At 48.4% G+C, this 58765-nt stretch overlaps 2 protein-coding genes across 2 annotated transcripts; one reads left to right on the top strand and one right to left on the bottom strand.

Moving 5' to 3' along the window:
- Positions 1-21341: 21341 nt before the first annotated feature.
- LOC122376014 (glycine receptor subunit alpha-4-like) lies at positions 21342-51245 on the bottom strand. Its single transcript, XM_043355655.1, has 7 exons — positions 51107-51245; positions 45668-45768; positions 34182-34249; positions 28801-29036; positions 24972-25054; positions 24449-24580; positions 21342-21590 (listed from the first exon to the last, which is right to left on the bottom strand). Exons 1-7 carry the CDS (start codon positions 51211-51213, stop codon positions 21349-21351), a joined length of 969 nt encoding a protein of 322 aa, XP_043211590.1. The 5' UTR covers positions 51214-51245; the 3' UTR covers positions 21342-21348.
- On the top strand, positions 35558-38928 carry LOC122376013 (cholesterol uptake protein 1-like). The gene has a single exon (XM_043355654.1). The coding sequence runs from the start codon at positions 35853-35855 to the stop codon at positions 38109-38111; it is 2259 nt and encodes a 752-aa protein (XP_043211589.1). The 5' UTR covers positions 35558-35852; the 3' UTR covers positions 38112-38928.
- Positions 51246-58765: the final 7520 nt, after the last annotated feature.

Raw genomic sequence — 58765 nt, 5'->3', positions numbered from 1 at the left:
ATTACCTTCCGCCGCTTCTGCCCCCCCCCCCCCCCTGGCTACGTCCATGCACGTCCATGTCATCGATATGGGCGTCGTTTCAGAGCACGTGGCGTCGAATGGTGAAGGTGTCATTGACATCGGTTCAGTGGTTTCGAAGCATTGTCATGTTTGCTAATCTCGTCTGCTTTTTAGACACTCGCCCGGGGAGTGGCCTATGGAGTGGTCCAGCAGAGAACTTGTTTGTCATTTTGTAGAGGGATTAAAAAATATGCACCCGTCAAAATGTTTACAATGGTTCATTATTGTAACGCATGCGCCAGGTTGCAGCTCATGTAATTTCATCAAGAACTTAAATAATAACCTAATTTAAGGGGTTTGTAGTTTTTTTTTAAATATGACAGGTGTTTCATGCTTTTTTTGCCTTGAATGTTCAAAAAACGATAAATTCAAGGAATATGTGAATATGTACAAGTAAATAAGGCTCTGACGGTCTTTTTTTTTTGCTACCAAAAATTTGAATATCCACCTCCCGCCAATTCTAACGGCCAACGGCCTGCTTTTGCTTGAGCTCGAAGGTAGGTGGTCGACGTTTTTTCCGGATAGTTATTCAAGTGGAAATTTGCTACTATGCAGTGTATCTTCACCGCCAGGATTTCTTGAATTGGTTGCGCAAACATGGATAATGTTGTTTCCCGCTTTTCTCCCAAGCTGAGGCTATTTCAGGCTAAAAGGTTATGATGCGGCAATTGCGACGCATATAACGCGTTTAAAATGAAAGCACTTATTTTTCCTGGTTTGTTGGACTGGGTACGTGCTGGATGTTGATCTAAAATGCTGAGATAAAGCATTTAGGGAGTTGTCACAGTTGTTGCTATGTGTATTAAAACTGAAACATTTTCCTGGTTCATTGGGCTTTGGTAATATATGGATTGGGTGAGCTGGCTAGCCAGCTGGCGACCTGCGATATAGCAAGGTATGAAGGACAAACATTAAAAATGGCTTGAAAACTGAAATTGCTAGGTGGATATTCACTTATATCTAGCATTGATATGCAACAAGTTCTGCTAGTGCCATTGTACGGCGCAGGCTGGCAAATAATCCAGTTAATACCACAACCCGGTTTGTTGAACTATATGCTGGATGTGGATATAAAATGCTGAGATAAAGCATTTAAGGTAGGTAGGTATTCCTAAAGCAGGTGTCTCAGGTGCTGCCATGTTTGTGAAAGATTGCTAGCCTCAGTAGTCAGTTTTTGTAAAGCATTTAGGGCAACTATTCTTATAGTAGGTGATGAAAGTGCTAGACTCCAGTCTTTTTGGTAGGTAGCAGTAGGTAACTAATGCAGACGGCACGGTTGTAGTAAAGCAGGCATCACACTTGTTTCTGCAACCAAGGAGAGGCGCTGTAGGTTAGGTGGTATTTTTTTAGTTTTAGGTGGTAGGTTTAGGCTGTAGGTTAGGCTAGGTTTGGTTTGTTTAGAAAGCACCTCTGGGTAGCCTTGCCTTGGATGAAAAAAGAAGTGTGACGCCTGCTTTATAATTACTAATGGCATGAGCTGACATATGCGACACCGTAGGTTGTAGGTTGGCAATTGGTAGAGCAGACGTCACAATGGGTAGCCACTCGAGTCACAGCTGAAAGTCTACATCTAGGTCTCTAGACTGAGACTTGGGGGTATCACTAGGTTAGACGTAGCACAAGCTGCCACATGTGCAGGAATGTCTTTCTAACCAAACCAAAACAAATTAACCAAACTTTACCTAAGCTGACCTACAACCTTCAACCTATGGTGTCGCCATAGATGAAGTATTCCTAATCCATGGTATCGCATATGGCAGCTCATGCTACGCCTGCCTGACTTACGACTGTTACATACTTTGGTCTACATGCTCAAATTTGTTAAATAGCTTTTCATAGCCTTTTGTATGATGTCTGCTCTACTGACGCCATAGGTTTTATGTTGTAGAAAGTAGGCTGTAGGTTGTAGGTCAGGTTATGTATGTTTTATTTTGGCTTGGTTAGAAAGATGCATTCCCAGAGATATGGAACCTCATGCTATGTGTGCCCTACCGATACTGTCTTTTAGAGATGTTAACATGAATATTGCTTAAGACCCTTATTAAGTAGTCCTACCTATAATAACTAATGGTAAATTTGCATTGTGTATACCTTATTTCTGCTGCTGCAAAAGTAACAAAGTTTTGAAGCAAAACACAAAAAGGTAGTGGTCAGACTTGTGACAGCTCAAGAAAAAAGTGAGCTCGCTCAGCTCAACTCCGTCTTATCCGCTCCCGCTCAGCTCCCGCTCAGTTTAACGCGGCTCAGCTCAGCTCACGTTCCGCTCAAACCGGCTGCGCTCCGCTCACGCTCAGCTCAGCTCAGCTCAGTTTTCGCTCAGCTCAGCTCAGCTCAGTTTCCGCTCAGCTCAGCTCAGAAAAAAAGTATCATAAGTATTGATGAATGTATAAGTAAATATTGATAAGTATTGATGATGAAAGTGAAAAGTATCATAAGTATTGATGAATGCTCTCACTTTTCAAGCTTTAAAGAATGTGTTCTCTTATGTTCATGTTTTTGTTTCGTGAATTTCCTTCAGTTTTTTAAGGGTGCAGAGGTGGAAATCACCAAAAACTGTTGTCAGATCGTGCAGGCTTGAACTGCTCCCCTATTACCGTAAAATGGGGTGTTAAGGGACAGTTTTGAGGTGTTTTGTTATATAGGTAACTCCAGAAGGGTTGGGGATAGAAGCATCAACTTGTCAGCATTTTATGTGGAATTTGGTGCTTAACATGCCTGCTACATTCTAGTTTTAAAAATATATACATGCATATTATTTTTCTTATTTTTCATTACTGTCCCTTAGCACCCCAATGTGGGGTGTTAAGGGACACCTATATTATTCCAAGAAATGGTCATCAAATTCCTACAATTGGGGTGTAAATGGGCACACAATCTATTTATTGAAATGTTTTGCATATTCTGTCACAAAACAAGCCAGGTTCATTCACCACTAATGGCCTTTTCAGCCAATTACATGTAATGCAGTTTACGCTTCTGGAAAATGTGCTAATTATAAGGTAAACAAAACCAAAAAGTACCCTTCTGTCATCAACAAAAACCCATTTTGAAGCTAGTCACTTGTCATTATGTTGCCCTCTTTGTTTGGGCATTTTTATGATCACATTTACCACATTTACCTACATCAGTCTTCATTGACCCATCATTGTAAAAGAGTGTTAAGGGAGTTTTGAGGTGTTTTGTTATACATATAACTTAAGATGTGTTAGAGATGAAAGCATGAACTTGCCAGCATTTTATGCGGAATTTGGTGTTTTCCATGCCTACTGAAAGAAACTATGAAATTATATTTAGACATTATTTTTTTATTTTTTCTTCCCTGTCCCTTAGCACCCCACATCCACCTCAAAATATGCATGTGTCCGGAAAAGAGGAAGAGGATAATGAATGAATGGGTGGATTTGTATAAGTTTTTCAGGAAACATGTGCATTACATGTGACAATACACCTGTGCATTCATTTTACCTGTACACCTACTAATTTATGTGGTACACACAGAGTTTTGGAGATGTCTCAATTTTTGAAAATGTAGCATTATTTTCATAACCATTTTTGAACCAAATCACTTGCATGAAAAGCATTGCCATTTTGTCCTATAGTCAAGAACAAAACAGTGTCAACTACCACACTCAAGTTTTTATTTAACCTTCTCAACTTAGGAACTTAACATGACTCAAAGTTTTTCCCACGCAACTGTCCCTTATCACCCCACTGTCCCTTAACACCCCATTTTACGGTATCTGAGATTTTTCTGATACTGATTACTGATTTGTAATACTTGCTGAATTACTCGTTTTGTTAGCAAATGTTTGTCAGTCAGCATACTGATTCATACTAGCAGATAGTTCTTGTCACCGTCCAAGGACACTGCAAATCATAACGCTGCTTGACAGAGGTCTATTCATGTGTATTGTGTATGCATTTTGTGCGCAACACGGTCACTATTCGACTAATACTTCTTGCAGTTGTGTCTAAAACTCACAGCAAGTGCCCCACCTCTCCTTTCACGGATAGCACCCCACGAGGATGCATCTATCAGCGGTCCTAACACCTGATGGGATGTTTCCTTTTCCAGGCCTGTCCTGTCCTATCTGCCGAGCAGTGCTGAGAGGCTCACCACCAGACGCCACTCTGCAAACTTCCTCTTGTTGTTGCGCCTGTTGCGCCAGTTTCTAGTTCCTTTCTGCACGCACCTTGTTTTTCGAACCTTTTCTCGCTTGGATTTGCACTTGTTCGCAGATCAGTTAGCCAGTTGGCTTTTTGTTCTAGTTGTATTTCCATAAAAAGAAAAGAAAATGGCGCTCAACACCTATGCGGAGGTAGTCAAAACGGGAAGTGGTCCCCAGAACCTTAACATCATCAACATGCCCATGGATGGGGACTGTATGTTCCATGCTATCTCGCGCGGCGTCGGAGGTGGGGTCATCGACGCGGAAATGTTGCGTTTCATGGTGGTTACTTACATGTGGGCTAACCGCGCCGACTTTGAGGGCTTCATCGTGGGAGACTTTGGGGAGTACTTGAACAGGAGGGTGGTGCCTAGGGCAGAATGGGGCGCCGAGCCAGAGCTGACCGCGGCGGCTGCCGTTGTGAGGCGCCGGATCGTTGTCTGGCGCAATGGGCAGGTTATGCAGCGCCATGGGAACCCGGACCACCCCGAAATTCACGTGCGGTACACGGGGGTAATCGACGGAGGTCACTATGACCTCTATGCTGTGCCGCCGATGTCACCATCCCCTCAGCCATCTCAGGCGGCCCGCGAAACGCAGGTCGAGAAACCCTCCACTGAAAGCGGCAAGATCCCTCCAGTGTCTACCTCGCGCCGTTCCAAACGCGCAAAGACAGTTAAAACGATGCGGGGTAGGGGGAAAAGGACGTTCGCCTCCCATAAGGAGGCGTTCGATCTCGTGATAGGTAGTGTAGGCATCAATCAGGCGGTCCCGGCTCCATCTGAGCCTGTCGTATCTTCCCCCGTAATGTCCACCACATCTGCAGAGGTCCCCGAAAAAATTGACGTCCAAGTGTCGAGCTCAGTGCCGACACTGCCGTCTGCACATAGTGCACAGTCCCCCCTGGTTACAGCAAAAGAGCCAGAAGCTAGCACCGTTGTCGGCTCCGAGGCTCAGAAGCCGGCTGACGCGCCGTGGGTGGAGGTTGGTAGGGTTAAGCGTGGCCGTGGCAAGGGTGGGAGGGCTGAACAAAGCGGACTTTCTCCCAATCGTGCTGTAACTGTAGATATTCTTGAAGACGGCGCCGCGCAGATACAGTTCCCCCGCGGGCAGTAGTGGTTCAGCCAGAAGCAAGGGCCGTAGGTGGGCCTCCGGTTAGGGGAAGGGCCCGTGGAGTTTTCGGGGTTCGTGGCAGGGGAAAGAAAGGTAGGCAGCTGACAAAGCGGGCGCCGTCGCGTAGTGTGAGTCCCAATGGTTTGAACGTTAGCCTTTCAGCTAATCACTCCCTGGCGGATAAACCATCGGCCTCGTCTGATAAGGTTCGACGTGGGAGGGGAAGGGGAGGGAAACGTGGGTGGCGAACGAGGGGCCCCTCGACTGGCAGCGCTCCTACTGAAAACTTGGCCGCAGCCATGGAGACACCCGTGGACACATTCGCGGAGGGTGCGGGATTAGATAACAGCGTGTGCCAGACACCCCCGAGGTAGGGTCCGACAGGGAAAGTGCACCATCAGAGCACAGCGAACCAGATGTAGACCGTCTCTTCTCATCTAGGCAAATCAACCCCTTAGCCTTAAACAGAGTATCATTCTTGACGCGCGCCATGCTCGAAGAGCTTGAAGAGCGCAGTGCTAGTGACGTTGTCATAGAATCTGTTCAGACAGATCTCGTAAGTGTCACATCCGATCTTAACGGTCCCTGGGCATACAAGGATAGTAAAAAGGTGGTTATCACCTATTTAACAGGTGAAATAGGGGAGCGGCGCCGGACCTTGTGGAGCAATCTTTGTAAGCGTGGCTTTTGCGATCCTTCTCATTGTGGTACTGTTAACTTTAGGTTTTATTCCTGGTTGAGGTTTAAAGATTTCGTGAAGAAGTCTGGTCACTCAGTGGCAGACGTCCTTGACAGTGAATATCTTTTCATGAAAATTCTTGGTGAAGTTAACCGTTACTATTCAGTACACGCTCGCTATGTAGAGCAGGAGGGTCTAGAACCGCACAGAGGGCCACAACGCTGGGAGGATGCGTACAACTTGCTTAAGCTTTATTATTACGGTAGGGGGTGGTATATGTATTATAGAAAGACTACACTCCAGGAAGAATTTTCTAATATGTACGGACGGGACGGTTGGGAGCAATTTCAGGCGGACCCTCAGACGGACACAGTGTCCGAGCAACACTTTGAGCAGCTAATCAGGCAAGTTCATGAAAAAATTAGGAAAAATCATGCCCGTTATACACACCTCTTTGAAACTTTTGCGGGTCCCCAATGTCATGAAGATAGGGCCTACACAACTCGCATAGGTTATGACCTTAAATTTACTTCACATCAGGCTAGTGCGCCGGGCGGCGGTCGCAACCGTCCGCCGCTCGCCGGTTCGCAGCAGACCGCAGACGTCAGCAGCGACGATGTAGGCCGTGAATTCCCAACCTTTTTCATTCGTCGCTGCTGTGAATGTGATAAACTTCGCGTGATAGACGGCAGAGCTGCCGCCAAATATCCGTTAGGCTCTTACACCTACGCCGGTGGGAAACAAACCATAAAGTTCACTTGTGACCGTCTGGTAGGTACTACCTGCGGCACAGCCATAGACATTGCGCAGTGCAGCCGCCAAGAGAAACCCTCAACATGGGTAGCGTTAGCTGTCAGCGAGCTCGGTGACCATTTGCCGCCGGCCGTCATCCGGCTACAGACATTGCGGGTACTGGACTCTGGGGATTGTAAGGAGGAAAATCAAATTATGGGCTCCTACTGCCATCGCGGGGATTCGGGATCCGTCGTGTGGCGTGACCGCGGCTCGCTCGTGACGCGGACCTCACCGGTAGGTAAAGTAACTGTAGGTTTAATGTCGCGCCGTAAACGTTTTCAGGCAATGCGGAACTTACCTTTCACGGCCGCTCGCTTCACGGTGGCCACTCCGCGCGAGGCCAAGTGTTGTCAGGCTTGGCACGATCCTATTGGGGACGGCATTGACCACGAGGATCCGTCGGTAGAGTTAACCGTAGGCTCTTTGCAGGTGCTCAGAGACCTGCATGCCGTGTATGATTCGCTTCGTCAAGTTCGTTGTATCATTTGTAAAAAACAAACGCCAGGGCTGCCGCATCCGGGCTGGGTAGTTCGTGTCCCGGAACGCGGCAACATGGTCCAGCTCGTGCCGGGAGGTATCGTAGACGACGCGCTGTCAAATTCAGAAATTTTGCGTAGAGATAACAAGTGTACGGTTAGGTTAGATCCGGAATTCTTCGGTGCCAACGGCACCGTTTTAACCGACCGCGAAGCCTTAGGCGTCTGCGTAACGTGCTCCCCCTCATTCCAAATTGACCCTTTGAATAATATCGTGCCGCGACCACTTGTGTCCGACACGGACCAGTCGCTGCCGTCTTCACAGGCCGGTGCGTCTGCCGATATGGCAGACGTTGCCGGCGATAGTCAGGATTCTGAGGAGCTAAATGGTCCCCGTACTCACATTTGCCCCTATTCTGCACGAAATTTAATGTCTACTGACGTTTATGGTGATGATGAGTACCGTCTCTTTGTTAATTCGTGGACCCGTGCGGAAACCATGATTCTGCGCCCCGTTCATCTTACTGTTGCCGTGCTCAGATCCAGGGCGAATAACGTACCTTTCACAAAGCACGGATCAATTTGCTATCCCATGAAGCGTCCCGTCCAAGCCGCGCGTCTGCCTTGGTACGATTTTGCCCAGCTGCCGTTCATTGTCGTTCAACAAAACAGGCGTGACGGCACCCATTGCGAGGCTATGGTTAACATGGAGACAATTCTAAAAGCTAGGCACCTCATGGAAAGGCTAATGCCGTGCAAGTACAATCCGCGAAACACGCGGCCGTTCTATCGCTTCGTGGCCGAGCAGTGGGTGCCATTTTCCAATGAAAATTTGCGGGAGCTTCAGAGTCGCCTTCCCGAACGCAACCGTCCCTGCCAGCCACACGGTCTGCGCGTGCTTAACGTAGATGAGGTCCACGCGCGCGTCAATAAAGTTTTACATTTTAATCAGTTTGTTAACTGGCTAGAGTCGGGCTTTCCGATGGCGGACATACTCCGCACCAGCTACTCACTGGAGCACGGGGGTGAGGGCGCGGACACGAGCGAGACTTGCTTGAAAAATCTTTGGGATGAAATTCGCAATGCTGTCAGGGAGTCACGGGACGACGGGTCGGAAGACGATGACGATGTTAACGTAACGATACGACACGTAGTTCAGTGCGCGGTGGAGCGTCACTGGTTGTTAGCGCCGTCCGTCGAAGACGAGGCGGCAGGCACTGTTCCTCGCGGTTCTACGCTTCTGCTGATGTGCTGCGAGGAACTCGAAATTCTAAGCCGTGAATTTGGTAATGACGAGGGCGGAGCCAGCGGCGTGGCGGTAGGCGGCGTTGCCGCACCCGAAAGTGAACGGCCGGAGGACATTCGTCAGCGAGGACTGGCACAGACAGCCTTGCACCGTATTAGCATGCCTCCGGCCGACCGCGAGCATCCATTGCCGGAGTGGACGCCCGGCTATTTTCAGCTCTGTTTTCCAGACGTCTTTTTAACTGGTGATGCCGACCCGTTTCAGGAGCGGCCTGTTCTTATTCGCCAACCGATAACGACTTGGCGTCAGACGTATTTGCACTGGCTAGCCCAGCAGCCAGAATCCGAGGGTAATATTGAGCTACAATTTGTAATAAGCAACCAAAAGAGTAGGGACTCTTCAAATCGCGATGCCACCGTCGCTCTAAATCTGACCGATTTTCCAGATGGTCTCCCCACAAAACAGCAGCTAGTAGACGATCCCCAATTGTGCCGCACGCTGGCTCGCTCTCTGCTCTGTTTTCAAACAAAATTGGATGATTCGGATGCATTTTGGCGTGCACACAAGCACGAAATGATAGGCGCTATTCGTGATCTAGAAGACCCGCCGTCATGGCGGGTTGGTGACATTCCGCTCGTAGTTCATCTTTGGCAAACTAGGGCCGTCCCGTATAACCACCATCCCGCTATTCATCGTCTGTCTGACGGCGCAGCCGCCAGCGAAACACTTAGTGACGAGCAGTATTTACACGCTCGATTTGCCAACACCCTTAAGCATCCGGGCATCGTTTCGTGGGTCACAGCGTTCATTGGGGAAATGGACACCCTTGCGTTGGCGCGCGTGCGTTACTCCGCCACGTACCATATTGTGCGTGCGGAGTGGGGCGCGAACGCCAATCCTCACATTCACCGTAATATAATTAGTGAATCGTTTTCTACTTTCTTGCATCGTCTTCAGGTTCAGCTTCGCATTGAGGCTGAAAGGATTGACCGCGCGGCGCGCAACGAGGACCCAACGCTGGCACGGGACACGTCCCGCAGCGCGGTCGAGACACAGGTGCGCGCGGCGTGGCAGTCTTGTCAGCAGTCCTACATTAGGCGCATTGAGAACATGTACACAAATTGGAACGCGGGCTTTACTAAGGGTGGTCGGCGCACATTTGAATTTGCCTACGATAGGAAAACAACCGTTTGTCGCGCGCGAATGGCCGCCGAGCTCGATAGGGCCATGTCCTCCGGTGACTTTGCTTATATTGACCAGCTGTATGTGAGCGTAATTAACGGTACACTTCGCCACACGGGTCACAGCGGTAGGGGTACAGCACCGTCGCTGAAAGACGGATGTGCAGTTAAACGTCTGAAAGTCGACAAGGCAGCCACCGCGGAAGCACGTAGAGTAAATCCTAACGCGGCACCAGTGAAGAAAGAGGTTGTTCGGTGCAAAAGGCGGATGCCTCGTCGTCTTCGGACTGAATCGGTCGTTGCGTCAGACTCTCACGATAGGCGTATAAAACAGTGTGAAACGGCGTGCAATGACGTGTGGATGGGAGGGCATGATCCATTCGCCGTCTTGCACATTTTGAATAACGTAGACGATAAAGCGGTCGTGCCGGCGTGGCTGGCGCGGCCGCCGTCTGTCGTTTGGGAAAGCGTAACTACAGACGATGGTGTAGCCTTTTCTTTCACAATGCAGTTGGCAATTGGGTCAGGTGATGCTAACGTAGAATACGCGCTAAAGTACGGCTTTAAGCCAGTTGCTCCCGTGCGAACTCCGGCCGATGTTCTTCTTACGGCTCTGGAGACGCGCGGCGCCACCGCAAATATAGACGCTGGCGTAGTTATGAGAATGTATAATGCAGTTTCGTCGGCTAGGTGTCAATCAATCTTTCAGGCAATGCACAAAAATTGGCAGCTGCCTCTGCTGTATAGGAATATTCGCGCGCGCGGTTTCGGCTTTAGTGGTACTCGCCTTCTGCGGCCAATTTCTGCGGAAGATGCCGGAGAGTATGTGTTTGCTAGCCGTCTGGAGCATTTCAACGCGCGTCTAAATGATAATGTGCATCATGGCGGCATAGCTGCCGACGAGTTTCAGCGCGTTATGTCGGTGCGTCAATTTTTTGATACTTTTGTAGTCTCTGAGAAAAAGATAGGTGATCAAAAGGTAATGACAATTGGCCGTCGGCGTCACCAGGTTTGCGGGTCACGTGTGTGCGTCCGTCTGACGCCACACTACGGTAAAAGTAGCGCCAATCCGTCCAGGCAGGGCTTCTGGAAATACGCCCGCGATATTGTTCTTTGGTGTGAACCCTGCTTGCTCGCAGAGGACCTGATGCCGTCTCAGCAGGCTTCACCGGCTGAGGTGTGCATCCATTGGATCTGTAGGTACCATCGTCTGCTGTCAACAGGCTTAGACGTTCCGGCTTTTGTGCGGCGGTATTATAATCACTTTCACCCGTCTGACGCCAACGACGATTCGAGTGCGTCCGAGTCGTCGGATAGCGACGAACCGGATCCCGAAGATGAAGTTGTTTTAGAACAAAATGAACCAGTGGAGCCGGAGGCGAATGCGACGCGTTTGCCCGATCGTTTTTATCAGACGGCTCTAGACGCCATGCTAGGTAATCGGGGGGATGATAGGTCGGCGGATGATGGGGAAGCAAATTGCGTACCAGGGGTGGCCGCGGCCGGCATTGCCAATCCGGCTGGTTTTGATTTTCAGGCAGACTGGCTAGGAGACAGGCCAGTTAATCCCGACCTAGTGCGTCGCAATTATCGTAGGCTAGTCGCTAGCGGTACAGGAGACGTCGCACACGCACCGCTGGCTGCCCTCTCAGGGCGTCAGCGCGTGCTGTCGGCGGTTTTAAAGCGCTATTTAACGCAACAGAGGGAATTTGCTTGCTCGCGTCGCCAGTGGGATACATACGATAGGCAGGTTAAGCAGTGGCGTCTGGCGGGCTCATCGCGTCAGGTCCCACCCGTCAGACCGGATATTGTAGACTTGCGGCAAACGCCGCCGAAGGCACTGCGCGCGTTCTTGCTAGGAGATCCCGGTGCCGGCAAATCTTTTACTTTGCGTTCGGCCGTGCATCAGCTCAGTGAAATGTTAGGTGATGATTTTGCCAAGTGGACGGATGTAGTTAAATTGTCGGCGCCGACAGGATGTGCGTCTTTTCACATGGCGCATGGCGCCACTACCATTCACCGCTTATACGCCATCAGCGTGGGCCAAACAGGGGACGAGCCGCTGGCCGAGGATAGCCGTCGCTTTTTGCAGCTTTGTGATAGCCTTAGTACTGAGCTAGGTTTGATAATTTTTGACGAATTTTCAATGATTCAGCGTCGCATGATACGTTGGGTAATGCAGCGTCTCGGTCAGGCAGGTGTTAACATGGATCACATAGGTGTCCTGTTTGTCGGTGATCCAGCGCAAATTTTTCCAATCGGGGATGTTCCTATTTGGAGCTTGCGTCAGCGCTCGGACGACGGTAATGCATGCTGTGAGGCCTCTATTTTGGGTATGGCATCTTTCCGTGAACTTTTCAGAATGCCGGCGCTTGACACTTTGCCAGGGTATGAAACGTGGAGAAAAACGCTAGGTGTAAACCGCGCTGATCTTAGTGACCGCGTACGTGCGGAAGTAGCTCGTTTTCGCGCCGCCGCGTACGACGGCGACTATGAAACTGTTTATTTAAATGAGGTGCGTCGTACTGTTGAAAATGACGAGGTAGCCGCAAAATTTACTAAGGAGATTCTTCCGTCCATGAGATACGGTAAGGCCACCCCGGAGAAAATTCAGTGGCTCAAGGAAAACTGTGCCACAACTGAGGATTTGTCTGCCGATCCTGCGTGGAAATGTGCTATAACGTTACATGGGTATCACTGGTTTAGTGAGTGGGCTGCAAACCGTTCAACAGTAGAATCTGATAATGCTCGTGCTCTGGTTAATTTTGCTGCAGATAGGAGCGCTCACGTCATGGCCGTAAATTCACAGCACATGCCAGCCAGGAAGGCTCAGAAATTACAAAAATTATCGGCAAAAGAGTTTCGCGCGGTGCCTTCGGTTCTCTTTGCGTGTAGGGGTCTGCCGCTGATGCTGCTAGAAAATGTAGCACCCAGCTTCGGGCTATTTAACAGGTCTCAGGTAGAGTTTGTGGGTCCCCTATATCTAGAAGATGATTTGCTCGTGACTATTAGCCGTCGCGACTTTGCGGAAAAAGTACGTGTTGAAGGTGTGACACTTGTGGAGCCTATCGACACGCCCCATTCAGATAGGGAAAACGTTTATCAGGTGCCGGTGGGAAGCGTCATCGTTAAAGTAAATGGCAATGATTTAGAGGGTAACTGTCTGGATGAACTAGTGGCCACCGCGGACCCTGTTAAGCTAGTTTTGCGCACACCAAAGTGTGCGCCTCATTTGCCCGAGTTTATTGTCGTTCGTGTTCCTGGCTATACCGCCAACGGTGGTCAAAACGTTCTAGGCATAAAAGACGCAGATGATCTTGTTCCCATCCGTGCAGTGAAACGCGGCCGTGCATCTCGCAAAAAGGGCAGCGCTGTTTCTGAAGATAACTGTTCTGAATTTCGCGTAGGTTTTCCGCTCGAGGGGGGCAGCGCGTTTACCGGCTTTAAAGGCCAGGGTGCCACTTTGTCTCGGGTAGAAGTTAAAGTAAAGGAATGGGTGGGCAATCCGGGCTTTTGGACTGTCGTAGTTTCGCGCGTTAAACATCCAAAGCACATGTACATTCCTGAGACAGAATGGCCTACCGCGCAGGAAATAAATGTTCAGCGCCTTAATGATGACGTCATTGAAGCAGAAATTTTTGAGCGCCAAATGCGCATTAATGCCGCCAAAACGTGGCGTCTTTACGTAGAGATAGAGGGCGGAGCTGAATGGTCACGGGAGCAAAATTTGATTGCAGATTACGTACACAGGGCGTGGAGACAGCATCATGTTCAGGACGTAGGTGAAATTGTTTTGCAATGTCTCGCTGCTTCCGGCAGACATGTACAAATGGTGGAAGTCGTAGCGGTTATAAACAAAATGTTAGCTACAGAAGAAAGCCTGATACTCGCCAGGCCCATCTATTTGACTCAGTCCAAACACAGACAGCTAGAGATGAGTGTTCCCAAGCGTAAGCGGTCTTCAACCGGGGCTAAAAGGCCAGCGTCCACTTCAGTTAGTCGCGGACGACCCGCCAAGCGGGGTCGCAAAACTGGTAGGCCTGCACAGTAATGCTATCTTTTCATCGGATAGAATACGACCGACACTATGTCACGCGCGTGTCAATGGGCTCCACAAGGTGGTTACGTTACGTGTTTGGAAGCAGAATATCACACAGGTCGGTGTTGAATTCGGGGTCTGGGAGGCCTAGGCCAACCGGTATTTCTTTCTTTCTGCCCTTAGCCCTTTCTACCGTAGGAGCTTCCGGAGTTTCTTTCCTTAACACACCCATCAGCAGTGCACAACTGCACATTTTTACGCTGGTCCGGTGCCATTAATAACGCTCATGGTGTATGCACCAGCTGGTCAATACGCGTCACTGGTAGGAAGCTGTCAAAAAAGTGGTACTAGGTCGCTAGGCGTTCATTCTATTATACCTAGGTAGGAGGATGTAAAGAGCCTGAAAATAAGTACATAGGTGAAAAATCTCGAGGCTGCACTGTCCCCGCTCATTGTTCTTCTCCCATAGCAGTCTCCAAGGTATGAACTTACGGAACCTTGCCCAGGCGTGGGATGAATATTAGATCTTTGAATCGTCACGGCTAGTCACAGCTCTCCGGTTCGCCGGAGATTGCAGGCGAGGCCCTTAGGTAAATTAGGTTAGATCGAATGAAGTAGGTATACGGATAGTGGGAAGGTGACGTAAGTTCTGCCTAGAGACTGCTATCCCTCACCCCGTCGCCGTAATTAAATGAGGGGTTTACTGAACCTTAGGTAGGCTAAAAACGAAACGACATTAAGCAATCTATTCCAATTCCAACACTCAGAGACTGCATTTGTGCTTGCATGTCATTTTCCATTAAAAAAAAAAACAAAAAAAAGAACTTTCCGTGCTTGCGTGTCTTGCATGTGTGCTTGCATGCCACCTTAAATTCATTTTTTAAAAATGTATATGTGCTTGCGTGTACGATTGCATGTGTGCTTCGCAGGGCTGCGGAGTCGGAGTCGGAGTCGATTTTGGAAACCGGATCTGGAGTCGGAGTTTGAGTCACCGAAAATCAATCGACTCCGCTGTCCTGGCAGTGCTGCGGCGTCGGAGTCGGGAGTTGGAGTCGGTCGGAGTTGACACTTCTGCGCGGAGTCGGAGTCGGGGTCGGAGTTGTTTTTGAAAGTCGGAGTCGGAGTGAGAGTCGCCGAAAATCCATCGACTCCGCAGCCCTGAGTCACAATTCAGGGCTGCGGAGTCGGAGTCGGTCGGAGTCGACAGATCTGCCCGGAGTCGAGTCGGAGTCGATTTTGGAAACCGGATCAGGAGTCGGAGTTGGAGTCACCGAAAATCAATCGACTCCGCAGTCCTGGCAGCGCTGCGGAGTCGGAGTCGGGAGCTGGAGTTGGTCGGAGTCGACAGTTCTGCGCGGAGTCGGAGTCGGGGTCGGAGTTGTTTTTGAAAGTCGGAGTCAGAGTCGCCGAAAATCCATCGACTCCGCAGCCCTGAGTCACATCAGGGCTGCGGAGTCGGAGTCGGTCGGAGTCGACAGATCTGCCTGGAGTCGAGTCGGAGTCGGAGTCGATTTTGGAAACCGGATCTGGAGTCGGAGTTGGAGTCACCGAAAATCAATCGACTCCGCAGTCCTGGCAGTGCTGCGGAGTCGGAGTCGGGAGTTGGAGTCGGTCGGAGTCGACAGTTCTGCGCGGAGTCGGAGTCGGGGTCGGAGTTGGTTTTTGAAAGTCGGAGTCGGAGTCAGAGTCGCCGAAAATCCATCGACTCCGCAGCCCTGAGTCACATGCCATTTTCCACAAACAAAACTTTCCGTGCTTGCATGCCACCCTCAAAAAAAAAAACTTACGTGCTTCCATGTCTTGCATGTGTGCTTGCATGCCACCTTAAAGGGACTATCTCACATTTACATTAGGTTTGAGTTGAGATAGCCAAGTTTGCGGCGAGGCCCAGAAACCACTATCTATCTTGGTTGCAACCGCCGCGGCCTCGTGGTGTTGAAGAAATTCGTTCCCTTCATTTGAAAATGAGCCCTGCGCAAGGCCCAGTCTCTTAACCATTAACGGTAATCTGATGACGCCATTTGCCTTTTGAACGCCTGGTCAAGTGAAGTATCACTTGATTTACGAATAAGCCAATCAGAGACACTTTTGATATTGTATGAGCCGAGTCATATTTGAGAGCAAATACCTATATTTGCTGCCAAATTTCCCCCACACTGACATGAAGTAAATCCTTCATTACGTCACAGATCCGATCTAAATGACGTCACGATGAAATATAAAAGTCGCAATATCTCAAAAAGTATACGATGAAAACGCGTAAAAACTTGCAGAATTCGTCACAATATCATGAGTAACATTTCCGAATCCTAAACGGGACTTTTTTGAAGGTGGGATAGTCCCTTTAAATTCATTTTTTTTTTTAATGCATTCGTGTTTCCATGTACTGCATGTGTGCTCGCATGGTCTTTTTGAGAATGCATGTACCTCATTTCTTCTTTAGTTAAATTTGTTGGTTATGGCAGGTTTTGGGACGTCAATATCTTGTACTTTGGGCAAAAATGTACACTTGAACCAGTTCCATTTCTTTTGAAAGCTAATCCTAATTGCGTCAAGACACGTACAATGACCAGCTGCATCAGGCTGTTATCTACGTTCGGCTTTTGATCCCCCGATATAAACGTGTCAGTAATATAATAAGTCTATCTTAACCAGTTCCACGAACGTATTGTGCAAACTAAGTGTAATTACGTCAAGAAAGGTACAAAAGCGAGTTGCATCAGATTCCTAGCTCCGTTTGGGTTCTGATCCCCGATATAACCGTTTTTAGTGGCTGCAACGTCTAAATCTGAAACTTCAAAGAAGCGTTCTAATGACCTATCTCATTGATATCCATTCAGCAAACTTTTCGCCAAATTTGAAGTAGTCACTATCTAATTGAGTAATATTCTTTTAAAAGTTTTTCTTGAGGTAAATGACGTCCGATTTTAAATTGAAGCTATAGACGCATTCATCAACTATTCGCAAAAAAGCAATGTATGTTACGTAAGGCTAGGTGGTGCTGACTCGTCCTGAGTAGCTGACCCATTATCAGTTTTGATGTTGAACAATAAGGTAAACCATTCATAATGAATGGAGTGGCTTGCATTGCCACAGGCAAAATTTATGGGGGCGGACAGTGGGAATATCGGCTATTGCTGCCAATGCCATTGGCAGGGTAAATAATATTCACCTGCTACAGCAGATCTGTGTTTGCCGATATGCCACACTGTGGGATGCCTCCTCGTGGCGCCCCCGGAGAGATGGTTGCCTGACTTCGAATGAAGTTCACATAGCAGTTCGCTGCATAATTATTTTTTTAGTTTCTATTTTGTCTGTTTGAAAAGTGGTTATAAGATCAATGCAGAACGTCTCATACGATCATAAATGTACGACTTGTATTGCGCTTTATAATGAGACTTCTTGACGCTTGATAATTGTTGATACCCAGCACGTTTCTAGCAGCTAACTGTTGTTAAAAATAACTTTCGCACGCAACCATCTCACTAAACGTATCCCGCTATCTCAAGCTATTCTTAGTGTTTGTTGTATTCATTACTACACGCAAATAGCATACAGGATATACCTATCTCCAAAATTATGCCACGTGCCAGGACAGACGGGACAGACCGTTGCCGGGCAATACAATAAGACATTTTTATACGGCTACCACATGGTATGGGTCAGATATGGGGCGATTGAAAAGCACGTGCCACGTGGAAACGTGTTTGATGAGGAACTTCGTGGAAAATCCGAGGATGCGCTTTGATTGAGGGTGGCTGCTTAAACGGCAGAAATAAATGCACCACACTTGCCGCACGGCGCCATATTTGTCTTAATAGGTCAGTGTTTGCGTTTTGCGGACGGCGTGTGTTTTTTGCGGCGGGGTTTGCGTTTGGTGGCGGGCGGGACTTTTCCGTTTTTTTGTGGTGTTTGCGTTTCGCGGCGGGCGGCCGTTTTTGCGGCGTTTTGCGGTTGGCGGCGGGCGGGCGTTTTTGCGACGGTATTTGCGTTTTTTGCGTTGTTTGTGTTTGGCGGCGGGCGGCAGTTTGAGGCGGGCGGCGTTTTGCGGTTTGCGGTTGCCGGCGGGCGGCCGTTTTTTGCGGTGTTTTGCGGTTTGCGGCGGGCGGCCGTTTTTTGCAGCGTTTTGCGGTTGCCGGTGGGCGGGCGTTTTTGCGACGGTATTTGCGTTTTTTGCGTTGTTTGTGTTTGGCGGCGGGCGGCGGTTCGCGGCGGGCGGCCGTTTTTTTGCGGCAGTTTGAGGCGGGCGGCGTTTTGCGGTATGCGGTTGCCGGCGGGCGGCCGTTTTTTTTTGCAGCGTTTTGCGGTTGCCGGTGGGCGGCCGTTTTTTTCGGCGTTTTGCGGTTAGCGGCGGACGGCCGTTTTTTGCGGCGTTTTGCGGTTAGCGGCGGGCGGCCGTTTTTTTGCGGCGTTTTGCGGTTGGCAGCGGGCGTTTTTTTGCGGCGGCGGTGTTTGCGTTTTTTTGCGGTGTTTGTGTTTTGCGGCGGACGGGCGTTTTTTGGCGTGCGTGTTTGGCGTGGCGTGTTTTTTTTTGCGGCATTTGCGTTGGCGTTTTGGGCGTGCGTTTTGCGCGTTTTGCGGTGTTTGCGTTTTGCGGCGGGCGGGCGGTTTTTCACAATTAAAGTCCCAACCTTCGGATCCGCAGAGCTGTTCGACAAGCGCTGCCCGGGCCTAAGTACAGGCAACATATTATAATTTTCTGTAATCTGTACCTTCTTTGTCGCTTGCTTGCCGTAATGGTTATGTTTATATTTTCATTTTTGACTCTCATATTCATAATTTTTATTGTTATTCAGCAAATAGGGATAAATTAGGAAAGCTCTTTAACTAAACATGCAATTATCAACATAGAAAGAACGTTATACACCTAAAATCTTGGGAATGTTTCGATTGTATTCTTTTTTGATAGTTACGGAGCGAGCGAAGCGAGCGTAGTCTTTCCTTAACCCGCGCCGTGCTGGTGGCCTGAACTTTCCGCCGAGTGCTGGGGGGGGGGGGGGCGTTTTCACGCCCCCCGTCTAACTCGGCTCCTGGGCCACGTAGCGACACGCGGTAAGCGGCAATCGAAAGAGCGTCGAAAATAAGGACGAAAACACTTCGGTCATTTTTTGGGTCAGGTCAAAGGTCAGGTCACCAGAGGTCACCAAAGGTAAAATGTTGACTATTTCAACATTTTGGAAACTGCCAACGGCTATCTCGGGAACCGATAGAGCTACAGCGCCGCGGAAAAGCGCATTCGATAGCCCTTTTACAGACCTTTCTGAGTAATGTTCTCAGATTTGACCTCAGGTCAACGGTTTAGCCTCCAGAGGGCAAAAACTCCAAAAATAGCCGTTTTTACGAAAAACGTTTTTTCGTCAATAACTTTTGACTCATAAGCGCCATGATATTACTTTTGCCAGCATCGTGTTCCTCTCGTCGAGACGCGTCGAATGAACTATTCGTTGACCTTGAAAGGTCATTTTGAAAATTTGACCTCAGGTCAAGGTCATGACCTGACCGAAAAGGGTCATGTTGCATATCAGTCGATCCGTATCGTCGAGCTGAACACATCTGACGTGTTTTCACCGCTCTAGCACGTCTCTATCAAAAGTTATAGCCAAAAAACTGCTGGCGACCGTTCATGACCTGAGATGACCTTAGGGGCACACAGAGGGGTCACAGGTGCATTTTTCCTATTCAGTGTGTCATGTTTACCTATGAACCGATGTTTGAGAGCGTTTTGAACGATATTCGTCCAAAAGAGGCGCATTTCAATTTTCTCCCATTGACTTATAATGGAGAGGTCGCAAAATTGACCTGACCTTAGGTCACAGATATCAAAAATCCGAGATATACATTTTATACATACTGTTACTCATATCAATCGCTGAAAGTTTCAAAGTGATCGTTCAGTCGGTGTAGCTATAGCGAGCCTTTGAACTTTTTCTGAGGTAAGGTCACTTGACGTGACCTGGTGACCTGACCTTGAACGGCCTAGGTCTGAAATTTTCACAACATGTGCGGAAATGATGTAGGAACACGTGTACCAAAAACGGCGGCGCTGCGCGCCGCCGTTTTTGAGATATTCGCGAAAAACCTGAGGGGGGGGGGCGTAAAAACGCCCCCCCCAGCATGGCGCGGTAGATTAACGGAAATTTCCGAGTATGAGCGGCCGGCCGGCCGTGCGGACGCTTTTGCGAGGCTTATATCTCAGCAACCACTTGACCGATTTACATGCGGTAATTTTTGTAGGGTAGCTTCATTCCTTCTACCAAGTATTGGACTATTCCCGATGCATGTGGGTCACCCCTTATGCACGTGCCACGTGCAAAACAAGGAGGTGTCAGTTTTGTAATTGTTGCAATATCTCGGTAACTACTTGGCCGATTGCGCTGAAAGTTGGCATGTAGGTAGGCACCCACTAGGCACTGCATATCCATGTGCCAGAGTTGGGGTGCTGCTGCACGTGCGCACGTGCAGGGGTCGTTTCCAGATCTCGAGAACGGCTGGACCGATGGCGCTCAAATTTGGTACACGGTTAGGGACCAGTTCGTAGGGTGCTGTGCACAAGTCAGTTGTGACCCATTTTGCACGTGCGCACGTGCAGGGTGCCGCTCCCAGATCACGAGAACGGCTGGGCCGATTGTGCTCAAATTTGGCACATCGCTAGAAACCGGTCAGTAGGGTGCCGTACACAAGTCAGTTGGAGGTACCCCCTCGAAATTTCGCACGTGCAAGACTCACCCCCTCGCTCGCTCCGTTAGTCGCCCCAAAAGGCGCTATACTGGTATTAATGTCTCATCTAGCAAGCTGCAGCCGAGGATCCGCGTGGCGTGTGCCATCACTCAAACTTTGCTATCTAACGAGAAAAGCCGCCTGAAAACATCGCCCGAGCCCTGTTCACCGGTATGCATTTAGATCGAATGTTTAGCGCGTCACTGCCTGGCTCCTCCTCGGGTCTAGAGGGTCCCTCCCCTCTGCAGGTGTTAACCGGCTGCATGTAAATAAGCGAGTAAAGGCAGTCTGTATTTTCCGTACTCGAAGATGCGAAAGTCATCAAGTCCTTAAATGAACTGTCCCACACAAAGGACACTTAGTTAATTTGGTAGGTATTTAAATAACAAAGTAGAAGTAAACATTGACGGGCTTTAGATATGCAACTAAAAATGGCTAGCACATCATTTTACTATTCAAAGAAATGCACAAGCCAGCTTTGGATAAATTACTCATTAATTTTACATTGCGTATTATTTATTGATCCTTGCAATGCATTGCCATTCAAAAAGAAATGAATATTGTCCGTAATGGAGCGCTTCGTTTTTAAAAGCCCACTAAGAAGCTTTTGTTTATGTATAGGGCAATAAAGTGGGGCATGCCATCACAGTCAAGTTTTATTATCGGACACCAAAAATGCAACAACGCCATAAATGCACGCAGCTCGCCTTAGCAGCACCGCATCGACACTGTAAAATACCAGCAGACTTTAAGAAACCCTTTGAAATCGTAGTGTGTCTCCGGCAGCCTTGCTAACAATGGCAATTGTCACCACCTTTTGACTGCGACGGCTAAATCCACCGTCGTCCCCGCTTTGTGCCCAGGCAGCAAAGTTCAAAGGCTTACCTTGATGTAAGACACGGGCGGCAGAGACTTCTGTGAATTGGCGTGCTGCGTTGAGAGCGTGAGCAGAGAGGTCACTCCCAAGGTGACACGGGCCGGCACAGCCTCCGGCCGGATCCAGAACGAGATCCAAGACATGATGACGATCAGACACGTCGGGATGTACGTGTGGAAGAGGTAGTAGCCCAGGCGGCGGCGGAAGGTGAAGACGACCTCCACGCAGGTAAAACTTCCTGGAAGATGCAAAGATACTGTGCGTGAGCACTGATGCCTTCATTACATTTGTAGTGATTAACAACGAGTACATACTACGTAGTTTGCGTGTTGTTTGTTCACATGTTTTCTGGTTTCGTGTAACTTTTCTCGTGAAATACGACAAAGAGAAGCATTAAGACTGCACAATATACCTTAAAGAAACTCAGTCTAGACTAACCGAACTTCATTTTCAGAAAGAATAAACGCATTATCCACATCACCTGCCTCCAAACTAGCCCTGGATTGCATTAGACCGAACCACCTGACGCATCATTTCGTTAGACATGTCGAGCGTGATCCCGTCTGCATCCCTAATTGCTGCGGCAGAGTCAGGTCTAAATAAAGCCGGTCTCGGCTGTCTGCGGCCACGGCGCACTTCCTTCACCCTCTCCAGGCAGCCAGCCGCGCTGAGCCCCTATTGAGGGCCAGGCAGGCGTAAAGAGCACCGGAGCCGCACTCACTCGGCCCGGCCCGGCGCGGCGTGGGGCGGACCAGGGCGGTAGGCTGGGGGCATTCCACGTCAAATCGAACAAAAATCGGCTGTTTTGCCCCTTACCATCAGCGATTTCATTATAAATTTGTGAGCGAGTTCCTGTGTCGCCCCGGACATTACATTGATGTTTTTTGCACATTCTGACCACAGGTCTTCTAAATATAGGGCATCAAATTTTTACAAAATGTTGCATCTTTATATTTTTGAACGACCATAACTTTGGTTGTACTTGTTTGATTTGAATGAAATAAACTTTACTGTTTAGGTAATTTCTTAAGCATTTGTTTAGAATTGCATCGACTTAAATATATGACCTTGAAATTTGCTTAACTCTGTTCTTAAGCACAAAAATTGAAATAGCAAAAAACACGCCACCTTTGATTTGGCTCATTTTCATATATTTTATTGCCTACCATATTCTTAACAACCTGTGAAAACATTAGAGTGGGCCATTCATAAGTTTTGAAGAAAATGGCACTTATGCAAACGTATGTTAGCAAGCGCAGTGGAGGGGGAAGAGTGAATTTCGCCCCACCCCTCCTGTTTTTCGCCAATATCTCATAATATTGATGCGAAATTACTTATGGCTACCTGGCCAGAATTGAATTGCACATCTCATCGTGCAAGCAATAAGAAAATCGGTTCACAACTGTTCTAGTAATAGCGGTGTAAAGTGAACATCCTGTCGCCGCGGCGACGCGGCGACTCGGCAGCCGGCGCCGACCGCTACGCGCCGCCTGAATTGTAGACTGTGCCGGGACGGAACGGAACGGTTCCGTCTTTACATCGCGCTCCTTACCGCTGATTACGTTCGATTCGCGTCAAATTTTGTGAGAAGACTAAGAAATGTACAGGCAATCTTATGGTGAAAGAATTCTGAAAATAGGTTGGTAAACAATTGAAATATGAACGTGTAAACACAAAATTGTGACTGCTGCGTTTCCCGCTTCGGCCGATCCCGCCTCAGCCGGCGACATGTTACTCTTAGCAGGACTCTAACTGCCATATTTATTATCGGATTAACTAGAAATTCATACATAGAAATCCATACATACTCAAAAATGTATGTTCTTTCGTATAGTGAAGATCAAAAGACGTGAAGATATCGTTGCGTGATAATGTTTTCGTTGAATTTATTTCATGATGCATTTCCACACGGCTCAAAATTCACCGCAAAATACCGTTTGCCTGAGACACTTTTACAATGGAACGTGAATGCTTGACTACGATGACTATGCATTTCCATTCTCGCAGAGTTTGGGATATCACTAATCAGCAATCATTCATTTCAGAAAGTGTACACAAGCAAGCATGTCTTGACTCTGTCTTTCAAGGTCACGCGCGGTTGCGTGATGTTGATGCATGAAAACGGCGTTTGCCGCGAAAGTTATGAATGGCCCACTCCAATTTTTTCACAGATGGTTAGGAACATTGTGACGGACATAATATGTAAAAATTACTCAAATCGAAGGTGGCGTGTTTTTTCCTATTTAAATTTTTCTGTTTTAATTCAAGGTCAAATGCATTTCAAGGTCACTTCAATTTTATTTTATAATTAAAAATCAAAGCCTTATCAATTGCCTACAAGACCCTGTTAATATCATTTTGATACCAGAAAAGGAACCAGAGTTATAAGCATTTAAAAAAATGATGTGTGGCATTTTTGGCTATATTCGATGACCTATATCTCGGCGATACGTTATCAAATTTCGAAAATATTATACGTAACTCAGTTTTGAACCATGCCCAGTCTGCCTACAAATTTTTAGAAAAATCGAAGGGGATGACGGATTTCGGTGTTTGATTTGACGTGGAATGCCCCGCTGGGGAAGCTCTGAGCGGGGAGGTGGGGCATGGGCTTGAGGAGCTGAGTGACGAGCGACGGAGGCTGTGGAAGCTCGGGTGATAAAGACTGGGGTGGAGGAGTTGGGACGAGAGGTGAGGAGGGAAAGGCTTTGAGAGGGGAAGAATGTAGTTCTCAGGATCAGCGGCTCGAGAGGCTGGTGTTAACGCTTTCGTGGCCGATAGAAACTCGAGATAGTGATGACGATAGGAGAATGAGACCGCTGACGGGTGGTTAAAGCTCCAGTGTCAGGCATTCGCTTAGCGCAGGAAATCAAAGGCAGCAAAAGGCGACAGGGGAAAGCCGTAGTAGCTGTTCACCGATAGTTCACGTCAGCCTGCACTGATACCTAATATAGCCTACAAAATACAAAAACAAATGACTGATTAAAGAGGACATCCATGAAGGTAGCGTTGTTGAAAAACTGTAATTCGGGCGCGACGTGCGGCGAGTGACCCGTGGTGCAGACGACCCTCGACTGACCGGTGACCTCGACTGACCGGTGGCGTAGATGTGGGTGCAGTCGCCGGTGATGTTGGAGACTAGATCCAGCTGCGGCAGTTCGATCGGATCCACCTCCAGCGGCACGTTAGGGTCCCACAGGAACACCAGGTCGTCGGTGGTGTGAGACACTGTGAATAGAGCACACAGATGGGAGCCAGGGACTACATAAAATCCATTGAAAGCTTATGTTTAGGTATAGACAAAACATTACTTAGCTTACAAAAATATGAACTTCGTATGTCATTGAAATTAAAAGTTGTTTATAGGGCAACTAACAGCGGCTGATATATTTCTTATTTAGCTATTTACAACAAGGAAACGGTGAGCTGTGAACGAAACTGCTTATAAAGTCCGATTGCGTGCCTCCCTAGACACAACATCACCCCGTGAAGTTGTTTGCTTTTCAACAAACAACCGTCCAGTCCACAGCTTTCTCGGCGTTGAAAACACCTTCAATAGTTAACAACTCAGCATCAACATGCCAAGCCCGCACGCGCACTTAACTCGGAAATTACTTACAGCTTTCAATTTTCATCGAGCACTGCTGCATGTCGTGGGGGTAGTAGTGAAAGTTCATAGCGCAGGAGAGCACCAGCGTTAGCCTGCGGACGGGAGGGGGAAGTTACAGGTCAGAAGGTGGTAACACAAAGCGGTTCTGGGGCGAACAAGTGTGTCACAGAGCCGCGTCTTGTTTGTCGGTCACATACCTGGGACTTTCTTTAGCCTTGCACACTGCCGCAATTCACAAGGCATTAACCCGCGCGGGGCTGGGGTCTCCAGCCGAACGCGCGGGGCTGGGGGGGGGGGTAAATTTTACCCCCCCCCCCTGTTATCTCCCGAACTAATGGTCCGATTTGGAAAATTCAAACGCCAATCGAAAGCTCTCATCACGAACTACTAAAAACATGTACTTAATTTAAAGTTTAAGGTCAAGGTCAAGGTCAGGTCAAGGGTACAAATTGCAAGTTTCTACAGTATCGGCCTTGCACCGTAGTTGCCGAAGAATGGAGTCATGGACTGAGACTGATCGCCCAAAACGTGTTCTTAGGCTACCAAGACAATACTCGTTGCATACAATATCATTCAGAGGTCAAGGTCAAGGTCAGGTCAGGTCAGGTCAGGTCACCAAAAACAAAATATAGAAAAGGGCATGTGCGACACATGTTTTATGGGTCATTTTACTCATAGAATTCAATAGGCACACTCAATAAGTGATATGGACCACCTCTGGATGAATTTCAGGTCGAGGTCAGGTCAAGGTCAGGTCAAGTGAGGTCAAATTTTGAAGTTGGTTGTTAAGGCCTAAAAAGGTGTCTATCTGATGCAGTTTTTCACGGCGAATCGAATGGTGCTATTTTTGTTTCCGTACGAGGTCTAGAACTTCCAAAAAAGTCATTTTTCAAAAATTTTGTGTGTCGTGACGTCATAAAATTTTGAATAACTCCCACATTTTTGAACCGATTCTTCTAAAATTTGGTATGTAGGTGCACATAGACCACTTCTCTGACATATATTCCGGTTTTTTTCGATAGACTCAAAATTTTGGATTTTATAATGATTTTCCCAAAAAAGTCAGTTTTTTGAAAAAATTTAGGCCAAAATCCAAAATTTTCAAAAAACCGAGATAGCCATTTGATAGACAAAGTAAAATTACGTATAACCTTTTTTGTTACGTCTTGATTCCTTTAAAAATGAAGATGTTAGCGACGTTTGAACTTTTGCCGTTTTTGAGGCGAAAATGGCGAACATGACGTCACTAAAACGTCAATTTCTCAAAAATTTTCGGACGGATTTCGCTCAAATTTTCAGGGAACGTGTCAAATTGATGTAAGAAAAGGTACTGAAAGTTTGGCGGCGCTGCGCGCCGCCGTTTTTGAGATATCGCAAAAATTCGCGAGGGGGGGTAAAATTTACCCCCCCCAGCCCCGCGCGGGTTAATACAGGCAAATCAAATCACTAATTGTTATAACTTCCTCGATTGAAAAGCATATAAAAACAACAAAATATTTATTTTTTGTTTGCATGTTATGCTGACGGTAGGTATATTTGAATCAGGGCTGCGGAGTCGATGGATTTTCGGCGACTCCGACTCCGACTCCGACTCCGGCTTTCAAAAACCAGCTCCGACTCCGACTCCGACTCCGGGCAGAATTGTCGACTCCGACCGACTCCAACTCCCGACTCCAACTCCGCAGACCTAGCAGGGCTGCGGAGTCGACAGATTTTCGGTGACTCCGACTCCGACTCCGGCTCGGGTTTCTAAAATCGACTCCGACTCCGACTCCGACTCCGGTCACAACTGTCGACTCCGACCGGCTCCGACTCCGACTCCGACTCCGACTCCGCAGCCCTGATTTGAATAATGCCAAACTTCTTTAGTTTGAGTAACGCTTTTGAAATCGAGATAAAGATAAGTTCCTATAATTATTTTTCCTTAAAATACCTTTTGCCAATTTTCTGTGACCCAGTTTGAAGGTCCTTCGTCCTTGGGGACAATGATGAACTAGAAAAGGCGCTCGTGTGGCGAGTAGTGTGACCGCGCTCAACGCAAACGCTCGATATCTGGGACAGCTTTTTCACAGCGACAAGAAGCCTAGCGAGGCCGGTCACCAATGTGGCGGCACTATCATACCAGCATTGAGTGCATTGCGCCACATGTTGAACGGCCAACTCATAACAAGGATGCATTGGGTGTAAATTTGCGGCTTTGCGCAGTACCTATATAGTTAATCGTTGCCACGCTATGACATATTGATGTATGCAGGGCACAAGAGCCTGACTGTGCTGCATGGGCGTAGGAACGGCTGGAACATTGTGGGTGCATGGGTGCAGAAATCCAGCCATGGCCGGTGAAGCGGGGGGGGGGGGGCGACACCCGAGCGAAGGCTCGTTACGAGCTTTGAGGGTGTACCATGTCGAAAAGGTACCAACCGATAAGTGCATTTGGAAGCATTGACCCTCGCATGTGTACGGGGGTCGGATGAACCCTCCCCCCCCATGGTTGTTCGCAAATAACTCGCGCAAAAAGCGGCCGATCGCGACGAAACTTTTAGTACCCTCGAGTTTATCAGTTTTACACCTACTCTAAAAATTTCATGGCCCTGACCCAAAAGACCTTTGACCTGTGACCTGATTCTCGAGACCATGTTCGGCCGGAATCGCGATTTGGCGTATGTCAGCTCACATTATCCGCGCGTTTCCAGTCTTTTTGTGATTGTAGACGTCCAAACATGTGAAATGCTGTTCTTCCCATGCATCACGGTGGGTGTGAATATAACCTGAAGGTCAGGTCAGGTCATTGACCTTTGATGACCTCGGTTCACTTTTTCGAGTTTTACATGTTTCTAGGGTAGTTTATAGGGCTGATTTCGAATTTAGCGTCCATTTGAACGTTTACGAAGTAGTTTTAGTGCTTTCGTGACATGCTACGACGCCGTCAGTGGTAGTTGACACCTACTATAGTAGGTGTGGATAGCCATATATGGATAGCCGGTAGGACGCCTAATGGTTGACCTGACCTGACCTGACCCGATCTGGCCTAAATGCATGAAGAAATCATCTGTGATCAAAACTAACATCAGATATTTGTGATCAGCACCCCAAAAAAAACGATAACAGCTTCACTTTACGCAGTTCTAGCAGGTCTCGATTTTCCCGACTTTTGGAATATTGACCTGACCTGGAAGGTCAACCAATGAAGTAGGACCTTAAAATTGGGTATCATCGGCTTCCTCTCGTCACGGGCAACACCCTCGTTTTTCCGCGAAGCTCTAGCTCGATCAGGGGCCGAACGGCAGGGGGTCCGACCGACCCCCTCCCCCTACACATTAGAAGCTGGAAAACGCTGCACACATTCGAGGGCTAATATTGTCAATATTGACTACCGCAAAAAGTAAAAGCGGCCAACTTAGCCATTTTCGAAGATATCGGGCTAACATTTTTGATAGTGGGTCATCGGTTCGGTATGTGTTCAATCACATGCTCTATTTCTCTTTTTCAGCACAAATGTAAGTTTTGAAGACCATCACTGATCACAGTAGCAAATGCTTCGAAAGATGAATAGTAGGCAACATATCCATGAATTTGCCGTGCTGCATGGGAAGTAGTGTTGATGAAAAAGGGGTTTTTGGTTCAGATTATTGTGGGTGCAGAATACATTGTCTGCACCCACTGGATAAATATTGTGGGTGCAGCTGCACCCTTGCACCCATGGTTCCTACGCTTATGCTGTGCTGCAATGTCGAAAATACCGTTTGACAGCTCACAGCAGGGCGAGGCAGTAAACATTGTCAACAGCGCACCCGATATCCAAGCAACTATCGAAGATGTTGTTTTCCTTGGTACTTACTTGACCATATAGAGGATGCTATTATCGTTGTAAAGCCACACATAATGATTTGGTATAGTCATCTCTTGAAAGGTGACCTGCTTGGCATTTTTGAAGTAGGAGTCTGGATGCCAGATTTCCTTGAGCCAGTGAACTGGTAAAAGCCTGTAGTATCCGGTTTGGTTTTGCATCTTCTGGTTGAACCTGAGCCGTTCATCTCGCCAGCTCTGCGCAAAGAAGATGTCGGCAGCGTACGTCTGGCAAAAAGAGAACAAGTCACGGTCAGGCTAAATTATAGTCAGGTAAGAAGTCACGAGAAGTTAAAAGGCGAGGTTTCGTCAGCCCCTCTCTCGCAGTAAAATATTTTGAATACGTGCTTTTCTGACTTTTGACCTTTATCAAACTCCATTAGTGGATATTTCGAACCAACTTTGAAACTTCAAAACAGTGTTGAAAGCTGACGGCATGCTTCAAAGACGTTAACCCGCGCCGGGCCGCACACTGGTCGGAAACGCCCTCACGAGAGGCCACGGGCGATTCCGGAGTTTCGGATTATTTTTTATATAGATAGATTTGAAATTGATCAAATTATTATACTTAGGCCAAAAAAACTAATCCGGGTGACCAAAAATAGCTGTAATCAGCCCCCGAAGATGGGGTATCCCAGAACTCGGAAACTGACGCGGAGCAAGAGGTTTCTTGAGCCGGATATTCAGAGTCTTATTGCTGATAGACACCAAATTGAAATCCCACATATTATGCATCAAAATGTTCGTTATGAAGTTGCCGACTGGTCAGTGCAAAATTTTTGGTATACTTTTTCCCTAACTAAGATGTACTATAGCTTTTTTATGAAGGCTCTCCTACAGTGATTCTGGAATATAACTGCAAAGTTTAGGTAAGGAAACAACAGGTAGTCCCATCTAGTTCCACTCTGATTTTTTGTGAGATGAAGTAGGATTTAAATTTACACCAGGGCAACATAAAAGCTAACTGCGCATATTTGCGCAAAATTTGCAGGAGCCGCTCTTCCTACCCAACTACAGCCCGCCCCGCCCCAGTTTCGGCTCGGCCGCCGCGCCCGGCTTACGCTGACCTGTGTGGCCTGCACGCATCCATGCGTAGTTGACTGGTCATTAAAAACAGATGCGCTTGAGTTTATGAATTTTGTGAAAAGCGCGTTTTATGTATGCATTTATGTATGTATTGACATCAAAAGCCTTCCACATATTGCGTGGCGATTACGGCTTGCATTTAGAGAGCCTTGCTATTGACAACCATCACTCGGCTGAAGAAAGTGGAAATTGAAACCTTCGTGAATATAAGACGCTGCAAATATAGGACACCTGTCACTGACGCCGGGTTACCTTGGGCCGTCTTTTTACATTAGATCACAATTCCGGTATTTAACCCTGGACGGACCCGCCATTGGTTTTCTACATTGACCGGGGAGGGTCGGTACAACTCCCTTCCCGTTTCGCCTCTAATTGAGCTAGAGCCTCGCGGAAAAAACAAACTGGTGTGCCGTTATAAGACGCAAAAATTAGGTACTACCCGATTTTAAGGTCTTAGGTCAGCCAGTGACCTCTTAGGTCAGGTAAGTGCCACAAGGCACGGGCTCGGTTTTAGGTTAATTACTTTGCCAAAAATGGTCGCACTGCCGCGATTTTGGCATAATCGTGTTTGTCTAGCTCAGGCGCGTTGAATGCTATACTTGGTGTTCGGGTGAAGTCAACTTAACTCTCGCCGGCACAGGCCATTTTGCGTCCTTCGACGGCACAAGGGGGGGGATTGGTACGACCCCCCTCGCGTTTGGCCCCTGATCGAGCTAGAGCCTCGCGAAAAAAAACGAGCGTGTTGCCCGTCACGAGAGGAGGCCGATGATACCCAATTTTAAGGTCCTAGGTCATCGGGTGACCTTCCAGGTCAGGTCAATGACCCGAAAACCGGGAAAATCGGGACCTGTTAGAAAGTCGTAAATTGTGGCTGCTATGTGGTTTTCCGGGGTGCTGATCACGAATATCGTATCAGTTTTGATCACAGATGATGTCTTTAAGCATCTAGACCAGGTCGGGTCAGGTAGGTCAGGTCAACCGGTAGGGGTTGTGACGGGTATTCGTAATACGTGTCAACCGTCTCTGACAGCTTCGTAACATGTTACGAAGGCGCCAAAACTACTTCGTAAATGTTCAAATGGTTGCTAAAAATGCTAAATTAGAATTCAGCTCTAAAAACTAGCCTAGAAACATGTAAAACTCGAAAAAGTGAACCGAGGTCACCCGAGGTCACCAAAGGTCAATGACCTGATCTTGCCTTTAGGTGACCTTGACACCCATCCTAATGTATGGGAGCACCATCAAATCACATGTTTGAACGTTTGAAACCACGAAAAGCTTGCAAACGCGCGGCTAATGCGAGCCGACATACGCCGAATCGCGATTTCGGCCAAACATGGTCACGGAAAAGAGGTCACAGGTCAAAGGTCATTGGGGTCAGGGTCATGAAATTTTGAAGGTAGGTGTAAAATTGATCAATGCGAGGGTACTTAAAGTTTCGTCGCCATCGGCCGCTTTTTACACGAGTTATTCGCGAAAAACCTTAGGGGGGGGGGGTTGCATCAACCCCCCTGTGCCGGCGAGGGTTAAGGTGTTAACCTCGGGTCAAGGTCAGGTCGGAGCCCCTCAGGTCACGAAAATGGTTGAAGGAGGTCATATTGCATATCATTCGATTCGGCAGGTCTTCCTGAGTCCAATGGTGGCTTTCCCGACTCTCTAGCTTCATCTGATCAGGAGTTATTGACGAAAAACTTACATGGCCTTAGTGACGTCATAAATGACGTCACGCAAAGTCAACAATGCTAAAGTCAAGCACTGGACCTTGCAAGGAGTGCATGAAACCATTCCCGGTGCCCGAAGAGCAGCTCCCAATTTCCCTTGTTGACTTAAAGTGGTGCTAGATCCTGTATTATACTCAATTATGACGTCATAACTTAACAGATTCACGTCATATATTTAGTGCTTGACATCCAAATGATAGCTTACATATGACAGAGAAGGTATGCAAAGTTTTATGAAGTTTGCTTCACTACTTGTGGAATAACAAGCAAAAAACTTTTGCGGAAAGGCCGCTGGCCTCTCGCTGGAGCGTTTCCGACCAGTGTGGGCCGGTGCTCTGAGATTCCGCGCCGGGCCGGGGGTGTCTGAACACCCCCCCCCCCCGTCTAACTCGGCTCCTGGGCCACGTAGCGACACGCGGTAAGCGACAATCGAGAGAACGTTCAAAATAAGGACAAAAACACTTCAGTTAATTTTTGGGTCAGGTCAAAGGTCACGTCACCAGAGGTCACTAAAGGTAACTAATGTTGACTATTTCAACATTTTGGAAACTCCCGACGGCTATCTCGGGAACCGATAGAGATTTAGCGCCGCGGAAAAGCGCATTCGATAGCCCTTTTACAGAACTTTCTGAGTAATGTTCTCAGATTTGACCTCAGGTCAACGGTTTAGCCTCCAGAGGGCAAAAACTATAAAATAGCCGTTTTTACCAAAAACGTTTTTCGGCAATAACTTTTGACTCAAAGGAGCCATGACATTACTTTTGCCAGCATCGTGTTCCTCTCGTCGAGACGCGTCGAATGAACTATAATTTGACATTGAAAGGTCAATTTGAAAATTTGACCTCAGGTCAAGGTCATGACCTGACCGGAAAAGGTCATGTTGCATATCAGTCGATCCGCAACGTCGAGCCGAACACATCTAAGGCGTTTTCAGCGCTCTAGCACGTCTCTGTCAGAAGTTATTAGCGAAAAACTGTTAGATTCTGTTGGTGACCTGAGATGACCTCGGGAACATAACGAGGGGTCACAATTGCCATTTTCCGGTTCAGTGTGTCAATTGTACCTACATCTCGATGTTTGAGAGTGTCTAGAATAGCGTTCGTGCAAAACAGACGCTTTTCAATTTTCTCCCATTGACTTATAATGGAGAGACCGCAAAATTGACGTGACCTTAGGTCACCGATTTCAAAATTCCGAGAACTACATTTTATAGATAATGTTGTTCTAAACAATCGCTGAAAGTTTCAAGGCAATCGATCAATCGGTGTTGCTATGACGAGCATTCTTATTTTTCTGAGGTGAGGTCACTTGGCGTGACCTGGTGACCTGACCTAAGGCGACCTGGGTCTGAAATTTTCACAACATGTGCGGGAAAGATGCACGAACAATTGTGCCAAAAACGGCAGCGCTCCGCGCCGCCGTTTTTGAGATATCTGCGAAAAACCGCAGGGGGGTGTTCAAATACCCCCCCCCCGGCCCGCCGTGGGTTAAACACCAGCGGAACGCATTCTTCGACGTACATAAAAAAACACGGCTCCAGCTTTCCTTACAGTCACACGTGTCGTCATTTAACTTTTATCTCTAATCTCTCGCTCCTGGTCAACTTTGCTTGATATAGGAATCAAGAGCGATCTCCCCACTTTGCCGACTTTATCGGATTCTATCTGCGGCGCGTGACCTCGGTACAATCCAATCAGGCACAAGCGGGGAATATAAAATATTCCCGCCTGTTTGGAAAATGGCGCCCAGCCACGGTTGAAGTTGGCTCGTAACTCCATATTCGAACCACAAGACCTAAGCCAGAAGCTGGGGTGGTATGCATATTTTGCAAGTCAAGTCAATGCACAAAATTAAACTAAGCCCTCTAATTCTCGTACGGAAAAAGTATTCAAAGAAAATCTACTACACATGCCTTCCCACTCAATAAAGCACAACATTTTCGTTGTTTGCACCGTCGCCGTGCTCCATTGTTCACTTTCCTTTACGACAAGGTTAAAAACTAGCTTTTATTCAATTCAATCCTTATTTGTTGCGTTCGGCTTTAAATTCGTTGAGCTTATTTCGCAATTGCGTTGCAAGATTGGATGTCTTCAGCTCAGCCCGCAAAACGTAAATGTCATCTACCGAGATTATACATATTGATTAGTTATTATCCGACAATGATGATCAGACCGTCGTTTAATGGTAAACTTGTCCGGTATTTTCCGTGATCAAACCACGGTCAGCACGTAAACTATCGAGTTCTGACTCCCCCGCCCCCTCTTCAAGTATTCGGTTCGGTCGCAGCTTCTGCCGGCAAATTTTAAGTTGGACGGCTTTGATGGGAAGTAACAATCCATACTAAAATCGGAACTGATTGGCGAAAGACTTGCTAAAAAAAATTGAAGCACGACCATTTCAACTCGCCGTTCACTGGGGTCCATCCGCAAATGGTAAAGGGTAGTGGAAGTTATCTTATCGATGTTGACTGTGTTTGAGGTCAGCAATCAGGCGTGAGGATTGGTTGAGGCCCCTTCCCTTCAGTGCGGGCTTGTGACAATATGCATATTGCCGTCAGTTAACTTACCATGGATCCTTCGTCGATGGAGTCCAAACTCATCACGGTTACATGGAAGTAGACCTGTGTAGCCTTCCCTGAAAACGGTTAAGTGCCAATGGTTACAAATGTGATAACAGTTTGTCAGCTTGCAAGTTGAATGCATTTCTTCATTTCCCGCACACTGTCCCGATTTATACTTGCCCAATCGTCCCATTGCAACATTCAGGGACTCACATGGGGGGATTATAAATACGAACACAGATAGCCAAAGCATACTCTACACTGCACATGTCTGATAAGCTGTATTTACATACACAGCGTCTCAGAGACGATGCCCCTGAGCCTCCCCGTGGATCGTCGCTGGCGGCGACTACATCTCGTCAGAACGAATGGTCCGGTCTCCATTTGGCAGCCAGCCAACTGGCATCCGTCTGCCGAGCACATATGTCTCGCGCCCCGCACCACGATGACATAGGCTGCCTCCGTGTGGAGGGCAACACTACCCAGGAAGTGCGGCGTGAACAACTAGCGACTGAATTAGTTAGTTAGCCGTTGGCTGTAACGATTGGTGTACCGAATCGTGGCTGAGTCACCGTTGTCAACGCGAAGTCGATTTTAGTGACGCTCAACGAACATGCATATTTTGCTCTTGGAACAATGAACATGGCTCATCTTTAGCAGTTTATCAGAAACAAAACAAAATGAACACAGCTGTTGATCACGCCAAATGCAATGCATGGCAGGACGTGCAAGCATGAATGCGAAAACAGTTATGCATGGAATGTGAGTGCTTAGCAGCTACCGCCATCGCAAATGCATCAGGATTCTTTTATTTCTTTTTTTATGACAATAACCAGATTTCTTCCTGGTTTCTCAATAATTCACTGGCCAAACATCACTATCTTGCTCGTGACTTCCAGAGCCCCCCGTGTCCCTACAGCTGCCGCGCCCCCACAGTAGGATAACCTTTTGCAGGCTGCAACAGTACGAGCGTCCGTGGACATGCCCGGACTCGCTCCCCACACGAGCTGGCACGAAGCACGCCATGCAGTCCCGTGAACCCCATGCCCAGTGACCTTCAGACGGGCGCTGCGGTCGGGTGGGCAGTGCAGACGAAGGGTGCAGGCGTGCGGCGCGACCGGACCAGGCGGCTCAAAGGTCGGGATCGCGGTCACGAGACGCAGCCTCCACCGGAAGAGCGCGGGAACTACCGGTGACACTTCTGAAAAACAGATAAACGACCGAGCCGCCCCGGCGCCAGTCGGCAGGCGCACCACGTGAAGCGCAGCTGCATGCGATGACGTGTTCGAACCTAGTGCCGTGTGCACCGGACGGGGGGATTTCCCCGCGGTACCCCGCCGGCGCCGTGGTGGCGCTCGTGAACCGTCGATAACAGACCCGTCGGGCTAGTAGTTGAGCCGCAGTGCGGGCGGGAGGTGCACGTGGCCTGATGAGGCGCGGGTCAGCTGGAATGGTAACCCTGTGTTCGGTAAAAGAAGACTTATACTGTGCTGCGACGAGCGGAGCGAAGCTGCTGCGGTCTCACAGACAGGTTTGTTACAGTTGTGGCTGCTGAATCGTCCCGGAGTACTGCATCGTTGCTTGAAGGGGACTGTAAAGCTGAAATAGCAAACCAGCTGCTGTGGGTACAACAGAAAAAGCGACTCTCGGCTCTAAGCTGGTGGTGTTACTGTCAAGATGGATCGAATCATCGGCATGCTGTGGCTCGTGCTGCTCCCCACAGTCACAGCAAGCCTCATGGTAACTGAGGATTCTGTGAGCAGCGGTAAATGGTTCAATGTCACCATAAGAGATGACATTACACCCGGCAACAAAACTATGGACGGCAATACCAGTGTCAACGAAATGATGGTCTTCGCGTCACGCTTCAACTACTCTCTAAACCTTCAAGCCATCAAGGTGATGATCCGCGGTAACATTGGGAAGCCGTCGCCGTCTGCCGAGGACCCACTGGTGGTCAGTGTACGAAACTGGGCAGGCGGACATACCATCTCGGTGCCGTACCTCACGTACGACAGACATGGTCAGATGCTGGCCATCCAGGATCACGCCACGCGCTACCTCTGCCCCGCCGAGCCCGGCCAGCCAGAGCATGCCATTGTGAGCGTCGGCACCGGGCACCTCCCCGCCAGCCAGTCGTTCCACTTCCAGGTAACGTTCCAGCGCATCGGCCACTGGAGCCTGACACTGGACGCGCCGGAGAAACTGCTGATTGAGCCACCGGACCCGGGCCTGTTCGCCTTCCGCTGGCCGGCGAAGGGCCCGCCCCAGCTGCTGCTGAAAGTCGACACCGTGCAGATGCCCCAGGTGTGCACCACAGTGGCGCTGCAGCCGCGCGTCTGTCCGCTGGCCCAGACGGAGGCCGAGCTGGTGACCGCGTCCACGTTCTTCACTATGTCCTCCGCAGGCGAGCTGGTCGTCGACCGGAAGCAATTCCCCGACGGATTCTATCTGCTGCTGCTGCCGCACGTCAACGACGTGCTCTGCGACCCGCATGCGCCACCGCTGACCAACATCACGCGCAAGAAGACGGTGATGGTGACACTGACGGAGCACCAGCTGCCGGTGAGCCTGCTGGCGGCACCGATCGTGCTGGCCGTGCTTCTGCTAGTTGCCGGCGCAGCCAGTGCGTGCCTGCTGAGGCGTGACCTGACGGCGCCGCGCCTCGACCTGGAGCCGGACGCGGAAACGGAGCGACCACGAGGCGGCTCGCTGACGCTCTCCGAGGACCTGCTGCTGGACGGTCAGATGGAGGAGGAGCCGACCCTGCAGGTGCAGGAGGCGCTGCCGGCCCGCTCGCCAGTCAGTCTGCTGATGGCGGCCGGCCTGCTACTGCTGGCGCTCGGCGGCGAGGCCGCGCTGACTGCGTTCCGCCTGCTACGTCGCTCCGGAGACCTGGACGTGTGTTACAGAAACGAGCTGTGCAGTCTCACCAGCGCTGGAGTGCCGGGACTGAACCACGTCGTGGCCCGGCTGCCGTACATAGGCGCCGGGCTGGGGCTGCTGATATGCCTGCGCGTCCAGAGAACCATCTACCGCAGAGTCACCATCGACGGCACTATCAAGATCGGGGCGCCACACGAGTGGAGTCTGCTGGAGGCGGCCGCGCTGGCCCTGGTCGCGCAGGGACTGCTCAGCGCTCTCCAGAGCACCTGTCCCGGGCCGACCAACGCGCCTCTGGACGCGGCGTTCATCTATTTTGCCCTGACCGCGATGGCGTGCAAGCTGTTCCAGACACGTCGCGGCGTCTGGGCGGCGGGCCACTACGCGCCGCTGCTGCTCACAGGAGCCCTGGTGCTCGCCGAGCTGGTGGAACAGCGTGCCGGTCACGAATGGTACGTCTGGGTAGTGCTGGGTTTGCTGCACATGCTGGCCACGGTGGTGATTGGTGTCCAGCTGTACGTGCTCGGCGAGATTTCCGCCGATCCGGGGGCTCTGCGCCGCGTCTGGGACAAGTCTCACCTACCGCGCGAGTCGCCCAACTTCCAGATCAACCGCGCCGCCTTCGCGCTCGTCATGCTGGTCAACCTTTCACTGGTCATCGGAGCGGGGGTCTCAAAGATGGCCGAGTTGAGCCACTACGCCATGCTCTTCTTCGCCATCCACGCGGTGCTGTTCGCGCTCTACTACCTGCTGCTGAAGCTGGTGAAGAGCGAGGAGAGCGCCGGACGCGTGTCGCTCCTGCTGCTGGCCATGGGACTGCTGCTGCTGGTGAGCGGAGTGGCCACGCTGGTCGGCTGGAGCACGATGAGCACGGGCAGCACGCCGGCCGTCTCCCGGCTGATGAGCCGGCCCTGTCTGCCTCACAGCCTGTTCGACACACACGACCTGTGGCACCTGCTGACGGCGCCGGCGCTGCTCTGTCTCGCCCTAGCCCTGATCCTGCTGGATGATAACCTACTGCTCACGCCGCGGCTGGAGATCACCCGCTTCTAGACGGCTCTCGGAGGGAAGCGGATTGTTCGTAACTTTGGGTGGGTTTCCCTGTTCAGGCCAGTGGCCCCGACGTCCGTCAGGCCGCTTATATGTGTGCTGTACCAGCCTGATGTGAGGTAAGAGCTACCTGAATCGTCTGTATAGATAAGCTTACGATTTCTGCTTGTATGGAAAATGTTCTATAAACATTTCTTTAGAAGATCAAATGGTCGGGAATGACTTCAAAAATCATACAACCTGACAATATTTGCTGTTTCACCGGTGGAAGTGAAAAACGTCATCACATAATGATAGCGTCGCGTACCTACGATTGTCAACTTGCCCAATTTATTTTGCGGGTAATCGTGGACTTTTCTTAATGACAAGTCCTCTGTTATTTAGGTATGTTTACCATTTGAAAAGGCCTTGAATATTCAGTTCATATGTATCATTATTTGTGCAATCAGTTAATCTGATTTTAGCAGAGCTATCGCCGACAATCGTGGTCTCATGGCCCCTGAAAACATCGGGGGCATGATGACATCATTATCATGACGTGATGTGATATGTTCAAGGAGATAGTGTGAAGTACCGATAACATGTGGAAACAAGTGTGTGCGTTAGATGTTGCTAACTCGGTAAAGCTAAAACGCCACGCTCGTAAATGAAAAATGTCATTTTGTTGGACAAAATGTGTCCTACGTGACCACGTGACATGTTCCATGTATCTGCCAGTTTGCGTGCCTAAATGATATGGAATATCAGGTGGTCGTAGTCAGACCTTTATGTTGATGTGCTATGCATCGTGCTTTCGTGCTCTAATACATCAACAAATGAAGCTGCTTTCAAGATGCGGAGTAATAAGCCAACTGATTCAGAGCTCATGAGCTCTAAACATTATGCGGGTAGTTGGTCCATGCTGGCCTTGTAAATTGGGTGCGTGGCAGCGGGAAACTGATACGACAGATTAATGCGCACTGCCCGCACCCCACTGGGGTCTGCGTATAGCGCGCCCAACTGGGGGGGGGGGCTATTCATAGCCCCCTCAACTCCAAAAAAACTCGACCGATTGCCAAAATTCAAACGGCGTCTAATAGCCCCGGAAAAACTGGCGAGCGAAACTTAATATTATGGACCTTGAGGTCACCGATGACGTCACAGGTCAAGTCAAAGTAAAAATTATCGATCTTTGGCTTGTTCACATTTTGGGCTTCGGTCGCCGGCTTACAAGTAAGATCAGGCTCATTTTTTATTTGTTAACTTGTGAATAGGTGGTTTAGATACCCTGAGAGTAACAAACTTGTACTTTGATTTTCAGGTCAGGATCAGCCTTCAGGTCATCACAGGTCACATAAATCTTATATCATGCATCGGTCAGTGAAGTGACACATGTTTTATGTTCCACTTATAGGCCATAGATTTCGAATTTGGTGTCGCCTGTGTCATTTGAGGCCATTTTCATCTGAATATAATTGAGGTCAGGTCACTTTCAGGTCAAAAAAGGTGAAATTTCAAAATTGATTCTTTTTTCAAGAACAATATGTCTATCGGATGCAGTTTGAGTTCAGGAACACGATGGTGCTATTCATATTGGTGTACGATGTCAAATTCGTACAGAAAACAAATTTGAAAAAAATTTAAAATTGTGAAATGTTTGCTATAATGCGCATAACTTGGCCATTTTTGAAGATATCTGGCTAAAACTTGCTAGAGTAAGTCATAAGCATGTGTTCTATCATATATATTTCGTTTAAGTAAAAAAAAATGAAAAAATATAAAAATACAAATTTAAAATTTTAATCGATATAATTTTCAAAATTTCCAAATTTTGAAAATTCGAGATAGCATTTTGATAGCGCAGTCCATTTTGAGTCCTCTTATGCAAAAACATTGAATCTAGCTAAAAAAACTGAGCTCTTGAGAGCGATTCCCGTGGTTCAATGTTTTGCGTCGAAATCGGCCGAACATGACGTCCCTCTGACGTCATTTTCGGCCGACCTATTATAGAATCGGAGTTCAAATTTTGACACAAGGTGTCAAATTGAGGCAGTCGAAGGTACTGAAAGTTTGGCGGCGATTCGTCAAGCGGTTTAGAACTTATTGCAGAAAAACGGGAGGGGGGCTATGAATACCCCCCTCCCCAGTGGGGCGCGGGTTAAGGTGAGAATCAGTGTAAAAATACAAATTTGGTCAATGAAACGACAAACACGACAAAAAAGCTAACACTCACCAACACACAACTAGGCAAACACTCAGCGTTAGCCCAATGGGCCATAGGAAGGGTCAAGCTCAGACTCCAATGAAAGAACCTGAAAAGAAAAGGCCAGCAAAGAAAGGCCTACAGGAAAACTCTAGCAGAGCGGCTAGCAAACTGAGTTGCAAAGGCAGAAGGAAATGCCAGCAATGGTGCAACGAAATACGAATAACGAAGAATCCTGAACTCAGTCAGCGCAGACCACAAACTCGGCAACCAAACTCGCTGCCTCCACAAGACGAGCTAACTAAAAAACAAGACCAAATGCACTGGCGGTCGCAGCCGCTAGCAAAAGGGGGGGCCAAAGTCACACTCGCGTGACATAACATTTATCCGTCACCGGGAGGGGGGGGGGGGGGTGATCGGCTAATTTTTTACGTCCACGAGGTGCCGCGCAGTTGGCATTACTTATGCTTCATCCATCTGATTCTTGCGTGAAATCTTTAAGCTCAATTTAAGGCAAAATCACCAGTTCCATTTCCCGTCCCACGGTGTTTCCACCGGTCGGCCCACTGCACCATGACGACGGATCGGTGTAGCATAGGTATACTGGAAGGTCAGGCACGCGGATTCATGACCTTACCACTATAAAACAATTCGGAAAAGTACAGATACCTCTTGCTTTGAACAAGCATGTGAAACCCAGAGAGCATTTTCAGACTATGACATTTACCTACCCATATAGGTAACATACCTAGTTGTGTGGCGGCGGGAGAGAGTAGGTACACCGACCTCTGGAGACCCCCCACAGGTTCCGAGCTTTCAAAATTGGCATCTGAGGGCCGCGCGCGACTCCTGCGGGGCTTCGCAACGGCTCTATTGGGGCTCACTCAACCTGCCTAGTCTTACTGCTAAAAAGACTGGCCCTGAGCCCTAAGGACTTCATCAGTCTCTGCCAGCCCCAGGACCCACACCGGCTCATGGGGTCCCGACGTCGAAATATGAGGGAATCTGAGCCGGACCATCAGGACGTAAAGTAATTTCGATCAGGACCAACGTAAGGCTGTGCCGGAGACTGCGTGAGCCCTCTGATCTTCAGAAACCCACCCATGTATCTTTTCACGTAGAGGCCAGTTTAGGGCCCTCAGAGACCAGTACAGGGCCTGCAAACTACAAAGGCCAGTAGTTTGAGACAATCAGTGACCGAGTTGGGCTCTCAGAGGCTAATGTGAGTCATTACAGGCCAACATGGGCCCTCAGAGGTCAGCGTGGGGCCCTAAAAGACCGGCATGAGCCGTCGTTGGACCCCAGAGGCCAGCAGAGGGCCCTCAAAGGCCAAGATGGGCCCTCCTCAGAGGCCAATGCAGACCCTTAGAGGCCGGCGTCGGGTCTTCAGCAGCCAGTGCGGGGCCCTGATTGGCACCTAAAGGTTCGTCTTGGGACACCACAGACAGAAATAAGGCCACCAGAGACCGGTGTGAGACCCTCAGACGCCGGTTGGGACCCCTGAGGCCGGTTAGGGGCCCTCATAGGCCAGATGTGGGGTCTCAGAGGTTGATGTAGGCTCTTAGCGGCCAACGTGGGCGCTTGACCGCCACTGAAGTTCCCTCAGAGGTCAGTGTAGGACGCTCAAAGACCGGTGTGGGAGCTATATTAATAGCTGGGCCGTGTTTTTTTTTAGCCTCGTGACGATCGAATAATTGCCAGGGCCCCATACACCTATGTGGGGGCCCATTGGTTGTTTGAGGGGGGGGGGGCAAATGATATGATGGCCCCCTTTATTGACCTTTGGGGGGGCATGGCCCTGATGCCCCCCCCCCCCCCGCGACCGCCACTGTGTACACATTACACACATATGCCACTGAGATTACATACTAGCTCATGCAAACTCTATGCAGGCCCCGGAGTTCCCACGCTAATCCTTAAGAAACCAAGCCGGCATGCGGCGTCACCACCGGGCTTCTGAGGTACACAGCACCAACCCATGAGGTCTTACGCCAATCTCCTTTAGCAGGGCCCACCCACCACTGCCGAAGAGGGTCTCATGCCAGACTTTGCTGGGCCTACGAGAGCCTCAAGTAAACCCACGCTGATATTTCATATAAGATCCGGCCATACTCGTGAACCGGTGCCAGAGACGCTGACCGCCAAATTGACAGAATGCGAAACTGAGCCCACTCATGAGTGAAATTTACGTCCTTTGATGGCGCAAGAAAGAAAATGAAACATACGAAAAGCTTTTCTAGGACTTTTGTTCGATCTGAAAGGTGGGGCCAAAAGATAGTATGGCCCCACCTTTCAGCACCAAAGGGGGGGCCATGGCCCCCGTGGCCCCCCCCCCCCCTGGGACCGCCAGTGACCAAATGGAACTTTCCGCCAATACAACTGGAACTTTCCACCCTTTCCACCACATGGCACCAGAAACGTCTTATTACACACAAAATCGCCGCGCCACGCTACCAAAGAAAGGTGGCAGCCCAAACTCCGTAGAAAAACTGGGCACGAAAGAAATACCTAGGGTAAGGTGCCTAATTAGCGACCCCCTTAATTTGAACCGTCATTGCTCACGCTCTGTGGGTGCCACTGTATTACTGGCTTGATTTTCGGAGAGATCGTTCATTTTTCTATTAAAATATAGTCATTTTCTGCCCAAATATTCACTAACTTATTTGTAGAGAGCATTTTGGCAAACCATTGCAAAAAACGCTAATAGGGAACTCTTCCCGATTAGCGACCGGGGAGGGTCGCTAATAAGTCTATGGGTTTCCCCATATTAAAAATGGCAAAAAAATGCGACGCCTGAAAAGATGAAATATGATCTCAAAAAGGTAACCTATACGCAAAGCACCCAATCACTCGAACATGCACGTTTATCCAACACATTTACGTAAGTAAAAACTGATCACGTGATGCACCGAAGGCGAAAAGAAGGTGGAAAGCCAAATTTTGCGGGCTATCTTGTATGATATTCGAGGTCCGCGCTGAATTCGGCAACCCTGCAGTCGGTGACGACATTTGGCATCCCCTGCCACACATTGCAAGCTTCAGCAACACCTCATTTTCATTTCTCTCTTTTCCCCTTTCTTTCCCTTCTTGAGCTATTTGCGACCATGTCAGGCGCAAATAGGAAATATGAGTTGCGACACATTTTTAACCGCCATGCTGTGCACAGTTGAGCGATTCACTATGGGAAAACGGCAATCAATTGAAAAAGGAATGTCGATTCAGAATAAAAAAGGTGCATCATCCTAATGTGCATCGCTTTTCATCAGAGAGGGCCCAAACACACACATTTTGGATAAGAAACTCGTCATTTTTATTTAAACTCACCTGAAACGTCCCACCAGAAACATCGACTACCGGAAAATAATTCAATTTGATAACCAAAGTATGGCTGACCTTTTGACGATGTTTTTACCCAGTTTTCTCCTGCCAGTTTTTCTGTAGGGAGGTAGGTCGCAAATCGGAAAGGGTCGCTAATTAGGCACCTTACCCTACTTATGTTCACTAGGCGGCAATAGAGGTATCGAACGACCACCAACCCTCGCCAGACAAGCATAGCATATGGCAGCACGGTCAACTCGCTGGCCGCCCCAATGTCGCGCCTCAATCCGCCACCCCCCCCCCCCTTTGAAGGCTTGATCAGATATTCGAGCCTCCAGAGGCAACAAGGCAAGTCAGCAAAAACCGTATCAGACACCGTAATACTGCAAGGCAAGACACGTCAAATCACGATCACCAAAAGGTCAAATTTTAAAGTTAACATTTTTCAACAACAAACTGTGTCTATCTGATGAAGTTTGAGGCCCGGAACATGAAGCTGCTATTCATATCTTTGTGTACCATGTCATATACATACTGAAAAGTCGATTTGAAAACTTCACAATAGTGAAATATGTGCTAAGTAATGCGTATAACTTGACTATTTTTGAAGATTTCTGGCTACAACTTGCTAGAGTATATCGTGGGCATGTGTTCTTTCACATATCTATAATCCGTTTTTTTTTTAACCCTCGCCCGTAAACGGCGATCTGCCACCTTCGCCCATGCAGGGGGGGGGGGTTGGTGCGACCCCCCCCCTTGGCGTTTGAAAACGGAGCGTCGTAGAGCTTAGCGGAAAAGACCAACGGATTGCTCTCGCCGAGATCTCGCGATTGGTGGTATATTTTTTGGTCCTAGGTCAACATTTGACCTACTTTTGACCGGTCAAAGGTCAAATTTTCGGAAAAATAGACTTTTTTCAAATTTCCGCGGCGATTGCGGCAAAACGGTAGGAGATATCGACTTGAAACCTTCACTATCGTGTTCCTTGATCAATTCTCTATCGTTTGGTATGTATTTCGTTTCCCTAGCTCTAAAAATGGCGCGTTGGGAGCGCCGGAAGTCGGCAAGGTCACAGTCGGCGGCAGAAATTCGAAAAATCAAAATTTTAATTTTTGAAATCTGATTGTATTTTTGGATTTGGGAGGTCCATTTGCTCCCTATAGAAGCTAATATTGCTGCATATTCCCATTGAGGTGACAAGAATTAGCAAAATAGTGGTTCGGGCGCTTTTCAAAAATAGTACCGGACGCTGTTCCTCTTGTGACGTCATAGCTCCGTGACCTGACCTGACCCGGTCAAGTTTCTTATACCATATGATAGCCAATACTTGCCCCAACATGCATGGGAAGTTTCATCACGATCCATCAACCGATGTCCGTACCACCGGCAGGAAACCTCTGGCGTTGGCACTCAGTTTGTGAAAATCCGGCCGGAGGCTGTTCCCTTTGTGACGTCATAACTCCGTGACCTGACATGACCTGGTCAATTTTTTTTTATCAAAAGATGCGCAAGGTTTGCCCCATAAGGTATCCAAAATTTGGCGCCTTGCACTATTTCCGAAAAACCTCAGGGGGGGGGGGGTTGCCTTGCACCAACCCCCCCTACATGGGCGAGGGTTAAGATGATACATAGACCTCTTATGGATGATAAAAATATAAATTTTGAAATTTAATGAATATGTCTTCAAAATGATCAATATTTTCCAACTCCGAGATAGCAGTTTGATAGCACAGTGTATTCTGTGTCGTCTCATACAAAGACAATCTAGCTCAAAAACTGAGCACTTGAGAGCAACTGCCGTAGTTCAATGTTTTGCGTCGAAATTGGGCGAACATAAAGTCACTATGACGTCATTTCCGGTCGACCTATGGTAGCTACGAAGTTAATAGTTTCACACAACGTGTCAAATTGATACAGCCAACGGTGCGGGAAGTTTCGCGTCGATACGTCAAGCGGTTTAGAAGTTATTGCAGAAAAACGAGAGTGGGGCTATGAATAGCCCCCCCCCCCCCCCAGTGGGGCGCAGGCTAATACCAAGATTTGTTCTTCAAGTACATACCTTTATATTTCGGAGGCCTCATTTTGTCGTAGAGATACTTGTTGCCTGGGAAGATATCGCTGAACTCCAGTGGACCCAGGGAATCCATTCCTTTTGGTCGACTGAAACAGCATTGTGAAAATGTCAGAAACAGTCCATGTTGCCGTCCAATAACCGTTGATCATATGACGCAATGATCAACGGCTATTTTTGCAATTCTGATAGCATATCTGTACGCATAGCATAATCGTCAGAGGTGCTGTGAACAGCAAATAGAGTGCACTGTAAGACATTCAAAGACATTGGTCAGTACCTATTGTGAACTTTGAGGACGCAGTGTTTACCAACATTCGAGTGCATCATAGACAAACACAAGACCGTATATCATTGATAATTCGCACTGCAAGCTAGCGGGTGTCAATATCTAGGTATAGGTGGCAGGTGCATTGGCGAAGCCTATCACAAGTCAAAACACGATCCCGAGCTATCAACTGAATGGGCAATGGAAAGAACTTGTCTAACAAGCACCGATTGGAAGCGGGTTATATCGTTCTGTTCGGTCGGTGGTTGATTTTAGTTCGGCTCAAAAGGTCGGCTCCGTTCTGAGTACCTACCCCTTTGTCTGCGTTCACCGCCGCGTCATCTGGCTCGGATCTGAGATCAGACCCATTGGAAATTAAAGCAGTGTCGGGCAGCAAAAGGTTGATGTCAATGGCAGATATTTATGGGTGCTGTGGGGAGTAGTCAGCCTGGGTGCGGCCCGCGGCTGCTAAATCAGTGGGGTGACTATGCCGTCACAGGCTCCATGCAGTTAGAATCTTCTAAAAGCGTTTTATTTGTAAGGAGTGTGGATAATTTGATATATGTAAATAACTAACTCAACACTCTGAGTGGATAGCTCACTCCAGCTTATGGCTGCCAATATTACTTTAGCGAAAGGTTAAGGCCTAAGTTGCTCTGGTTGCAATTTTTTGCTGATCATCATAACGGTTTGTGTTCATGTTCTACATTTCAGATGTTCAAATGAGAGTATTGTATGCTCCTTGAAATAGGAAATGATCCAGAAATGGCATCAAACGAAAAAGCAATTGTGAATATTTTTGTAGCTAGCGTCTGATATTATCTGTCAAGGTCACTCAAGGCAGGGTATTAATTGGCCCGGAGGAAAAATGCATTAACGTGAATAACAGAAATATTTAAACTAGCATAGAAGAAAAGCGGATGAGCTCGCATGGAAGATTATCCCTCGCATGTGTGCGGCGTTTGCCAGCTTCTAATGTGTAGGGGGGGGGGGTCGGTTGGACCCCCCCCTTGCCGTTTGGCCCCTGATCGAGCTAGAGCTTCGCGGAAAAACGAGCGTGTTGCCCGTGACGAGAGGAAGCCGATGATACCCAATTTTAAGGTCCTAGGTCATTGGTTGACCTTCCAGGTCAGGTCAATGACCCAAAGTCGGGAAAATCGGGACCTGTTAGAAAGTCGTAAAGTGTGGCTGCTAAGGGGTTTTTCTGGGTGCTGATCACGAATATCGTGTTAGTTTTGATCACAGATGATGTCTTGAAGCATTTAGACCAGGTCGGGTCAGGTCAGGTCAGGTCAACCAGTAGGCGTCGTGACGGGTATTCGTAGTACGTGTCAACCGCCTCTGACAGCTTCGTAACATGTTACGAAGTCACCAAAACTACTTCGTAAATGTTCAAATGGTTGCTAAATTCGAATTCAGCTCCAAAAACTAGCCTAGAAACATGTAAAACTCGAAAAAGTGACCCGAGGTCACCCGAGGTCACCAAAGGTCAATGACCTGACCTGACCTTCAGGTGACCTTGACACACACGGGAGTAACATCAAATCACATGTTTGAACGTTTGAAACCACGAAAAGCTTGCAACCACGCGGCTAGTGCGAGCCGACATACGCGAAATCGCGATTCCGGCCAAACATGGTCTCGGAAAAGAGGTCACAGGTCAAAGGTCATTTGGGTCAGGGTCATGAAATTTTCAGGGTAGGTGTAAAATTGATCAATGCGAGGGTACTGAAAGTTTCGTCGCGATCGGCCGCTTTTTACGCGAGTTATTCGCGAAAAACCATGGGGGGGTCCATCCGACCCCCCCCCCCCCCTACACATGCGAGGGTTAAGACTACATAGTTAGCAGCAATCAATGTAACATGGCGTATAATTATGCGCGTTTGCTCGGTTTGGCTGAGTGACGCTGCTGGACATTCTATATACCGTTCCTTAATTTCGCCCTCGTTCTCTCCCAGGTTTCTGGCTATTCCAATAAACGTTTGACTGTCTCGACAGCTCATCTCAGTCACGATAAGCTCTAAGAGATCATTTATGACCCGGGACGTGGGCTTAACGGTGTCTCCTGTATCCGGCCTGTTGCTCACTTCAGTCTGATTACCTGGCCGGCAGCGGGACACAGCAGCTACTCGTGGACGCTAGATTGCACGAAATTGCAGACGTACTGTTCTTAATGTTGCTGTTCGTTGTTCTCACGTCCAGAAATGGCAGTGCTATTGCGAGATAACACGAGGAACGACGGGAGATGGCGTTTCAGCTAGAAATGAAAATTGAATAACCTACAAGTAAAACAGAAAGACGAGGATGTAACTAGGAACATATTGTAATAAAGTTTTATTTTAATGTTTTTTTTTATAGAAAAAAGCATCAAACCGGTGTGCTAATGATTGGCACTATGATTTCGATAACATTTAGCGATAAATGCCATTTTTACTGTATGATCAATTCAATTACAATGTTTCTGACCGAACGGTAATTTAACCCTCGCATGTGTGCGGCGTTTGCCAGCTTCTAATGTGTAGGGGGGGGGGGTCGGTTGGACCCCCCCCCCCCTTGCCGTTTGGCCCCTGATCGAGCTAGAGCTTCGCGGAAAAAACGAGCGTGTTGCCCGTGACGAGAGGAAGCCGATGATACCCAATTTTAAGGTCCTAGGTCATTGGTTGACCTTCCAGGTCAGGTCAATGACCCAAAGTCGGGAAAATCGGGACCTGTTAGAAAGTCGTAAAGTGTGGCTGCTAAGGGGTTTTTCGGGGTGCTGATCACGAATATCGTGCTAGTTTTGATCACAGATGATGTCTTGAAGCATTTAGACCAGGTCTGGTCAGGTCAGGTCAGGTCAACCAGTAGGCGTCGTGACGGGTATTCGTAGTACGTGTCAACCGCCTCTGACAGCTTCGTAACATGTTACGAAGTCACCAAAACTACTTCGTAAATGTTCAAATGGTTGCTAAATTCAAATTCAGCTCCAAAAACTAGCCTAGAAACATGTAAAACTCGAAAAAGTGACCCGAGGTCACCCGAGGTCACCAAAGGTCAATGACCTGACCTGACCTTCAGGTGACCTTGACACACACGGGAGTAACATCAAATCACATGTTTGAACGTTTGAAACCACGAAAAGCTTGCAAACACGCGGCTAGTGCGAGCCGACATACGCGAAATCGCGATTCCGGCCAAACATGGTCTCGGAAAAGAGGTCACAGGTCAAAGGTCATTTGGGTCAGGGTCATGAAATTTTCAGGGTAGGTGTCAAATTGATCAATGCGAGGGTACTGAAAGTTTCGTCGCGATCGGCCGCTTTTTACGCGAGTTATTCGCGAAAAACCATGGGGGGGGTCCATCCGACCCCCCCCCCCTACACATGCGAGGGTTAAACAAAGTAAAATGTTAAATTTAAACAAAGTAAAATGTTACCAACGTCGGACGTCCCAAAAGACGATGTACCGATTATGTCAATTGACATCTATGTAGAAGTCAAGGTTGCGAGCTGTGACGTCATCTGTGTACCCGCCCTATGATATCATCGGCGGCCAATGGCACAGCCCGTCGAAGGAACAGGCGAGGGGGCGTGCTGAATGATGGCCGGAAAGTGGATGAACGATGGCCCCGCGAGCGTCGGTCGAGACACTATAACTGAGGCCATCGCTCAGGGACCGTCCTTGTACTAGGTCGTTCAAAAGGTAAGGTAAAATGTACCATAGTTCATTTATATGAGGAATTCAAGCAAAATAAAATATGCCATCTGAATCTTTTAACAATTTTCTACACAAACTTCGAAACTGTTTTTGGGAGTTTGGCTCATTGTCCGAACACGGTCGATGTGAAAACATTGATGCAGCAGAGTTCCGTTCTAAAAATACCCGGTTTGATGAGATGAGATGAGATGAGAGATGATTTATTTGAGCATCCATATTTACACTTGTCGAAACATTACGATTGGCGTAGAAGCGCTATGGCGCTTAAAACGAGACGCCGCTCGAAACACGTAGAAAGCAGACAATAACACTTCTAATCAAAAGTTTGTCACGCGAGCCAAAATTCACCTCAAAATGAGTGAGTTGACCCTGATGACGCTATTGCCATTAGCAATGCTTGCTGGTGAACAGTTGGTACGATTTCAACAAGAACACAGCAGCGTAAGAGACAAAGTTCTAGAGCAGGGACGGGACAGGGTAGACTTTTGCCCGCAGGCCTCTCTGGACTTGGCACAATCTGTAAAGTCGGGGAGCTGATTATGGAGACCCGGAGCATCTGCGTGACTGCTTTCATTAACAGGGTGAAGTGTTAGGTCGGAACAGTTCTAGGCATCATCAGATATGCTTGATATTTACAAGGTCATCACGAGGTGAGCTCACTGAACAACAGAAGGACGCCCAGCAAGACATCAGTGTGGGATCGGCTTTGCTTTAGCAGTACATACAGGAAAGCTGAAGTACAGCCGTGGTCTGGCGCCGTCCCACTTGAACCTGTTTGGATAACCGGAATCTTAACTGATCAGGCAATCGATAAAATAATCAAGACATGGCTTTGGAATAGCAATAAGGAGTTTTCCAAGCAGGATTTCAACGCCGGGTGGAGTGCTGGGATAAGCGCGTGCGCCTGAACGGTGATTAGATGTAGGTGCCAGTTCCGAAGGCCTGGGAGGCTGTCCCGAAGAGACCTGCTAACAAATGCTTATAGCCAATTTGTAGACGATATTTCAATGAAGATATGTTGCTAGTTTTGTGTCGTTGCATTAAATGTGGACTGAAATACGTGTGATTTTACCTTACTTATTGAACGACGGATTAAGCATACTGCCTGCACAGTACCTACCTGTGTGGCCTTCTAATGGTGCCAACAGGGCAAAGGGAAGTGTGAGGCGTTGTCGATACAGGTGGTGACGCGGGGTGAAATTGGGCATACTCAACTTGTGATAGTCTCACGGTGACATGTGTCGACAGCAGCAATAACGGTTTGAACTTTAGTCGAGAATACGAGGTCACGAGGATGAGAGGGAATTACCGCAGTTCACATGATGTGTTCCGGGGAGACACCATTTTCTCGTCAACACCGAGGTCCCTGAGAGCTAATTTACCCTCCACTCATCACCTGGGCTTTGATGTCATCCTGTTTACTCGTATATGAGTCCTGGGGAGTTACCATCCTATCACAGTTACCTGAGTCCCGGCGAGGCGTCATCTTCTGCACCTTGTTCGGCAGTGGCCGCCGGGGAGAGGGCCAACAGGACCTCGGGCACGACGGCCACCGGCATCATCGCCAGCATCAGCAGAGGAGCCGTCGCCCGCGCGGCCACCATGTCCTGCCGCAGGGAGGAGATGGTAATGGTCATACCATGTCTTGTTGCAAGAAAGGAAATGATTTATGGTCATACGATGTCTTGTTGTAAGAAAGGAGAGGGGTTAATGGTCATACGATGCTATCGGCTGGGGGGAGTGTTATACCTACACAGGAGACACGGGATCCGGATATAGCAAACATACGACAAGGGATGTGCTGACTGCTGAGCAGTGACTATGATCAAAGTGTAATGCAAATGTGTGGTAAAAAGGCAGGTACATATCTTCGATTAACTGAATCCCCAACAAAAATGCATTTTGTAACGTATATGCAGTAAGCACATTTGACTTATTTGTCAAGCAAACTCACCTGGCGTATTTATCGCACTTATCGCCGTGTAACCATGCCGTTTTTCGTCAACTACATTATCAGCTCAACCAAGGTAAACACGAGTCTGAAGAAGAAAAAAAAAACGATGACCCTGCTCCAATCAATCGTCTGGCTCTGGGTGCGTTGGTCGCTCCATGCACGGCCGGTCTCCGCTGCCGTCTCGGTGCGGTCGGCGGCTGCGCCCAGCCGGGCCGATTTCCCTTCGGATCTAGCCGCACCCGGGGAGAGCCACCTGGGACCGGCTGGGCCTCACAGAGGAGGAGGCGAATAGAAAACACGCCCAGCTGGGCCGCATCCCCAGCTGGGCCCGGCGTGCAGTGCCACGGTCTGCCCGATGACACGATAATTCAACGGAAATGTTTGCCGCACATCGGCCATGCATACCAAGGTGTTTGATTTACAGCAAGATATCGATTCATAGCTTGGTGAAGGACATTTCTTTGCATATTACTAAAGATAACTACTTCATCTAAAAAGTTACATGAGCTGAAGTCAACTGATACAGCTGATCACTGAGCAGCTTCTACGCCATCATAGCGCCAACCCTGCCCAGCCGAGCGACCTTTCTTGGGGCCGAAGCGGCGGCGGAGCCCCGATAAGCCCACCGCGACGCACCTGGGTGTCTCAGGGGTGGTCTTATCGGTGCCTGCCGATGCGTGCTGAGACTGGGGCTTATAGCGAGCGGCTGTCAGAGCCACGGTGACTGTTGGCTCTCCTGAGAGTGCCGCGCTCAGCGACCGGATGGCGACGAGCGCTGAACAGTGCAGTTAGGAAATTGTCCCATTTCTGCGACATTTGTTTGGGGATCGACACTGGCCGGATATTATGCGCATCCTATTGAAAGTTTGGCCATTGGTTTCTTTCGCATGTTTGCTTGCGTCAATACAGATGCCAAGATCGCATGTTTCATTTGAAGAGGAAGACGCTAAACAGCTGTCCAATCTATGGCTGATATAATCAGCAACCCATGTACACACAGAAAAATATTGACACCGTTAGCGGTGTAATTGCACAGTACATATCTGAGCACTTGAGGAAAGTTAACCCGCGCCCCGTAGGGGGGGGGGCCGAAACGGCCCCCCCCCTGTCCTTTTCGGTCGATATCTCCTAAACGGCTGGAGATATCGCCACTAAACTTTCAGGACCCCTCTGGGCATCAATTTTACACATTGTGACCAAAATTTTTTCCAGAGGCTGTGATAGGTTGGCCACAAATGACGTCAGAGTGACGTCATGTTCTATCATTTTCGACCGAAAAAAGACCTTCGCGAGAAGACCTGTCAGGCCTACAGCTTTGAAGATACAGAAAAATAATCAAGACATAAAAGGTGTAGAATTGACAGGGCTACAAAACTGCTATCTCGGATTTTTGAAATTTTTGAGTTTTGATCCCCAAAAATCAAAAAAGCATTTTTTTGGATATATTAGACAAAAAATCCAAAAAGTTTTTTGAGTTTCGAAAAAACCGGAATATATGTGATAGTACCTACCGTCTTCTATCTACATACCAAATTTCAGATCGATACCTCGTTTTTTGGCCAAGTTATAGCGAAAAAACTGTTCAAAAATGATGACGTCAAATTTTCAAACTCAATTTTTGGCAATTCTAGAACCCGTAGAGCAAAACAAAGACCACCATTAGACTCCCCGTGACGAGCTGCATCGAATGAATACCCATTTTATGCAAAAATATCAACTTTGAAATTTGACCTAATTTGACCTGACCTTGACCTGACCTTCACCAAAACGTGACCTAGGCTGGCCCCAAAGGCTGCCTAACCCACATAATCGCATTTGTCATGTAAAATGGACCATAAAACATGTATCACACGACACATTCATATTGTGACCCCCGGTGACCTGACCTCGCTGTGACCTGACCTGGTATCAGTGACCTCAGATAGCAAAGTATGTGTTTGACGAACAATATACCATCGATGGTTTTCAATAAATTACCAATTTACTCGATTTCACAGCACATTTCTTGAATTGCCTGTGAACGGTGAAAATCTGACCTTTGACCTGACCTGTGACGTCATCGGTTTGACCTAGGTCAATGAAATTTGGTCACAAGGTAGTTCCCGGGTAGGGCTATCAAACGCCGTTTGAATTTTGAAAATCGGCCGGTAAATTTCCGAGATCTTAGGGGGGGCCGAAACGGCCCCCCCCCCCCCCTACGGGTGGTAGGGTCCGCCGGTAGCCCTACGGGGCGCGGGTTAATTTAGTCCCTTCCCCGCTTAAATTACTCGCGCTTCTAAATGAACACCAGGAAGAAGGTAATAGAACACTGTTAGGAGGGTTGGGTGTTTTACTACATGTAGCAAAACACCCAACCCTCCTAACAGTGTTCTATTACCTTCTTCCTGGTGTTCATTTAGAAGCGCGAGTAATTTAAGCGGGGAAGGGACTAAATTAACTTTCCGCAAGTGCTCAGATATGTACTGTGCAATTACACCGCTAACGGTGTTAATATTTTTCTGTGTGTAGTAGCAAGTCAAATGGAAAATACCACCTGGGCTTATAGTAGGTAAAGTCCAATTTTATTTTTCAAGATATAGGTAAAAGACATTACGCGTATGGCACGTCAGGTGCCCTAACCGAGTAGGCCGTCGGAAGATCTTACGTCGAAAGATATCGTCAGCCTCGTTTTTTTATATCGCCGAGTTGTTTAGAACATTTGGTGAAAATAGCTTTGCAAATAGCTTTGAAATATAGCTTTGAAAATAGCTTCTGTTTTGTGGGTATGAAAAATGTTGTCGAAATGAAATAACACATTTCTCACGCGTTTAATCATTTTTTATACACTTTTGTACCACAGATTTTCGCCGTACTCAGGGTCGGCTAGGAAAACACCCACTCGAGAGATTGGCATTGACAAAATGGAGCCTTAGTAGGAGTTGCAGTCGTCGGAGACAGACTGCTGAAAGCCTACGACAGCTCACACAAAAATAGCGACCTTGTGAAGGCCTCGAGAAAAACGTCGCCTCTGAACGCAATGGTGAAGGGTCGCTAGCAGACTGGCGTGTAATCGATACTGCGCTTCTGATCTAATATTTGCTGAAGACCCAGCAAGGTGCACAATTTCAACATAGAAGACGCGAAGTGAACACTGAACATTTAAAACAGTAACTGCTTCTACGCGGCATGCTTCGATTATATATTCGATGTAACTAATAATTATTTATGCAGAGTGTTTATCCAAAACGAAGAAAGGCTTGACAAAGATCTAACTGATACTCAGATTGAGAGATTCTCATTCACCTGACACTGAACAGTGAACACAAAGTGCGTTGTGTTCAATCCCGTCAGCCAATTCTATCGTGTTATTACAAAATGAGCGTGCGCGGCCTTTGCAGTAGGTATAGATGCCGTACTTCAGATAGATGCCATATTTCGTTCGGTTGGAAACTGTGCCCATGTTTGTGAAAAGAAGCATCAAGCTGCTCTCTATAAGGTCATAATTGCACATGATGTCAAGGTCGCAATCCCTAGGTCAGCCGGCGACTGGAGCGTTTAGGTGAAAAGCTAGAACTTCTTTTGGGTGAAGCTTGTGCGTTTCCACGAATTCTGGGCCCTGTTTCACCGGTGATAGCAGCACGCTACTATCAAATTGTGCGAGCTGACTTAATGTGATGACGTCACACTAATGACGTTTCGTTTAATCCGTGAGCTTTTTCATAGCTACATACGTTTGGAACAGAGTTGCTGTCTCGTTGAATGCGTTTGATACATTCGCACAGCCGTAAAGATGTTAGCAGCAATATTTGATGACGTCACACAGATTGACGCCGGCATGGTTTGTTGATGTTTCCATGGAAACCCAATTTGACACGTGTGATAGCAGCGTGCTGCTATCACCGGTAAACCAGGGCCCTGGACTGAAATTCACTCATTGACTGTCAAAGCTTCGATTTGCCGCATTCCATTTCCACATAAAGCAAAAGGAAATTGAGCAGGCCCGAGTACCCTCGACCTTCATTAGATTCATTGCTCGATATGCCATATATTGAAATGGGTTCCATCACTGATGCCTGAATGTCTATTAGCATCCGCTAAACCAATCAAACATATCCACACAAATGAATTTCAGAGCACCATAACGATCTACGGTAAAGTCCGCTGTTGAAACGGGGGTTCGTCCGAAATGATTCCTCTGAAGAGTGGGCTGGACCTGCTGTTCAGACACGTGGGCAGACCTGCGTCAGAGGATAGCGAAGCGATGTGCGCTGTCGGCTGCCGCTTATGTTCCAATTTGCTGGTGGATGGTGATGATTTGGAGAAATGGGACATGAACAAGGAAATAGTCATTAGTCAGGGTATGTGCGTTGTGCATATGCATTGATAAAGCGACAAATCTCAGCAGCATAAAAGCTTAGTTCCATGAGTACCTATTAAATAAATATGGACATTGATTTCCGAAACAGTCCCATATTGTTTGAGCACCCACATCCACACTGCATTTGGATTCACAGATCCGGAAAGAATCTGTCCCCATCTATCTGTGAAATTTTGGACACAGAAATGCAGCACTTGTTGACTGAGTATTTACGCATGTGTCATTTTAACCCATCATCTGCACCACACCAGTCAGCACCACGATGACGCCATGACGGATGTTCGTGCCGCGATATTGGCGGCGTCGGCACCGCGCCGGTCACCGGCGCGGTGACGCTATATTGGTCGGCCACGTCCACCAGCCCGGGCCCACTGCAGCAACAACACTCAGGCGTTGCGCGCGCGTCCCTCCGCCGGATGATAATCGAGGAGCCGGTCCGGGCTCGGATCAATCATTGCTGATTGATCCCTTCCCTGCTCAGTGTATGGGAGATTCAAGACAGCCGCGCGGCCCAGGATGGTCTCGTAAAAAAGTGGCGATGAGAATATTCATTCGTCCAAAAACTGCTGAGGTGGCTGTGAAGTAGCGGGTCGTGATTACAGAACAAGGCTGCGGTCTGCTTCATCGTTTAATTCTATTGAAGATGTTGGATAAGAGACGATTTCTAAAAAATCAAATATTTCTCGTTCATGGCAACAAGTAGAAATACCTAACGTCCTAGCTAGATACGATTGCGAAACATATTTCACCGGGATTGAAACACACCAATGTTTTAATTCGTTTATCTTGCTTGGCATTGTTGCATTCATATGCAAAGCAATTGGCAACGAATGTGAGAATCAACAACACCAATCCTGCCAGCTATGAACATCAAATGACCCGTCCCTTCGTCAACCGACTCGATATTTTCATTCTTTTACATCCCTTGGCAACATGTTCCCGATTTTCACAATCTCCCTCGCGTCTGCGCTGTCTTCTGTCATATCCACACAATCGGTTATAACTCTCGCAAGCGTCGCCAGCTTTGTCTGTGGCAACTGCTCGGAATCCCGTACCATCAGTGTTTGGTGCTGGTCGCCGGCGGGGCGGCAGCGCCCAGAGGCGGAGCCGCTCACTAACCGGGTTTGGCCGGCCAGACGACTGATACGGCGGCCACAATCTGCCGGCTGACCTGACAGGAAGCCCCGGCGGTCCGGTCGGCCCGACCACCGCGGCAATCGATCGCCGAGAACACTCGGGGATCGGCGGCACGGACAGCGGTCAGCGCGGGCGACAGGGAGAGACAGGTGACAGTGGGAGAGATAGGAGAGGCAGGTGACAGTGGGAGACAGGTGGCAGTGGGAGACAGGTGACAGTGGGAGAGACGGGAGGGACAGGTGACAGTGGAGGGAAAGGGGAGACAGGAGAGACAGGTGGCAATGGGAGAGATAGGAGAGACAGGTGACAGTGGGAGAGATAGGGAGGCAGGTGACAGTGGGAGACAGGTGGTGTGACATTGGGAGAGATAGGAGAGACAGGTGACAGTGGGAGAGACAGAGAGACAGGTGACAGTGGGAGAGATATGAGAGACAGAGAGACAGGTGGCAGTGGGAGAGATAGGAGAGACAGCGGTCAGCGCGGGCGACAGGGAGAGACAGGTGACAGTGGGAGAGATAGGAGAGACAGCGGTCAGCGCGGGCGACAGGGAGAGACAGGTGACAGTGGGAGAGATAGGAGAGACAGGTGACAGTGGGAGAGATGGGAGACAGGTGACAGTGGTGACAGGTGGCAGCATGGGAGAAATGGGAGACAGGTGACAGAAGGAGAGATAGGGGAGACAGTTAACAGTGGGAGAGATAGGAGAGACAGTTTACAGTGGGAGAGATAGGCGAGACAGAAGACAGTGGAAGAATGATAGAGGGAAAGTTGCCAGTGGAGGGATGGGAGACAGGCGACAGTGGAGACAGGGAGACAGGTGTCAGTGGGAGAGATAGGAGAGACAGGTGACAGTGGGAAGGTGGGAGAGACAGATAGCAGTGGGAGAGACGGGGGACAGAAGACAATGGGAGGATACTAGGGGAAAGTTGACAGTGGGCGACAGGGAGACAGGCGACAGTGGGAGAAATAGGGGAGAGAGAGAGAGAGAGAGAGAGAGAGAGAGAGAGAGAGAGAGAGAGAGAGAGAGAGAGGAGAGAGAGAGAGAGAGAGAGAGACAGGGAGAGAGGAGAGAGAAGGAGAGAGGGAGAGAGGGAGAGGGAGAGGGAGAGAGAGAGAGAGAGAGAGAGAGAGAGGGAGAGAGGAGAGAGAGAGAGGGAGAGAGAGAAGATGACAGTGGGGGAAGATGTCAGTGAGCACCAAGCAAGTAATGGAACGCAGGGTATCGTGGGTAGATGACAGTGGGTGACAAGTGATAACAGTCAGCATGAAGATGGCTTATACCGGGTGGCCCAGAAAAAACGTTCCCAACTTTAAATCAATATTTCTCAGAAAGCGATAACGATACAACATAACAACTTCCAATAGTCAATGCGGCATACATTTTCAGTAAATGATATGATTTTGATGTTATTCGGTCAATTACTTTTTAAATGGTTCGTGTTTCTAGCATACCATGTAAAAATTACTTTTTGCTAAGATGCTTACTAAAAAATGTGAGTGAACGAGCCACTTCCATCTCGGCACCACGGCCTGCAGCCATGACTGCTACTGGCAACATAGTCTCATTGATGGTTCAGGCCTCAGGGTGACACATTCCCTCTAGCTTTTTTCCTTATTCGGTCGATTTACTGTTTGATCTTCTTGAAGGGAGGGCGATCAGCAGTAGCCCATGCAC

This window comes from Amphibalanus amphitrite, unplaced genomic scaffold (genome assembly GCF_019059575.1).
Source record: "Amphibalanus amphitrite isolate SeventyFive unplaced genomic scaffold, NRLGWU_Aamphi_draft 001985F_arrow, whole genome shotgun sequence".
Taxonomy (NCBI): Eukaryota; Metazoa; Arthropoda; class Thecostraca; order Balanomorpha; family Balanidae; genus Amphibalanus; species Amphibalanus amphitrite.
The sequence above is the reverse complement of the archived record's forward strand: the minus strand, read 5'-3'. Positions and strand labels throughout refer to the sequence as shown.

Bases quoted from the DNA above. Each gene is read 5' to 3' on its own strand.
- LOC122376013 (XM_043355654.1), top strand. From the start codon at position 35,853: ATGGATCGAATCATCGGCATGCTGTGGCTCGTGCTGCTCCCCACAGTC.
- LOC122376014 (XM_043355655.1), bottom strand. From the start codon at position 51,213: ATGCTGGCGATGATGCCGGTGGCCGTCGTGCCCGAGGTCCTGTTGGCC. The intron at 45,769-51,106 runs GTAACTGTGATA...ATGCTGTTTCAG, and splicing joins GACGCCTCGCCGGGACTCAG to TCGACCAAAAGGAATGGATT. The intron at 25,055-28,800 runs GTAAGTACCAAG...TCCCGTCCGCAG, and splicing joins AGCATCCTCTATATGGTCAA to GCTAACGCTGGTGCTCTCCT.